This window comes from Euphorbia lathyris, chromosome 1 (genome assembly GCF_963576675.1).
Source record: "Euphorbia lathyris chromosome 1, ddEupLath1.1, whole genome shotgun sequence".
In the NCBI taxonomy this organism is placed as follows: Eukaryota; Viridiplantae; Streptophyta; class Magnoliopsida; order Malpighiales; family Euphorbiaceae; genus Euphorbia; species Euphorbia lathyris.
In genome coordinates this window covers 122,895,227-122,967,315 of record NC_088910.1, presented here as the reverse complement: position 1 = coordinate 122,967,315, position 72,089 = coordinate 122,895,227, and the positions used below count along the sequence as shown (strand labels likewise).

General features: G+C 36.3%; 4 protein-coding genes across 5 annotated transcripts; 3 read left to right on the top strand and 1 right to left on the bottom strand.

Moving 5' to 3' along the window:
* The first annotated feature begins 26,089 nt into the window (after positions 1 to 26,089).
* On the top strand, positions 26,090 to 28,694 carry LOC136210853 (transcription factor MYB3). Its single transcript, XM_066002272.1, has 3 exons — positions 26,090 to 26,293; positions 26,486 to 26,615; positions 27,577 to 28,694. Exons 1-3 carry the CDS (start codon positions 26,161 to 26,163, stop codon positions 28,241 to 28,243), a joined length of 930 nt encoding a protein of 309 aa, XP_065858344.1. The 5' UTR covers positions 26,090 to 26,160; the 3' UTR covers positions 28,244 to 28,694.
* Positions 28,695 to 36,346: 7,652 nt separating this feature from the next.
* Positions 36,347 to 38,597, top strand: LOC136210855 (small ribosomal subunit protein eS10z). The gene is made up of 5 exons (XM_066002273.1): positions 36,347 to 36,442; positions 36,727 to 36,775; positions 37,294 to 37,573; positions 37,793 to 37,925; positions 38,294 to 38,597. Exons 1-5 carry the CDS (start codon positions 36,440 to 36,442, stop codon positions 38,366 to 38,368), a joined length of 540 nt encoding a protein of 179 aa, XP_065858345.1. The 5' UTR covers positions 36,347 to 36,439; the 3' UTR covers positions 38,369 to 38,597.
* A 5,656-nt stretch (positions 38,598 to 44,253) lies between these two features.
* Positions 44,254 to 49,630, top strand: LOC136210852 (mitogen-activated protein kinase homolog MMK2-like). 2 transcript variants are annotated; one of them, XM_066002270.1, is made up of 7 exons: positions 44,254 to 44,692; positions 46,168 to 46,297; positions 46,788 to 46,925; positions 47,021 to 47,095; positions 47,361 to 47,693; positions 48,189 to 48,372; positions 49,136 to 49,630. In XM_066002270.1, exons 1-7 carry the CDS (start codon positions 44,499 to 44,501, stop codon positions 49,309 to 49,311), a joined length of 1,230 nt encoding a protein of 409 aa, XP_065858342.1. In that variant the 5' UTR covers positions 44,254 to 44,498; the 3' UTR covers positions 49,312 to 49,630. The 2 variants fall into 2 exon arrangements, with proteins under 2 accessions (XP_065858342.1, XP_065858343.1); XM_066002271.1 differs by lacking the exon at positions 47,021 to 47,095 and having other exon boundaries at positions 44,259 to 44,692.
* Positions 49,631 to 49,931: 301 nt separating this feature from the next.
* LOC136210851 (probable polygalacturonase) lies at positions 49,932 to 53,520 on the bottom strand. Its single transcript, XM_066002269.1, has 6 exons — positions 53,396 to 53,520; positions 52,977 to 53,306; positions 51,275 to 51,395; positions 51,026 to 51,200; positions 50,869 to 50,939; positions 49,932 to 50,784 (listed from the first exon to the last, which is right to left on the bottom strand). The coding sequence occupies exons 1-6, from the start codon at positions 53,396 to 53,398 to the stop codon at positions 50,075 to 50,077; spliced, it is 1,410 nt and encodes a 469-aa protein (XP_065858341.1). The 5' UTR covers positions 53,399 to 53,520; the 3' UTR covers positions 49,932 to 50,074.
* Between the last annotated feature and the right edge of the window lie 18,569 nt (positions 53,521 to 72,089).

Sequence of the window (72,089 nt, the reverse complement as noted above, 5' to 3'; positions counted from 1 at the left end):
TATATGGGGAGACATTTCAGATTCTCACTGATCACAAGAGTTTGAAGTACATCTTTACACAAAAGGAGTTGAACCTAAGACAAAGGAGATGGATTGAGCTATTAAAAGATTATGATTGTACAATAGATTACCATCCAGGAAAAGCTAATGTGGTTGCAGATGCTTTGAGTAGAAAGAGTGTTGATATTGTGGCTAGTATGAAGAGTTATAGTTTAAATTCACTAGTGGAGATGCGAGCCATGGATGTGTAGTTAGAAGTAAATGAAGTAACAGGTTTGATGGCTACACTACGGGTAAAACCAGATTTGAAAGAAAGGATCCAAGAAGCACAATGGCATGATCCTTATTTACAGAAAATGCGAGATCGTGTACAACAAGGTAAGAGACCTGATATTTCTGTGGAAGATGATGGGACTATGATGATAGGTAGTCGATTATGTGTTCCAGATGTAGCAGATTTAAGATCAGAAATTCTACAGGAAGCACATAATTCTCCTTATGCTATGCACCCAGGAATGACAATGATGTACAGAAATTTGAGACCTTTTACTGGTGTCCTACAATGAAGAAAGATGTATCTACTTTTGTTTCCAAATGTTTGACATGTCAACAGGTTAAAGCTGAACATCAAGCTCCCGTGGGAAAACTAAAACCTTTAACCATACCAGAGTGGAAATGGAAGAGGATCACTATGGATTTTGTGATGGGATTACCAAGAACAAGGCGTAGACACGATAGTATATGGGTGATAGTGGATAGACTTACGAAATCTGCTCACTTTCTACCGGTTCAACAGACAGACTCGATGGATAAATTGGCTAGACTTTATGTGGAACAAATAGTGAGGTTGCATGGAGTACCTATATCTATTGTTTCAGATCGTGATCCTAGATTCACATCTAAATTTTGGGGCAGTTTACAGCACTCTTTGGGAACAAAATTGCATTTCACTACAGCTTTTCATCCACAGACAGATGGACAATCAGAAAGAACTATTCAGACCTTAGAGGATATGATGAGAGCTTGTGTTCTTAATTTCCAAGGTGAGTGGGATATACATTTACCTCTTATGGAGTTTGCTTATAATAATGGTTATCATTCAAGTATAGGCATGGCACCTTATGAGGCATTATATGGAAGACCGTGTAGAAGCCCTATATGTTGGGATGTTGAAGGAATGAGGCAATTGGAAGGACTTGAGTTAGTCCAGGAAAGTGTTGAGAAGATCAATGTCATAAAGAAGTATTTAAAAGCTGCATAGGAACGTCAGAATGCCTATGTGGATCAGCACCGAAGGGAAATGGAATATAAAGTTGGAGATAAAGTGTTTTTAAAAATATCCCCATGGAAAGGAATAGTTCGTTTTGGCAAAAGAGGGAAGTTGAATCCAAGATACATCGGGCCTTATGAGATCATTGAGAGAGTTGGACCATTGGCTTATAGGTTAGCTCTACCACCAGAATTGTCTTTAATAAATGATGTATTTCATGTGTCAGTATTAAGAAGATATAGATCAGACCCAAGTCATATGATTCCTGAACCTGAGATTGCAATAGTGAATACAGACTTGACTATTCGTGAGCAACCTTTGGAGATTTTGGGACGAGAAATGAAACGACTCAGAAACCGTGAAATTCCGATGGTTAAGGTGAGATGGAGTCATAATCAAACACTTGATGAGGCAACTTGGGAGGTGGAAGAAAATATGAGGACACAATATCCTTACCTATTTGAAGCTTCTGGTAAGTGAATTTCGGGGATGAAATTCTTTAAGGGGGGAAGAACTGTAACATCCCTAAAACCCTAACATATACATCTTCCCACATTCATATGTGTTTTCATGATTGAATGCATACATTTTAGATTCATCGCATTGTCATTAGAAGTTTCATATGCATAATGACTTAAACGTGTATTGTAAATGCTTTCTCTTATGTATAATATGTAAAGTTTATATGAGATTGAAGTTTATATGATTGAGAATTGAAAGCATGTCTATAACTGATATTGTGTGAGATATCATGTGATCCAAGTGAGGGGGTTACAATAGTACTCAGCGAGAGATTAGGATTGAGTAGAGGTATAGAGGAAGGTACTCTTGTTATACTCAGTTGCTAATATTGTAAAAGGTTTGATGCTCTACCGTTAAAGAGCTCAGTAGAGAATTCGAAATCTCGGAACGTGTTCCGGGGACAGGACGTAGGCTTGGAGGCCGAACCTGGATAAATCTGCTGAGTAACATATTTCTAACCTTTAACTCCTTCATATATTTATTGCTTGCTTAAACAAAAACTGACCAAGTAAAGAGGTCAAGCTGAGTTGTGCGCGTTGAATATCCGAGCTCAGGAATAGACTCTAAGTGCTATCTCCTGACTCAAGTAAAGAAACTAACCTAGTCACTAGTTGATTAAGCCAGTATCTTGCTATTCACTCAGCGCCGCTGTCTAAACCTTTTTCTCACGAAAAATAAGTCTGCCCCAGCTTAAATTTTTTAAATAGTTCCTAACCCCCCCTTGGAACTATACTTGTAACGTTATAAGGGACCAACAGGCATACGCCCCGCGTATGCTGAGTCAATTCCACATGGTGCCTGCGGATAAGGCAATTATTGCTGACAACATGTTTCGCGCCCCGCGTAAAGGATTGTACGCCCCGCGTATTTGAGTAGATTTTTGCTCCTAGCTCGTACCTGAAATACAAATCTTGCGAGCCGAGTTAGCTTGACGTTTTTATTTCCTAAACTAATCAAAAGCACGGAAAATTAACTGAAAGTACGAGATTTATTTTTATTTCTTTATTTTATCAAAATACTTTATTTTTGTAATTAAACTTATTTATTTTATCCAAAATCAACCCGTAAATCACGCTAAAAGATAGGGGTAAAATACCCCTATCAAACCTCCTCGGACTTTAAAGTTTCACTTGTCCTCAAGTAAAAGAAATCGAAAAACAAGGGATTGAGAAAATTAAGAAACAAACCGAAGGTTGGTTTTGCCAAGTGCGTGATTTCAAAGTTATGGTTTTATGCAAAGGTTTCGGTAAGTACCTACGCAAATAACTGAGTACGAAACTTGTTTGAAACCTCAATGATCAAGATTAATAGGCAATATTAACGGGGGTTGATTATCTTTTGAGAACCCGATAGTACCTCACCAAGGGATTTCGCTCTTATGCTCAATTTTAGGTGGGTCGGTGTTTTAGCACTCTTCTTTGCACTTACTCGAGATCATGTTGAATTTGCATTTTCATCCGGGTTTTTCCTCCTAAAATATGGTTAGGCAACATTAAAAATGAACCCGGAGGGGGGTTGTAATGTGGGTGGCTTCTTTAGTGGTTAGTTTAAAGAAACTCGAGCTCAAAAATACCGTTTTGTGATTGCACCGTGTTTTTGTTTATTTCGGCCTTGGCGATTTTTACAAAATATACTTCAAAATTGCTCGGGTGGAGCTTGAGAATGCCTTTTTATTTTTATCGTATCCTTTGTTTTGATAGAGGCACAAAAACAATATTTTGAAGGCTTATGGTGCTCGTTTGTTAAGGCCGTGACTTTTTCCGAGTGATTTGGGTGCAAATTGGTTTTGTCGGTATTCGAACAAGAGGAAAAAGGGTTAAATGTTAAAAGGGTATTAAAAAAGTTGGTTAATAGGCTCGAAGGGGTTTCCTAATGTTCAACGAAAACGAGAAAAATAAATTAAGGAAAATTAGCCTACGTGGGTTCGGTTTATCATCTATTGCCTTTTTACCAAAAAATAAGTGTACTTAACCCGGTATTGGATGCAAATTCTATGAGTCGAGTGAAGTCAAACCTCTCGAAAAATTGTGAAAGAATTAGAGTTCTCGTACGAACTCTTTTAGGCTCAAAAATACCTCACAAAGATTCGGGTTTAAATTGTGTACTATCAAGTCTTCGCTAAATTCTCAACTATCCCGTTTTTATTGCCTTTTTAAAGTTTATTATGGAGATAACATTTGGGTTAAGCCTCAATGCCATAGTTTAGTATTAACCTAAGCTTGCACAAATTCCCTAATTTCAAAACCAAGACTAAAATTCCTTAATTAGGTCATCCCCTTGTGTCGACGTCTTTTATTTTTTATGACAAGTAACGGAACTTTAATTAATTTCCGAAGGAGGGATAGCGTGTTGGGAAAAATTTGAAAGATTCAATAAAGTAGTTTAATTATTTTTGTATTTATTTTATTTTTATTTTTGTTTTTATTAGTGCAAAACAAACGTTAAGTGCGGGGTTGCACGACCCTTCGCGTTATTTAAAATGACGCTTATTCCAAGGGCGTCGCAAAAAGAGGTTAAAACTAAAACAAAAATAAAGTAAGGAAAGGAAAAGAAGACCCTTAGTGGTCAGGGGCTGATGCGCCCTCACCTACATTAGAGATGAGAACTCACTAAGGGATAAGTGTACCCCGTCGTTATCAAGTAATAAATTTCTGGTTTAAGTCCAGGTTATCGTCCACAGGATTTATTTCTGCAAGTACCGAGCTACTCGATCTCGGATGTTATCTAGGCTGAGGGGGTTTTGAGTTGGTTTGTTTAAATTAATCTACTCCTAGGTTGAATTACGCTATTCCTAGCTAAGTTATCCGATTCTAACTAAGTTATTCTACGCCTAATTGAGTTACTCTACCCCTAATTGAGTTAAACTACTCTTAAGTGATCTTTTACCAATGCAATTAACCGAAGGAACATGAAGGGATACGATGATAATGAAAATAGAATGTTTAAACAATTGAATTGAAACCTAAGTCACTTGTGTCCAAGGCGATTAACCCGACCTATCCTCCTAAAGTCCCTAGTTCGTGATTCCCTTGTAAGGCCGAAACTAGCTCTAAGGCTCAGTAATTTGGGCTTAATCTTCTATAGGGTCGTCAATCCTATAGGCACTGACTAGGTCAGATTCAGCTCGCAATATGTGCCAACCTAATTTTGGGATTATCGAATGAGTTAAACCAATCAGACAAAGCGTAAGACAAAGATTAAAACATCAAAACAATTGAATAAACAAGAACTATAATATATATCAAAGATGGAAACATTGTCACGAAGTTACAATAAACCTAGAATTCATAGCATGTATCAGAGGCTAGACAGAATGTAAAAGAAGAAAAATCCCTTTCAGGGAACCTGTCTACCAATGCAGGCGTCTTTCTAGGATTTAAGGATGAAGCTTGAGCAATCCTCGGTGAATGGAGCTTCGGAGGTGTCTTCAATGGAGGTTTGAAGGATATGGAGGAGGTGGAGAGGATTTCTCAAGGTGAAAAGCTAAGAAAATTACAAAGGAAAAAGATATCTAAATTACAATGGAAAAATCCTATTTATAGACGCGGTTCGGGCCTCTTTTTGACCTATTTTCGTGTCCTTATTGGTGTAGGAAGATGTGGGGCCAATCGTGGTTTCGTGGGGGCGGAATTGGTCTTTTTGACCAATTCCCGCAGGGCTGCTCGCCGAGCAGGGCGAGCTGCTCGGCGAGCAGGGCTGCTCGTGACGAGCAGCCCCCTGCTCACCGAGCAGGCGCCTGGCGGCCTGCTCGGTGAGCAGGCATGGCCTGCTCGGCGAGCAGAAATGGCTCACGGGGCCCTGCTCGTCGAGCGTTTTCGCCCAGAATGCTCCCGAAGCGTGACGAACAACCTCAATGTCCTTTTTCGCCCGAATTTACACCTGCGCACGTATAGAAACTCCAGATAACATTAGTCCAAAAGCTAAATTGATCCGTCAATCGCTTATTTTGAGTAAACGCTTCGTTTGGTGCGACTTTTGACGGACCAATTAGCTTCAAAAGATAACGGGATTATACTATGCATGTTATTTCGGCCGTATTTGCCTAAATTGATCACAAAACGAGCCTAAACGGCGTAAAGTAAATAGAACGTTTCCAATTTCTAACTTACTCACACAAAAGCATTTAAATGCGAGAATTGCTCGCTTATTAACTAAATAACTCTAAGACACGTCCTAAAACCGTACCCAAAGATAGGGGTTTTTGACCCCTATCAAACCTCCTCGCACTTAAAACTTTACTTGTCCCCAAGTAAACTAAAAAAACTAAACCCGCCATCACAAGCAAGCTAGAAAACCTCCCGGTTTGACTAGGTGCTTGACACAATTTCGAGCATCTGTAATTACATGCATTCGGAAATACAAAGTAGAGACACGATATCCAAAAGCCGCATTTCAATTAACATGGGTCATAGTTTTAAGCAAATGGACACATGTTCAATTAAACGAGTTTAAGGGGATCGCTAAGTAAAACACCTCACCATAGGTAGTTCACTCATTTCACACAATTTTTGGTGGCTAAGGTGTTTACTCTCGGCTTATGTTCTTGCTTAGGATTACGTTGATTTTGCACGTTCATCCGCGTTCCTCTACTATGCTATATGATTCCGATGATATCAAAAACAACCTCTAATCGGGGTTGTAATGTGGTTAGAGGGTTAAAGGTACAACAAGGGTTAATAGTCCTAGCGCTACAAAAACAAAGTTTAAACGGCTTTAGCAAATATGAAGTGACTGAGCTTTCTTATTCATCCCTTATTATTTTCTTTTTGGGATGTTTCCTTGAGACGTTTTTGATTTTTAAGAACTGGGGAATGAAGTTCTTCCCTTTTGTTCGTCTCTTTTCTTTTCTTTTTTTTTCTTTTTCTGTTTTTTTTTTCGGATAGTGATGCTCATTCACTTTGGCTTGCTACTGCAATGCCATAAACAAAGATAAAGCGCTAGAAGAAAACAAAGGCTCTAATTGAGCTTTGCAAAATAAATTGGGTTTAAATAGCAAACCAAGTTGTGGTTTGCAAAAACAGGTTAGAACGAAAGAAAAATCTATAAACTACAAAAATGTAGGCTCAAAGGGGCTTCCTAGAGTGGATGAAAAAGAAAAAATAAGGTAAAGAAAAGGGTTAGTTCTAATGAGGCTGATTCATCGTTTATCATCTCAAACCATTGCATGTAGGTTCAACATAGTATTAGGTGCAAAATATGTAATCTTCCACAAGTCAAAGCATTCACACAAAAATGTCAAGAAAAAGAGCTTTTTGATGTTCGCTCTTAGGCTCAAATTCAACTCACAATTCTTTGGGTTTCAATTTTGTGTTTACTAGTTTTCCCCAAACTCAAGTTTAATGTCACATGCCTTCAATTCTTAAGTTATCTACCTAAGTAATGATTTTAGCATTTCTTCAAAAGTAGGGTCTAAATGCAAACTTTAGCTCATGCTTTTACAGATACAAGAGTTGTGTCCTACGCCTAAACTAGTTGTCATGCAATTTTAGATTCGGTTCTCAGCCCTCAAAGACAAATAACGAAGTTTAGATTCGAAGGAGGTTCACGATTTTAGGTCCTAAACATGCAAAACATAAACAAAACCCAAAAACGCTAAACTAAACTAGACACGACGCAACAAAAATTAAAAATTTATACAATTTTTGTAAGTTTGTCTACCCCTCCTCCTCACACTAAAAATATGCAATAAGTTCCAACATTGCATCACAAATCATGAAGTACGAGTGTAAAGAGTTAGGGTGGAGAAGACAACTTACTGATCGGCCGGGGGGTATGGCCAAGGCATGTTGTAGCGCTCGCAGTAATCTGCCGCTACGTATTCAAGACCCGCAAGCCTTCGGTCAATATTCTGCTCAAAGTTGGTGAACCGTTGGTCCATCTGTTGAACAGTGTTAAAGGTCCGTAGGTTAAGATCTCGCATCTCTGCCATCATGGTGTTGATGGCTTGGAACTGGGCCTCCGTCCCCGACGCTTGGTGCTCCTTTTGGTCTCCTGTTGTCGCAGGTTCTTCTTCCTCAGGTCCATCGTCCCTATGCTGTTGTGGAACTCGTGCTCTTTTCCTCCCCCCTCTGCTAGAGCTTGCTCCTCCGGTTGGGTTCCTGTTTAAGACTTCATGAAAAGTAGATTTCCCCAAAAACTTGGAGTTAAGCAAAGTAGGGTAAATAGCAATTTCGGGATTGTCCAAATTTTTGAATTGGCTCTCAAGTATGTTGGTAACTAAGTGCCCAAGACCTAGGGAACCGCGTTTTCTACTCGTTTGGCTTGAGAAGCCTTCAAATATGGTCTTAACATTATTCACGTGTTTGTGGTTGGCCACACACCATAGTATGAGCAATTATGTCCTTGAGACTTTATTGCTCTCGTTTTTGCCCAACAAGTTGTGGGCCACAAATTTGTGAACAAGATTGAGAAGTGGGACTCGGAGAGCGACTGGGCTAGCAGTCTAGGAGTCAAAGTCTGATATGCCTGTTAATTGTTCCCAAGCCATATCTTTTGTTAGAGGTTTCTCAAAATCTGAGATCGCCTCTGGGTCGTTATAAACTCCCATTAGGGCTGCTAGTGTGGTACCATCGAGACGGTAAGGTTTACCGTTTAGTCTAAAAGAATGCTTCCCACCGCCCAAGGGTAGCTCTTTTTTCCAAGTGGTCAAGAATTCCATAGTAAAGTTGTGATAAACTGGAGTCTGTTTCGTGGCTAGTCTATACCAGCCATGGAATTTGAGGATTTCATTGAAATCCTTCTTTAAGCCTATACTCGATAAATAAGTTTGATCAACAACTATGTGTGTAGAAAGATCTTGCTTGGAAAATCTATCGTACAATATCCCCTCACGTTCATCAATAAGACCAAAGGGTGGATCATACTTAGCTTGGAGGCTTTCGTCGAACTCGACCTCAGATTCGGCTTCATTCTCGACGACGACCTTGGCTTTGCCTTTCCTACCCATAGTTCCTGAGGAATAGACCAAAAATGGAAAAGTTAGGACATATTTACAGTTTTTAACATAAACCCCCAAATAAACCATTCATAGGCATAAACCATAGCTTTAGGGACTTTAGGGACTAAAACCATAAGTATTTGGTCCCTAAGTGTTTTACCCGTAATCCACAAATTCGTGCAAAATTGGACATACCCAATGACTAAAACATGGTAAGAATGCAATTCATAACTCTATTGACAAGTTTCTAACTATAATTTGAATAGTTGAACTTTGAGCTAAAATGAGGATTTTTGCCCAAATTGAGCAATTTCTCCAAATATTCACAAATTGAGAATAGAAATCACACCTAAACTATAAATTAATCATTATGTCAACCTAAATTGCAAGGAAATCAAGAATTAAAAAGCAAACAAGAGATTAATTTGAGAAAAGAGAGAGAAACCTAAAACTTAGGTTTTTCTTAAATCTCAAAAATTATCACCCTAAGCTGAAATCTAAGCCTAGAAACATGTCAGAAATCAAAATAGGTAAAGATTCATACCTTATATCTTGAATTCGGGTCAGAATGGTGGATTTGGGGGGTTAGGTTTTTGAAGAAGCAAAAGGAGAAGGAGAGGAGAAGAAAGAAAGAATGGAATAAAAGAAAGAAGAGAGAAGGGAAGAAGAAGGTGGGGAAGGTGATGATGAGTCACCCCCTCTTTTTCTTATTCTTTTCTCTTTTCTTTTTTTTTCTTTTATTTATTCTTCCTTCTCTCTCTTTTTTTGGTTCGGGATCTTTAAAATTCCGAACAGCCCGTGTCGACCGAGCCGACTGACTCGGCCGACCAGCCCGGCGAGCTGGGCATTGCCTAACTCGCCCGGGTTGGGCGAAATTCGTTTTTTTTTTATAGAGTGCGGGGGAACAAAGTTTGACAGCGTAAATAAACAAACGAGATTAAAATTCAATTAACAATAAAATAAAATAAAAACAGAAAGAAAAGGGAATGCATAATCAAATTGTTCAAACTTTGAATCAAAAATCGAGGAGAACCCGATTTCTCCCCCTTACTCAATCCTTTCTTAGGATCTTTGGATTCTTCTCCATTGTGCTCGGGAGAGAACCCTGTGCCCTTTCCTGCCTGTCCCTATTGATCTGACCCACCTGATTGCTCAAATCCTTGCAGAAGGCTTCGTTGTTGGCAAGCCTAGTCGAGATCTCCTTCAAAAGAGTGATCAACTCGTCGGATTCTTTAGGTGGCTGCATTGGCCCTTGGTTCTGCTGTTGGTATGGGGGCATGCCAAGCCCCTGCTCTCTATGCTCTTGAACAAAACCGCTAGGAGGTCGAAGCACATTCTGATTTGAATTCCCATAAGAGAGGTTCGGGTGCTGAGGCCTCCTGTAGTTGCCATTGTTGTTGTTGTTGTAGGAGTTGTAGTTGTTGGGGTTGGAGTTGTTATAGTTCTGATTGTATCTCGGCTGCCCCCCAACATAGTTAACCATCTCTACCCCATCTCCAGCGAAAGGGCTACCTGCTTGACAATCCTTTCCATTGTGGTCGCCGCCACAGTGCACGCAGGTGGGAGGTCGGCTGAGCGTAGCCAACAGTACGTCCATCTTCCTACTCAAATCCGCAACAACTGGATTTTGTTCTTGTTCTTCCACAGCAAATACCCGCTGCCTTGTGGGGCCGACGAGCTTCTGTTCTTGCCACTGCACGCTCTTTCGGGCCAGCTCGTTAATCATGTCATATGCCTCTGTTGCTGTCTTCCTAAACAAATCTCCACCCGCTGCGGAGTCTACAATGGCTCTGTTGGTGGGTGTTAGTCCGTGATAGAAGACGCTTACTAACTGATGCTTGGGTATGTCATGATGAGGGCACATGCACAGCATTTTTCTGAATCGAGTCCAAGATGTGTGGAGCGCCTCATGCTCGGGTTGGTGGAAGGATGTGATCTCACCCCTGAGCATTACTGTCTTCGAGGGAGGGAAGTAGTAGGACAAGAATTCCTTCTCCAACCCTGCCCATGTCGTGATTGAACCGGGCTCCAGTGTTCTCAGCCATTCCAAAGCTTGCCCAGTCAGAGAGAACGGGAACAGTTTCAGTCTAGCAGCATCTTGGGGGACCCCATTGGTCCTTGCGGTGTCTGCGCACATTAGGAAGCGATCCAGATGATCATTCGGGCTCTCATGTGCTTCTCCTCCAAACAGTCCGGTTTGTTGGATCAAGTGAATTATACCAGACTTGATTTCGTATGTATTTGCCGGAATGTTTGGAGCAGCAATGCCGGACAGGTGCTTGTGTCGATGCGGTGCCAGGATCTCGCTCATCAGACGAGTGTCATTTTCTGGTCCGGTGTTCTCAGCATCCCGCTCATTGTTCCGTTCATTGTCAGTCATCTTGATAGGCTCGATGATCTCGTCTTGCTTCAGCTTTCCGATCTGTTTGCTCCTGCGAAGAGTACGTTCAAGTTCAGGGTTAAGAGGGACAACCGGTATTTTCGCTGATCTCGTAGGCATACGCTGAGAAGACATAAATACAGAAATAAATGAAAGCTGAAGGGGAATCATACACATCATACAGTTTTGTACATGTATAAGAACAGTATAAATAAACATATACAGACACGTATAGATGAAGTTGATAACTACATGTTCGTACAAACGAATATAAACAAGCGTAAGTATAAAGAATGGTTATCATAAATGAGTATATATAAACATGTGTATATAAACAAGTATAAACGGTATAGATACGTATGAAAAAGAATCATGATTATAAACAAGGGTGGTTATTATAAACAAGTATATATGATATTAACAAAGGATATATTCACAAGGAATGCCTAAACTAACAAGTCGACCTTTGGTTCGATATTGCAGAAGAAATAAATCCCCGGCAACGGCGCCAAAAACTTGATGCGCCCTCACCTACGTTAGAGATGAGAACTCACTAAGGGATAAGTGTACCCCGTCGTTATCAAGTAATAAATTTCTGGTTTAAGTCCAGGTTATCGTCAACAGGATTTATTTCTGCAAGTACCGAGCTACTCGATCTCGGATGTTGTCTAGGCTTAGGGGGTTTTGAGTTGGTTTGTTTAAATTAATCTACTCCTAGGTTGAATTACGCTATTCCTAGCTAAGTTATCCAATTCTAACTAAGTTATTCTACGCCTAATTGAGTTACTCTACCCCTAATTGAGTTAAACTACTCCTAAGTGATCTTTTACCAATGCAATTAACCGAAGGAACATGAAGGGATACGATGATAATGAAAATAGAATGTTTAAACAATTGAATTGAAACCTAAGTCACTTGTGTCCAAGGCGATTAACCCGACCTATCCTCCTAAAGTCCCTAGTTCGTGATTCCCTTGTAAGGCCGAAACTAGCTCTAAGGCTCAGTAATTTGGGCTTAATCTTCTATAGGGTCGTCAATCCTATAGGCACTGACTAGGTCAGATTCAGCTCGCAATATGTGCCAACCTAATTTTGGGATTATCGAATGAGTTAAACCAATCAGACAAAGCGTAAGACAAAGATTAAAACATCAAAACAATTGAATAAACAAGAACTATAATATATATCAAAGATGGAAACATTGTCACGAAGTTACAATAAACCTAGAATTCATAGCATGTATCAGAGGCTAGACAGAATGTAAAAGAAGAAAAATCCCTTTCAGGGAACCTGTCTACCAATGCAGGCGTCTTTCTAGGATTTAAGGATGAAGCTTGAGCAATCCTCGGTGAATGGAGCTTCGGAGGTGTCTTCAATGGAGGTTTGAAGGATATGGAGGAGGTGGAGAGGATTTCTCAAGGTGAAAAGCTAAGAAAATTACAAAGGAAAAAGATATCTAAATTACAATGGAAAAATCCTATTTATAGACGCGGTTCGGGCCTCGTTTTGACCAATTCCCGCAGGGTTGCTCGCCGAGCAGGGCTGCTCGCGACGAGCAGCCCCCTGCTCGCCGAGCAGGCGCCTGGCGGCCTGCTCGGTGAGCAGGCCTCCAGGGGCCTGCTCGGCGAGCAGAAATGGCCCACGGGGCCCCTGCTCGTCGAGCGTTTTCGCCCAGAATGCTCCCGAAGCGTGCCGAACAACCTCGATGTCCTTTTTCGCCCGAATTTACACCTGCGCACGTATAGAAACTCCAGATAACATTAGTCCAAAAGCTAAATTGATCCGTCAATCACTTATTTTAAGTAAACGCTTCGTTTGGTGCGACTTTTGACGGACCAATTAGCTTCAAAAGATAACGGAATTATACTATGCATGTTATTTCGGCCGTATTTGCCTAAATTGATCACAAAACGAGCCTAAACGGCGAAAAGTAAATAGAACGTTTCCAATTTCTAACTTACTCACACAAAAGCATTTAAATGCGAGAATTACTCGCTTATTAACTAAATAACTCTAAAACCCGTCCTAAAACCGTACCCAAAGATAGGGGTTTTTGACCCCTATCAGGGGCCCTACGCGAGGCGTGCCCAGGGGGGCGCCCCGCGTAGGGCGGCGTTTTTATTGCTTTTTGAGTCAGAGACTCAAATACGCGGGGCGCAGGAACAGGGCGCTCCGCGTGTTTGAGTTTCTGAACTTTGGGAGCCACGGAAAGGAACTCATACGCGGAGCATAACAGGGGGTACGCCCTGCATGAAAGGTGTCCCTTGCATAATTTTGGATCAGAGGCACAAAGATGCGGGGCCTGCATAAGAAGACGCCCCGCGTATTATGTCGGATTGGGATTTGGCTTTCCGTGGGAGTGAAGCGAAACGAAGAAAACAAGAGAGAAAAAAAATGCATGGATATATACAGGGTTTGAGAGCATCAAACCAGCGCTACATTTAGAGTCAGAGTAGCTCGACTTTCCTTGGTGATGCGCAAGCTCATGGTGTGGCGAGGAGCGTGGTTTCGCCTTGTTGTGGAAAAACACCGCCGCGGTATATCTTTAGACGGTGGCCATTGACCCGGAGGGTTGCATTATCGGGACCTTGGATCTCAATTGCTCCGGAGGAGTGTACATTGATTACGGTGTATGGTCCCGACCACCGACTTTTTAATTTTCCAGGGAATAACCGGAGGCGAGAATTGTAGAGGAGAACTTGATCCCCCTTGGTGAACTCCCGAACTTGAATGTGCTTATCGTGCCACCGTTTTGTACGTTCTTTGTAAAGTTTGACATTTTCGTACGACCCTAAGCGAAGTTCATCAAGAGTATTAAGTTGGAGGAGGCGGTGTTCTCCTGTAGCCTGCACGTCAAAATTTAAAAATTTCAGCGCCCAATATGCTTTATGTTCTAATTCTACGGGCAAATGGCATGATTTTCCAAAAACTAGACGATAAGGGGACATCCCGATGGGCGTCTTAAACGCCGTGTGGTACGCCCAAAGAGCATCATCGAGCTTCAAGCTCCAGTCTTTCCTAGAGGAGTTAACCGTTTTTTCTAAAATGCGTTTTAACTCTCGGTTAGAAACCTCAACTTGCCCACTAGTTTGCGGGTGGTAGGGTGTAGAGACTCGGTGTGCAACCCCATATTTAAGTAAAAGTTGATCGAATTGTCGGTTGCAAAAGTGGGAACCCCCGTCGCTAATGATAGTTCGAGGGGTCCCGAACCGAGTAAAAATGTTTTTCTCTATAAATTTCCCTACCGCCTTAGAGTCGTTTGAAGGTAAGGCAACGGCCTCTACCCATTTGGAGACATAGTCAACCGCTACAAGAATGTAAGCGTTGTTATGCGACTTAGGGAAAGGTCCCATGAAGTCTATCCCCCACACGTCAAAAAGTTCGCAGACTAAGATTCCTTGTTGGAGCATTTCATGTTTTCGGGAAATGTTCCCGCTCCTTTGACAAGCGTCACATGATTTGACGAAGTCTTGGGAATCTTTGGACAAAGTAGGCCAATAAAACCCACATTGTAAGACTTTTGCCATAGTCCAACTAGGGCCAAAGTGGCCCCCCGGCTCTTGGGTATGACACATATGTAGCACATGATTAACCTCTTCTTCCGATATACACCAACGAATAATGTTATCGGCACAAAATTTGAACAGATAGGGTTCTTCCCAAAAATAGTGCTTAGCATCGTGAAAGAATTTCTTACGCTGCTCATATGTAAGGTGCAGGGGAAGAATATTACCGGCTTTGTAGTTTGCCATATCGGCATACCAAGGTAAAGATGTTACCGTGTAGAGTGCTTCGTCGGGAAAGGTCTCCTTAATCTCAATAGCTTCCGGAGATTCGCCTTGCTCGCCTTGCAAGCGAGAGAGATGATCGGCCACAACATTCTCCACTCCTTTTTTTATCTTTGATCTCGATGTCGAATTCTTGTAGGAGTAGGATCCACCGTATCAAGCGTGGTTTGGCATCCTGCTTAGTCATCAAGTACTTGAGAGCTGCGTGGTCAGTGTATATGATAATTTTGGATAACACAAGATATGACCTAAATTTATCGAAAGCAAAAACAACGACAAGAATCTCCTTTTCCGTGATGGAATAGTTTTGTTGGGCCTCATTGAGCGTTTTGCTCGCATAATAGATAGGGCGAAAGAGTTTATCCACTCGTTGGCCCAAACAAGCACCTACAGCCAAATCACTCGCATCACACATGAGTTCAAGGGGGAGGTTCCAATCGGGTTTCACCATGATAGGTGCATTAACTAGTTTCTCCTTTAGCGTATTAAATGCAAGTAAACATTCGGGGGGAAAACTAAATTCCGCATCCTTTGCAAGGAGTTGGGTCAAGGGGGTTGCTATTTTAGAGAAATCCTTGATGAATCGTCTATAGAACCCCGCATGACCCAAGAAACTCCGAATTCCCTTAACGTTGATTGGTGGAGGTAGTTTTTCAATTACCTCGATCTTGGCCGGATCGACCTCGATCCCCTCCCCGGACACCTTGTGTCCCAAGACAATGCAATCTTGAACCATAAATTGACATTTTTCCCAACTGAGCGCAAGGTTAGTGTCTTCGCAACGTTGGAGGACTTTATCAAGATTACTTAAACAAATCTCAAAGGACGACCCAAAAACAGAAAAATCGTCCATGAAGACTTCCATGAAATCCTCAATCATTTCGGAGAATATAGCCGTCATGCACCTTTGAAAGGTGGGGGGGCGTTACAAAGCCCAAATGGCATCCGCCTATATGAAAATGTCTTATACGGACAAGTGAATGTTGTCTTTTCTTGATCCGAAGGATCGACGGGAATTTGCATATAACCGGATAAGCCATCGAGGGTGCAAAAGAATTTATGACCCGCCATTCTTTCCAACATTTGGTCAATGAACGGCAAGGGAAAATGATCTTTTCGGGTGGCTTCGTTAAGTTTTCTATAATCAATGCATCGTTAAGTTTTCTATAATCAATGCATACTCGCCACCCGGTTACTTTCCGTGTGGGGATTAATTCCCCTTGATCATTTTCTGTCACCGTTGTGCCCCCCCTTTTTGGAAACACATTAGACCGGGCTAATCCATGGACTATCGGAGATAGGAAAGATTATACATGCGTTGAGGAGTTTGATTACCTCGGCCTTCACTACCTCTTTCATATTGGGGTTAAGCCGTCGTTGCGGCTGCACGGGGGGCTTGACTTTATCCTCCATAAAGATGCGGTGTGTGCAAATAGCGGGGCTGATCCCTTTTATGTCGTGAATGGTCCACCCAAATGCGCCTTTGTGTTTTTGTAACACCGCAATTAATGCTTCCTCCATTTCCGCTGTCAAAAGTGAAGAAATAACAACCGGTAAGAAATTAGGAGGTTGCAAAAATACGTATTTTAAATTAGGAGGCAAGGGTTTAAGTTCCAAAGTTGGAGGTTCCTCAAGAGAGGTCTTCGGCTTTGCTTTGCTATCCCGGTCTAAACCCTCAAACCGGCTCCTTGCCAACAGACATTGTTCTATTTCGGAGGAGTATTCAAACGGCTTGTTCAATGGCTCCTCATCCAAATGCTCAATACCATCTATTTCCGAAGAGGTTCCCGCAGAAGACCTATCACAAAATTCTTCAACAAAAAGATCAATAGAGTCCACGGAGTTTAAAAAATTGCAATCCGCCATGGTATTAGATGGAAATTTCATGGAGTTATACACGTTAAATTCTACCTTTTCGTCTTGCAACCGTAGGATGAGCTTACCTTCGTGGACGTCAATGAGAGTCCTACCTGTTGCAAGGAATGGTCGTCCTAGGAGGATTGGTACCGAATCGTCTTCCGCCATATCGAGCACTACAAAATCGGTGGGGAAAATGAACTTGTCCACTTTCACTAAGACATCCTCCACAATTCCTTTTGGCCGGGTAATGGATCTATCGGCCAGCTGGAGCGTCATATTGGTAGGCTTAGGTTCTCCCAAGCCGAGCTTCCTGAATACAGATAAAGGCATTAGATTGATGCTAGCACCCAAATCACATAAAGCTCTTCTAAACTCAACATTACCAATCGTGCAAGGGATAGAAAAACTACCTAAATCCTTGAGTTTAGGTGGGAGTTTGTTTGTTATAATCGCGGAGCATTCCTCCGTGAGCGCTACCGTCTCATTATAATCCAACTTCCTCTTTTTGGCGAGGATTTCTTTAAGAAAGTTCGCATATGTGGGCATTTGCTCGAATACTTCCGCAAGTGGAATGTTAATGTGAAGTTTCTTAAAAATTTCCAAAAACTTGCCGTATTGGTGGACCAATTTTTCCTTTTTAAGTCGTTGTGGAAAAGGGAGCTTCGGTACGTAAGCTCCAATTGGATCACACACATTTTTATTTTTATCCAAGGAAGTCGCGGGTTTTGGATCCGAACCGGGGTTGCTTACCACTTCCGGTTCATCACTTACCTGTGGAGCGAGTGGAGTCGCTTTTGGAACTGGTGGTTCCAAACCCTTACCACTACGGAGAGTTATTGCTTGTGCAGTCTCCCAATCTTTTGGTCTCGGGTTTTGTTCGGTGTTAATCGGAGGAGACCCATATTGTCCCCCTTGTCGTCGGTGACTTAATTGGGCCATTTGCTGTCCCAAGTCCCTGCAAAATGCTTCATTGTTAGCAAGACGGGAAGATATTTCTTTAAGGAGATCAATTACCATTGCGTCTTGTGCATGAGGGAATTGGCCCAACCCTTGTTCCACAAATTTACCATGGAGTTTGGATGGGGGCTTCAACTCATCCCGCTTGTTATCATAAGATGGAATGTGTTGAGGCCTCCTTCTGTTATTATTATTGTTATGGTGGTGATAAGCATGCGTGTTAGGATAGGAGTTATAATGAGAATTATACCTTTGTTGTCCCCCTATATAACTTACTCTTTCGGCGTCACCGGTAAAAGGGCTTCCGGCTTGACAATCCTTACCTTGGTGGTCACCACCACAGTGAGAGCACACTAGGACTTGTGCTGAATTTTGGAGGCTCATTTGCACCATTAAAGCGTCCAGCTTCTTATTCATTTCGATCATGAAGATTGTGGAAGCCTCGTCCTCTACGGCAAAGGTTTGATGCTGCGAGGGTCCGGCAAGCCGATCTTCTTGCCATTGGACACTTTTCCTAGCTAATTCGTGAATGAGCTCATACGCCTCGCTTGCCGATTTGTGAAACAAATCCCCACCTGCGGCAAAATCAACGGTTGCACGATTAGTAGGTGTTAAACCATGATAAAATTGCTTACTAGATCATGCTTAGGGATATCGTGATGGGGACAGCTTCGGAGCAACTTTCGGAACCTAGCCCAAGCTGAATGGAGGGCCTCGTATCCAAGTTGCCGAAAGGAAGTGATATCTTTTCTCAACTTAACTGTTTTAGAGGGCGGGAAGTAGTAAGATAGGAACTCCTTCTCGAGTTCCTTCCATGATGTGATCGATCCCGCCTCTAACGAGTGCAACCATTCCAGTGCCTGCCCTGTCAAAGAAAAAGGGAACAATTTTAGTTGGACGGCCTCAACCGGAACATTGTTTTGCCGTGAAGTTTCGGCACACATAAGAAATTTATTAAGGTGTTCGTTAGGGTTTTCGTGGGGTTCCCCTCCGAATTGATCGAGTTGTTGAATTAATTGGATCATGCTAGTATTTATTTCAAGTGTGTCGGCCGGAATAGTGGGGGCAACGATTCCGTGGCGGATTTGAGGGCGATGTGGAGCAAGAATCTCCAACATCGAACGCGTGTCGTTGCCTTCACCATTACGGTCGTCATTCATGGGCTGTTCCGGCGCCCTTTGTTGATCTCGGGCTGGTTAGTTTCATTGTTGAGATTTGCCATTCTCTCTTTTCGAATCCTATAAAGAGTACGTTCAATTTCGAGATCAATAGGAATAAGAGAATCACTTTTCGATCGGGTGTGCATAAAGTAAAAAGAAGCATAAAAGGTTATCAACAAGAAAGAATAATGTTAGTCAAGGTATATATAAACAATTTATACAAAAAGAATGCTTAAACTAACAATGAAACGTTTTTGTCTAATATTGTAGGAGACTATAAATCCCCGGCAACGGCGCCAAAAACTTGATAGCGTGACGCCTAGTGGTAGAGTTTCTTACGACGGAATATATATATTGTGAGTGCGGACTCTAAATCTATGGATGTGATCTTTATAAATTACTCTTAACTCTACTAGACGCTACGACTACTTAGGGGCAAGTGTACCCCATTGTATCAAGTAATAATCCGGTTAAGACCGGGTATCGAATCCACGGGATTTATAATTACAAGTATTAGACGACTCGGTTTCGTATGTTATTTAAGCGACGATTACTTTGGGGTAAAGTAAGACACAACTACACACTATTCCTAACTATTGGCGACACAGATTTATGTAGCTAAAACCCTATGAAGTGGGATGAATTATGATAAGTTATAACCACGATAAATAACGACTCTAAATGTATACGGATAATAATTTACTCTTGCAGAGATGACTAAGTGTAGTAGGACCGACCCGTGAAGCACTTAGACTACGTGATTCCTAGTCAAGGCGTGTCTAATGCGGGGGAATTAGAAACTAGGGCCGGTAAGTTCCGTGGTTTGTCAATTCCTACGGTTTCCGGTTTGTCACTTCCGGTAGGGCAACACCTATATAACTCCCTAAAGATAGCCCGAATGGCGTCGGAAATCGCGTTCTCCTACATAATAATCAATTATCAATATCAAAACAAGTAGCAAACACTAACACGTAAAGAGAAATAGAGATTATAAATCATGAAATTATAAATATGAAATGTATATAAATGGAATACAACCAAGCTTAGTACATAGGAAGAGTACAAGCTAATTAGCACGTAAAAGGGGAGAATCCGCCCTTGAAACTAGCTAACCGGACTCAAAGCCGTCTCCTAGGTCGTGGAGGTGGAACTCTCGAGCTTGGTGACGAATGGTGGAGCGGAGCTTCGATGGAATGCCGGAACAACCGAACAAGCTCTCGAGGTGGAGAGTTTAGCTACAAAAACTGAATCTATCCTACAACAATAATCAAAACAAGTATAGTTTGCTCTCTAATGTGTAATTGTTTCTTGGTTGGTCTCAAATGAAGTTCAAGAGCTTCCTATTTATAGACATAAAGCAAGGGCAATGTTGTAATTTCACAAAGTACAAATATGGAGCAACATTATTTGGTGCAGAAATCCCATGATACGCCCCGCGTAAATGCCCATTCCGTCAGAAATCTCCTGCATGTGGACCAATTCTGTGTCTTGTTGTCTCAAGCACGCCCTGCGTAGCTAAGGTACGCCCCGCGTGTTTGAGTCTCTGGAGTTTTATTGCTTGAATTGGAACTTTTACGCCGTGCGTAGCTGAAGTACGCCCCACGTAAAAGAGTCTCTGAGTTTTATCATTGAAGAATCGCCTGGTACGCCTCGCGTGTATGGTTATACGCCCCGCGTACGAAGAGTTAACTCAGGGAGACAGTGTAGTCTGACTTTCAGGATTAGGCCAATCATTTTCGACATGTGTCATACGCCCCGTGTAGGGTGGCATACGCCCTGCGTATGCTGAGTCAATTCCACATGGTGCCTGCGGATAAGGCAATTATTGTTGACAACATGTTTCGCGCCCCGCGTAAAGGATTGTACGCCCCGCGTATTTGAGTAGATTTTTGCTCCTAGCTCGTACCTGAAATACAAATCTTGCGAGCCGAGTTAGCTTGACGTTTTTATTTCCTAAACTAATCAAAAGCACGAAAAATTAACTGAAAGTACGAGATTTATTTTTATTTCTTTATTTTATCAAAATACTTTATTTTTGTAATTAAACTTATTTATTTTATCCAAAATCAACCCGTAAATCACGCTAAAAGATAGGGGTAAAATACCCCTATCAGAAAGCTGCAGTTGAGTGAAGTTTATGTTATGGGAGCATCCTTGGAGAAAGTGGACAACAGTTACTTGAAACAGTTATTCTTACGTTGATTTTCAAATATAAAAAAGAAAGAAGGTGCAACAAAGCAACCCCCAACCAAATCAACTTAAAAACACAAGACTCAACATCAAGTCTCTGCAAATTTCTTTCAATTCCTCATTTTTCATTTCTAGTTCTAGAGAATCCTTAGTTTCTTTCAATAGTTTCTTAGTTTACAATCTTCATTTCAATTCTAAGTTCTACAGTCTCAATTCCTAAGTTGTAATCCTTTAATTTCAACTTCATTTCAAGCGTTTATTCTTAATTAAGCCATCTTCTTTACGGTTTTAATTTCGAACCTTTAAGTTTTTTCGTCATTTTAGCTTTTCCATAATCTTAGTTAGAAGCCAGATTACTCTTTTGGGATTTTCATTACAAAATCTCTAGCATGCTCGTACCAATCCAAAAAAGTAGAAATAGTTGTTGGCACGCTTGGTGGGACCGAAACAATGTCATCACTCAATCATGAATTTAATGAAGAAAGAAAATTGTGTTGCATCACAAGATGCAAGGAATGTTCTTCTTAACACATGACAAGTTTCTCCAGTCAAGGCAATGGCGCATAACGCCATGAATACGACACAAAGGAAACATGATGGGTTGGAGTTTATACGCAAGATGTCAAATTGCTTTAAACATAATATGAATGACTTTGATGACATTCGCTTATGCTTAAAACAATTTAGACTTGTATTAGAAAAAACCAACATCTACACAAGCCGCATGGGAGAAAGCAGGCTTGGGATATCGATCCAAGTGCAAAAAAAAAGTGAACAAAAACTTCCCACAAGAGATCTCCCCAAGATGAAGCAGGATGGTACCACTAAGAAGAATAATTCATTCGACTCAAGGGTTGGGGGGAGGGGGGCATCTTTAAATGTGAGTTACCATTTGAATAAAGGTAAACTTCTTTGGCTCTGAGGTACAACATTTATATTTATATTTCTGTTTATGATTCTTTATCCATTTGGATTAGACAAAGACCAATGGATATCTTGTTGTTTAAGGAGATCATTTAGAAGTATATATTGGGAGAGAAAATAAAGAGCTAATTGTAGCCTATAAGGTTTCTTCTTGGTAAAAAAAAAGGAAATTTCAAAAATAAATTTTATGATTTCGGTCATTTTCAAACATAGTTACGATTCCAAAACTTGATAAACAATGATAATGATGTTCATTTCATTAGTAAAGACAATTCAAATAACTAACGGTATTAAAAAAAGCTAACGCCACAGTCAAAATCAAATGGTAATGAGAGTATTTTTTTTTTTTGTCTTTCTATTGCTTTTTTAGAATTTTATTTTATTTTTTTCCTACACTAATTTCTCTTTTCAAGTTGACTCCCCAAGCTTTCAATATGCAATAATGGAATGAACTTGGGACTATTTTGCTGTCTTTTATCTCTAATATTTTGATGTGTGAAAGTTAGTTGTATTTATATTCAATTAATGAAAAATATTTAGGTCCCGTTTGATAAGACGTAATGACCTTTATAATGGAATGATCAATACATTGAAGGCTCGTTACCATGTTTGGTTGAATGTTACAATTTTATTATAATGGAATGAGAAAACATTGAATTAAATTTTGTTCAACAAATCTTGTAATCCCCAATACATAGAAAAATGACTTGAATTCTCATTACATCCAAATCCAAGACATGTAATCTTAATTCCTACTTTCAAAACTCAATCTAACCTTTCATTTGTCAAATCTCAATCTAACCTCTCATTTTTGTTCCAAACTCAAAAAATAGAAAAACATGAAAAATTGAAAATGAGACGAAAAAACGAAAAAACGGAAAAATGAGAAAAATGAAAAAAAAAAGAGAAAATGGGAAAACGGTGAAAATTGTTGAAAATGGAAATAAAAAAATGAGAAAAATGTAAAATAAAATATGAAAAAACGAAAAACTGTACACTTATATATTGATTTCAGTTAATCTAATTTTGTATTTGATTTCGATTCAATTTTTGGCATTTTTCACTTTTTCATTTTTTCACGTTTTTACGTTTTCATATTTTTCATTGATTTTAATTATGTAAATAAAGTTTTATGATTAAATTTAATTAGGAAAACATAAATATTGTAATGGTAATTACATTCTATCATTTTTTTTTATTTGTCAACCAAACATGATAATAAGATCACTATTCCATTACATTACATTACCACTTTGATTACATTACAACTTTGATTACATTACATTGCATTACGACATACCAAATGGACACTTAGAGAATACTGCAAAATACAAAAATAATGTTTGTGGTTTGTCCTGTATACAAACAGAGATCTGTAGTTTTAAAGTTTACAAATATAAATACAAAACAAAACAAAGTATTTGAAATTACACAGTTAAGTTTTAATGACAATCAAAAGCATTTTTGTTTTTTTATTAAATTATATTTACATATTGACAAAATAGACCCCAAAATCGAATTGCATTTGTATAAAATGAACTTAAATATCAATTTAGTTCATAAACTGTCAAATTAGTAAGAAATGTAAAATGTCCACCATATGCATATGGTTTCGATTTAAAATATCGGATAAGTCTTGAATCGAGAAATATGACAAATTATAAAAAAAAATTAAAAAATTGCATTAAAATTAAATCATACAATATGTTACTTGAGCTATTCAATTAACTAATGGTTAATTAATATTTAACCTAACCACATATATAGATGATATAATTAGAATCATAGTATATTGGTAAAGTAGCACAATTAGGGAAAAGGATCAGCATCTGTTTCATATCAATTCGAGGGTTGATCTATTTAATTTTGATAGAGTATATGACAGCTATAGAAAAGTATCTCGATTTCGATCATGCATCTAATTTTGTAACAACTAAAACTCTCTCAGCCTCACCCATGATGATGATAATAATAATAGAATAATAAATCTAGGTTAATTATAAATAGATGTTCTGTGGTTTCGTCTATTGACAGATGGGTACATGTGGTATTTTTTTTGCATTTGGTTCATATTGTCAAAATTTGGTTGATAATGATAAAATGAAAATTTTCGAGAGTTAAATGATATTTTAAGCAACTTTATTTCTTCAACCTTTTAAGTTTGAGGTCATTTAGGCTATTTTTTTATGAGAGAGAAAGTTAACTTTTAGAGAGAGAAAACTCCAAAAATAATGATTTTGAAAAATTAAAAATATGGCTTTATAGTAAATATGATACTAAACAACTTTAATTCTTGAAAATTTTCATTTTGAGATCGTTATCGGTCAAATTTGACAAAATAAAACAATACAAAATTTTATAAACTACATGATTGCGTTTGTAAAAAAAAAAATACTACAGGAAGTGTCGAACCAAAAACTTAATTGTCACGTCCGGTACATTATGCGTACCCGCTAAACGAAGGTCCAGGGAGGAGTCCCACCACAAGGATGTATAAGGGGCAAGCCTTCCCTTGCCAAATTTTTTGGCAAGACGCCGCTCCTACGACTCGAACTCGTGACCTCTCAGTCACACGGTAAACATTGCGCGAAGGCTCGCCCTCCCCTAATTTATAAACCCTAAATACTAAAATATATGAATTGACATTAAATTATTGATCCAATATATGAATGATGTGGTGCACCAAGCATATAATATAATTAACACTTCGGGCCTTAATTTGTTGAAAACATGAGGTTGAAACCATCCATAGTAGGGATAGTTCCAAAGGCCGGATATGGATAGCAACGGGTAGGGTGCCAATCCTAAACCTTTACCCGTTTATTTTTTAATTACCCATACCCGTCTCATTACCCTAACGGATGTACTTTTTGCATCTCATACCCATCTCATTTAATTAGCCTGTAAGAATCAATATATAAAACAAAAAATATTACAAATTTAATAAAGTATAAATTTAATAAATTATTCATCTAAAAATCGAACAAATTGAATTTTAATTAATAAGAATAAAGTAGTTTAATGGTTTTACTCAATGGTTGAAGAACAAAAGGTTGAGGTTTGAATCTCACATCTTACATTTAAAAAACAATAATATTTATTAATATATAAAAGATTTATGACGGCTACCTTGGGGGTATTCTCATACCGTCTCATACAGCGTACAGATAGTCCTATTAGGATAGGGTAGTACCGAATATCCGCAGATACAGTACCAATTACCATCCCCAGTGTCGGGGCTCGAAACCATTCATAGTAAGAATGGTTCCGGCGATCGAAGGGCCTGACCCTCTCCAATCCCGCTCTATCTCCACCCATGGACATGGTGCGCCAAGTTATTAGCTTAAGTTTTTAGGTTAAATGGTTCTTTAATATAGTACCATTGTTTTTTAGACTATATATGATAGGGGTCAAGTTGGATTCAATAGTAACTAACGACTTTTATACGAAAATAAACTCAATAGTAACTAACGACTCTTATAACATTCCATTTGAATTCCATTTTCACGAGTTTTTATAAGTAAAACAATATGTAAACACTCTCGTAATAAGTTCCTCCGCGACCATGAGTAAAAACTCACAACTAATAAAACAGTAATAAAAAAATCATTTTTTACCTCTGAACTTTAATTTATAAAAGAAATTAGAAAACATAATTAAGTAGCCATTATTACAACAGTATGGTGGTAGGATTTGCCGCAATTCGATCAAGTTGCATAAACTTTCCCTTTCTGCAAAATTCACTCAAAAATAACAAAAATTAAAAAAATGTCCATATACATTCCTGCAATCCTTTTCCTTAATTAAAATTAAAATGATGTGACAGTAAAGAAAATTGTAGAGAAAGTCTGAAATGAAACAACCAGCAAAACAATTTCTAATTTTATTCTTTTTTGTTATTTAGTGTACGTAACTAAGAAAATGTTGTACGTAGAAAATAGTATTATTAGTAGTAGCAAAAACACAGTCGATGGGACGTCGTTTTAGGGTTAGATGAAGCAAAATCTGGGTCCCAATTTCTCCATCCCCCAAATTTCAATGTCGGCTCCCCTTTTTCTTTCTTACTTTTAAATTCGGAGAGAGATTCCAATAGTTTCTTGCCTAGAATTATAATTCCCCCACTCAAAATCTAAAAAAGATTTCTTCTTTATTTACAATTTTAGAAATTAATTAATGGGTCACCATTCTTGCTGCAATCAACAGAAGGTTAAGAGAGGTCTTTGGTCACCTGAGGAAGATGAAAAACTTATCAGATATATCACTACTCATGGCTATGGCTGCTGGAGTGAAGTCCCTGAAAAAGCTGGTTCGTTTTCTAACTTTTTCGTCTTTCTGGTTTATGTTTTTCGGGTTTATGTTGCACGGAAACTTCTTTTCAGTAGCATTCTATGCATGTTTTGTTTCCGGTTAGGGAAATAGAAATATGCATAAAATGCTACTATGGAGGAATTTATAGGAAATAATGTTTTTCGGTGTCCGTTTTTTTTAAATTGACTAGGGCTGCAAAGATGTGGGAAGAGCTGTCGTTTGAGATGGATTAATTATTTGAGGCCTGATATTAGAAGAGGAAGGTTTACACCTGAAGAGGAGAAATTGATTATTAGCCTTCATGGAGTTGTTGGAAACAGGTACTATTGCATTTCCGTTGTTTGCTGTTTGATGTTGCTGATAGATAGTAAATATTAGTTTTTTTTTGTGTTCAGAATTTTACCAAACACTAGTGTTTGCAGTTGCAAAAAAAATAGAAACAAACATACACTAATTGTGATTAATTTAATGAATTTCATTAATTAATTAATTTCTAGGGTTCTTCATTTTAATTTCTTCTAGAGACTAGAAAATTTCTGAAAGAGTCAGATTATAGTACTAGAGTACTGGTTTTTTTTAATCAAATGAGCTTCAAAATTAAGTTAATTAGCATGTATTATTAATTAATTAAGTAGTTAGTTAATTTTTAATTTCATCAAAGGTTGTGTTACACATTTTGAATAGAAAAATTCATGCATCCACATTTTCAACCCCATCCCTTTCCTTGTTATGTATTAAAAAAATTGAGTTTGTTTTTCATTAATTCCTAATTAAATTGCTGCTTCTCTAATTAATTTGGACATTTTAACCAAATTGCTTAATTTTTCATTTACCAATTGGGATCATATAGGAAAGTAAAGGGTTAGTAGATATAACCGATTTGATAGTAGTTTCGTGTATAATTATGTGGAATATATAGATTGCGGGGTGTTTGATTGCTACTTTTCATGCTTCTGTTTATCTTTTCACTTCAAAATGAGAGTTTTCATGTTGCTGTTTGCCTTTTCACTTCAAAATGGAGAGTTTTACACTTGAAAAATGGCATTTTACAAAAGCAGAGAATCTCTGTTTTTTGGAAAAGCAGTTATTTCCAACAGCAAACAGTAGGTAAAACAAACGGACCCTACATATAATGATTATGATACGACAACCCGTTTTCATCCCGAACCCGATTAGTTAAATTGTTTAATTTATTAGTTCTTGTGTCATGATCTTAATTTAAGTAATTGACCTTATACCCAAAATTGCTTAATTTGATTAATTAGTTCTTGTGTGATGTAGATGGGCTCATATAGCAAGTCATTTACCAGGAAGAACAGACAACGAAATTAAAAATTATTGGAATTCATGGATCAAGAAGAAGATAAGAAAACCTTCATCTTCAACAACATCTACTGCAACAATTACTGATAATCATTCACATCTAAATAACTATACCTCAAATCAACTAGATTTATTTCATCAAGATTTATCAACAAGACCCCATCATCTTCAAGAAACCCTATTCTCATCTTCATCCACAGCTCCTTTATTTATGTTTGATACCACCACTTCTTCGCTTGACGTGATCGGGGACGCCAACGTTCGCGGGGAGATTTTCCACGAAACATGGAATACGAACCATCATCATCATCATCAGCAGCATCAGAACGGGGGTAGTAACATGTCGGGGGGTCATGCGACATTTAGTATCGGAATGGATACTAATTACTTGCCACCATTGATTGAGAACATGGAGAATATGGTGGGTATGGATCAAATGCAATCTTGTAGCATAGATGAAGGAGAAATGGGAATTTTGCAAAGGCAAGAAATTAATGAATGGGTTGAATCTCAACAATGTTCAAACTTTCTATTTTGGGATAATCTTGGTGGAGATGAAAATATTGCACCTACTTCATCAAGTTTGGGAGCTACTACACTTTCTTCTTTCCCTTCATCTTTATAAGATACATATATTTAAATATCCCTTGATCTCTTCCGCCTTTCGAGAAATCAGAGGAGGAGGTGTTCGGTTTTGAACGTAAAACTCGAAAAATTTCTTTATAATATCTTCAATTGATCCTTTTCTCTATAGAGGTTTGAAAAATTATGGAAAGGGTTTTTGGAGACATGTTTGTTAATTACTTATTAAAAAAGAAAAATCTTTCATTTTAACACATTTTTATTTTATGTTCTTATAACTTCTCAATGGTGAGATTTTGAAAATGTGAGGAAATGAAATTTATATTATGCAGAAGTTGATTGGTGAAGAATAAAGTTCAATTGGTTTGTTGTTCATGGTGGTGATTGAGTTTGTAATTATTTTTATTATTTTTTTTTATCTTTCCCAATTTTTTTATTACTTTGAATAAAAAGGCTGATGGATATTTTTCCAATGTATAATTTCATAATTATGATAATCCCCTAATTTGTTTTAGCAATTGCTTTGGAATGTATACAGTTACTTAATGGAGTCCATGATCACTAATTAATCAAGTAAATGTCTAGTAATTATTGTACATCATAACTAATATAATGCTGGTTCTTGTTAGAGTCATATAAAAATTATTATTGTGTTTTACCTTATAAGTTTTTAGATTGATTGGTTTTTTAACATGGTATTAGAGTTTTTTAAGCTACTGTTTGTTGTTTGCTCTCAGAAATGATTCTCTATTTTGATAAAATGCTACTTTTCAGTGTAAAAGGCAAACAGGAGGTCATTAACCAAACATCTAAAACTCTCTCTTTTGAAGTGAAAATGTAAACATGAGTATGAAAATGAGCAACCAAATACCCCCTAAGTGATCAGGAATTTAAATCCTTACAACTTCATTTATTAATATAATTTAGGGCTAATACACAGATAACCCCCTGAACTTGTCCAAATGTTGCAACTGCCCCTCCAACTTTCAATTGTAACAACTTACCCCTCAAACTTGTCCAATTATAACAACTTACCCCTTAAACTTGTCCAATTCCAAAACACAACCCCAAATTGCTGACATGGACTGCAATTGAAAAAACACGTGAAATACAAAATCTGCAACGCTCGTGGAGTATGATAATCAGATCTTTGGCGTGATACGAATCCGGAAAAACTTTTTTACGGTTGCTTCAAATACGGGGTAAAAAAATTTCCAATTTGGGGTTATGTTTTACAAAATTTGACAAGTTTAAGGGGTAAGTTGTTACAATTGAAAGTTGAGGGGGGCAGTTGCAACATTTGGACAAGTTCAGGGGGTTATTTGTGTATTAGGCCTATAATTTAACATATGGTAGTATGAACATTATTGTACACTTAAAATCCAATGTGCGTTTACATGCATGGATACATCAAGATATACAATAACTATATAAACTATCAAGAAGAGAAAATCGAGAAAGCGGACATTTCAAGAAGAGAAAAACGATTCACTGTATGCTCTTTTTATAGGATCTACACGCTAGGATGGTAAAATGACGTAATATATAAAGATAATGTGAAACGGCACACTTTGGGAACTCAAAAGAGTCTTCTATCTATCTAATCCTAGATAGGGCAACGATGGAAGCATGGTGTCATTACTATGAAAAGTAGAAATGGTGGATAGATAATCCACGAAAGGACGGTGTGCTTTGTGAAACGATGCCAGTTTTTAAGGAGTGCGCTTAGACGTCTCACCTATTAAGGAGGAAGAATCAAATACAACACAAGAATAAGATATCTCATTTAGTCATAAGGCTTAGTTTCTACTTCGATTGTTGTCGAACCTCTATCACCCTTAGATTCTTTAAAATCACAAACGGAGCGAAGCTCTACAGAACTTCGGAAATTGAAGAGGACATCTGATATTAGATTAATATATCGAATTGCACACATGTCACCATCAAGATAAGCGAGCACGTGTGTTGCAAGGATATCCTTTGGATCAAGTCAGGTCTCAATGAATAAACCGCCAAATGAGAGAATTTCTGAAATTACTCGAGAATAGGTCCCTAATTCTACAGCTATAATCAAAAGGAGACAGTTTTCCTACAACCCAAACTGTCTTCATTACGACGAACATCCATAATTCAAAGTTTGACACATGTCCTCAAGAGAGTTAATACATATTCTAACCGACTACCGGAATTACCACTACCACCCTATATATATATATATATATATATATATATATATATATATATATATATATATATATATATATATATATAAAGCAATGCCAAATAGTTAAGGTACACACTGACATTCTCTACAATATTTCACACTCAATTTCTTTATGTTTACCTTCCTATACTTTGGTAACTTTAGCATTCGAGTGGGCCACCGGTTCACGCCCCCTTCTTGATCTCGTTTTTTTTTTTATCTTATCTCATACACTAAGAAATATTAGCTAGCATTATAGCACAACATTCAAATATACTTATATCAATATGTTTTAGTGATTGGTGAATGACTATGTTGCCCTTACTAGAGGCAGTTTCCCTTTGTCGTTGAATTTTATACCACTGAGTGAGGCAATAGAGCACTTGGGGCTGTTATATTCATATTATTGGCTTTTTAGTTGAAATGGTCAAAATTGGTTCAATGGGTTGTTCCAAAATCTTAAGAGCAATGAGTTTGCATCGTGTATAACACAGACTCATCCTACCGTATGTTTTTAGTTCCACAAATTAATGCGGTTGTCAGGACTCAAACCCTCGACCGTTTGGTCCTAGAGGTCATGAAACCAATTTAACTAAAAACTCAAACTGATAGTTAAGGTCCAATCATAAATCTTATACTAATCGATGATAATTTGTACTTATTTATTTCTTAATACCAAATAATTCTCATAAAATGGTATATATTCATCCATTTTCCAATTGGTCGGAAGTTATCATGTGGAGAGATACATTGTTAATCGAACATATTAATTTATTCTTGAAAAAAAAAACTCTTATAATTTGTTCAGTTACAAGTAAAAGAATGTAATAATTTTAAGGGTAAATTCTAAAAACAACCTTGTGATTTCACCTATTTTCGAAAAAACCTCTATGGTTTGTTATTACAAAAAAAAGGACTGTGTTATACGCCGTTACCCGAAAAAACGAAAAATGGCTTAACACCGTTAAAAAAGCTGACGTGGCACAGGGGTAGAATTGGAAAAACGAATTTTTTTTATTTCTCTCTCTCTCTCTCTCCTCCTCCTCCTCATCCTCCTCCTCCTCCTCCTCCTCCTCTCTTCTCTCCTTCTTCTTTTTTTTCTTCTTTTTTTTTAATTTCCGATACTCCGGAAATCTTTTCAGAAATTTCTGGAAATTTTCCAGATTTCTGGAAAATTTCCAGAAATCTGCTTCGGAAATTTTCCAGAAATCTGGAAAATTTTCAGATTTCTGGAATCGAAACTTAAAAAAAAAAAAAGAAAAAAAAGAAGGAAGAAGAAGGAGGAGGAGGAGAGAAGAAGAAGAAGAAGAAGAAGAAGAAGAAGAAGAAGAAGAAGAAGAAGGAGGAGGAAGAGGAGAGAAGAAGGAAGAAGAAGAAGGAGGAGGAGGAGGAAGAAGAAGGAGGAGGAGAGAGAAAAAAAAATCGTTTTTCCAATTTTACCTCTATGCCACGTCAGCTTTTTTAACGGTGTTAAGCCATTTTCCGTTTTTCGGGTAACGGCGTATAACACAGTCCTTTTTTTTTTGAAATAACAAACCACGTGGGTTTTTTCGAAAATAGGTGAAACCACATGGTTTTTTTTTTTTTTGAATTTACCCTCATTTTAACCAATTAAGATTGATTTGAGTGGTTACACCATTAAAAAAACAATTAATATTCAACATGTAACATATTATAAGTCAATATGTCATGAAAAACAAGTAAAAGAAACAATGGAATTTGACTAACAATGTTTATTATTCAACACTATTTGTTACATATCACTTGTTATTAAAAAAAAATGTAACATGTCAACATAGATTAATTCAAATTCAAATTCTTTTTTGTTTTTTTGGTTAAATGCGTAAAATATATGGTAATTTGCAATACAAAATGTCACACTTATCTATTCATAAATCTATGAAACCACGTAATGTTTTCTTTTTTTAGTTAATGTTTTTTATTTTAATTTAGAGACAAAAGTAACATGCAGAAGACATAATTTGATATATGATTTACATGAAAGAGTAGTAAAAAAAATTCAAAGTTAAAGTAGTGTATTATAATGCATTTATGTTAATTAAGGAAGTTAATGATTATGCCTAGTGTTTTTTTTATGTCAAAGTGTAATTTATTATGATAACCCCTTGAATCATTGATGTCTTGAAATTGAAATTGATATTTCCTTGACTTCTTCAATGTTTCTGGTACTAATAAACAATAATTGATTCTTTAATTTGATGATCAAAGCTTGGTGTCTGTGTGAGATCATACCAAGAATTTTGATTTCAATGTCTATTCACCATCATATGTTATAGATAATAATCACGTACAATAATAATTATAATAACTAAAACCAACAATGTTGACCACCAAAAATGTCCTCAAATTAGTTTTTGTTCAAGGTGAGTTCACCATTAACCGTAACGATACGTGTGATTAGAGTATTTGATCAGTTTAACCATTCAATCAGAGTTTTAACTTTTAAAATGAAAATAAAGTTATAATAAGATACTTGTTTCTAAAATGGATCTACTCGATTCAAATCTTAATTAATTTCAGTTGTCGATCTAAAATACCGGATAGCTAGGTTGAAAATACGATTACCATAGAGATTTTTTATTATGACAAAAAAAAAATTAACACGAAATTAAATTCCCAAAAATTGCTTAAATACAAAATTATGTATTGATTTATTTGTACTAACAAGCTTGTTAAGTGTTGTGACTAAATTTAAAAGAGAAAGAAAATAAAAAAGGCCTAAAGAAGCTAAAGGCCCAAGCCTTAGTTCTGGCCCAGAAGCTAGAACAATCTAAAAGCAAGAAAGACCCAGAAGCAATGAAGCCGGAAGGCAAGATATGTTGGCGTTGACTCTGTGTCTGACACAAAGCGTCCCAAAAGAGAAAGAAGTACAAGCAACATAAAGCTTGTCCCCGCCAACGGTAAACTTTTTGTACCATAAGACAGAAGATGAAAGTGACAAAAGTCGTTTTCCCTCCAACGGTCTTTTCAAAATTCAAAAGGCTCTGTCTTCAAGCTTCACTATAAAAGCCCCACAAAAAGCTCATTCCAACACTTGATGAAATTGATATATATTCTTCAAGTGAAAATCAAAAGCAAAAAGCAGATACATATTTCATTGATGTAATTCGTGTAATAGCTTATAGAAAAGTAGAACTTCATTTGTGTTCTAAGTTAGAATAAAATCATCTATAGTTAAAAAGATCAGAAGCTCTTCGGCGTTGAGAGATAGATAGCTGAGTGTGGAGTGTAAAGAAATGTACTTTACAGAACCTTGGAAGATTTCAAATATCAATGTCATAAGTCCTAGCATGCATGTTTACGAAATTTTGATAGAGGAAATTCATAAAGCTTCAGCTTAGCCACAAAGGATGCTCAATCCAAACATGAAAGACCTTGTTAAAGCTGAGGTGATAAAGTTGCTTGATGTTGGAATTATATATAACATGTCAGATAGTGTATAGACCAGTCTTGTGCAAGTCGTCCTAAAGAAAGGATGAATGAATATAGTGAAGAATGACCGTAATGAGATGATTCCAACTAGAACAATCATTAGCTAGAGAGTATGCATAGACTATAGAAAAATGAATGATGCAACTCACAAGGATCAATTTCCATTTCCATCCATGGATTAAATGCTAAAAAGATTGTCTAAGTATGTTTTCTATTGGTGTTTGAATGGATACTCATAGTATAATCAAATATGTATTCATCCATTAGACCAAGATAAGACAACTTTCACATGCCCCTACGACACTTAGACTTATATGAGGATGTCATTTGGTATATGAAATGCTCCTGGTACTTTCTAGAGATGCATGATGTCAATCTTCAATGACATGATAGAAAAAACTGTTGAAATCTTCATGGATGATTTTTCAGTCTATGGAAGAACCTTCATAGACTGTATACCCAATCTGAAAGAAGTTCTCTTGAGATGTAAAGAGACAAATCTAGTGCTGTACTAGGAGAAGTGTCGCTTTATGATGAAAGAAGGGATTGTGTTTAGACATAAAATTTCAAAGAAAGTTCTAGAGGTTGATCATGTCTAAGTAGAGGTCATAGAGAGGATTCCCATTCCAACTAAAATCGAAAAAGTTAGAAGTTTTCTTGGGCATGCTAGATTTTATCAAAGATTCATAAAAAGATTTTTCAAAAATATGACTACCATGATAAACTCTTTTGCATAAGGATGTTAAATTCAATTTCGATGCGAAATGTATAAGCATTTGAACATCTCAAAGCTAAGTTGATCTCTACACCAATTCTCATAGAACCAAACTAGGAGCTACCATTCGAATTGATGTGGAAAGCCAGTGATACCTATTTTGGTGTTGTACTTGGGCAAAAGTTAAAAATCACTTCAAGCCAATATATTATGCAAGCAAAACATTAACAAAACTAAACATAACTACACTATGACAATGCTTTTGATAAATTCAGATCTTATCTTTGTTTATAGTATGCTTTTGATAAATTCAAATCTTATCTTGTTTTATATAAGGTTGTTGTTTTTACAAACCATTCAGACTTGAAGTACAGATGTCAAGCCAAGATTGATTAAGTAGATTATTATTATTATTATTATTTTATAAAAAGTAGAAATATTATTAAGCTAAAAGATAAGAAAACAACCAATACAACTACTACCAAGACAAACAAAAAGGGCAAATTAATGCCACATATCCTTTAACAATTTTATTCCTAGAGTTATTCACGCCTCCAAAAAATGCTTGTAAGAAAAACTCATATTGAGAGCACCTTTTAAATTGGTTGTACTTTTCACTAAAAAGTAACAAACAAGCATTAGAGATATTGTAATCAAAATTGGTTTCTTACCAATTTTGGTTACACCCAATAATTTCTCTCGTAAATTCAAAAGTTTGAGGATTTTGACATACACACAATCGTCAGAACCGTCAAACCTGGCGCGTGGATAACACATAGATCTGGAGAGTGAGACATTTTTGTGGAGGTCGAAATCTGCTTTTCTGAGAGTGGATAATTACATGCTTGGTCTGCGATAAATTACATTTTGGTCCTATTAATAATTAATTTATTTTTTTATCCCATAAAACTTTAAATAACAACCATTTCTAATGGTGTATTACTAATCTTTATTAGTTTTGTCTCCAAAACCACCATGGTTGTAACCAACCATTGCGAATTTTAAATTATTAAGATATTATTCTTTTAGTTTATTATTTATTGTGTATCCATTTCATATCTTAATTAATATATTTATTGAAATAAAATTTCTTTACACTACAAGGTATAAAATGCATAAAATATATACAATCTAATGAAATATAAGAAGAAAAAATAATAATAATAAGGTGAATTTGTTTTCATATACGCATTTGTATTTTAAAAAGATTAAATTGAACCGCGCAAATGTACGAGTTTATAACTAGTTAAGGAAGAAAGCAATAAACATGTTAATACCTAACACGAATTAGTGAGCCACAAATAATACCAATTAATTAGTACCCGTTAATACCAGTTAATTAATCATATTTCTCAACCTAAGTATTTTGTTCGATAATAAAGAATTAAGGAAGAAAGTAACAAACATGTAAAACCTAATACGAACCAGTGAGCTACAATATGTTATGTAATTCTATTAATTTAGTTATTTAGTTAATTAAATTTAAGTTTTAGGATGTTTTGAATCTCCACCTTATGATTGTAATAAACCTAGATCTAACGGTGAATGATTAAATACTATATGATCATTAAGATGAATGTGATCAAAACCGATCACCCATAATACAATTCTCATGGAAAAATGATTACAATTAAATCAAAAAGTTATATGGATAATCTATTAAAATAGATACAGGCCGTGGGCCTAAAACATCCGTATGGATATGACGTAGGCCCAAATATTGAAGCCCAAAAGGCCCAAAACTGCCTATAAATTGAACTTATACAAACAATTAGGGTTTCTCTGCTGTTTGCGATAGGAGTTGCTCGAAGTGACAATTCATTGCCGCTACCCATCGCAGCTTTTGGATATCTTCGTCGCCGGTGAAAATGGTGCCTTTCCTTCTCTTGATCCCTCATTAATTGTTTTTTGTACTGTAACTGTTTGGATTCTATTTGGTCGCCGGAAATCTTCAGTAAAGCAATATAGTAGAAATAAAAATATCTCTGTAATTTTAATTATTCGTTTTTGTCCCCTTGATGTGGGAGAGGAGCTTAATAAGTCTTAACCTTCGTATATCGTATCCAGGGCCGATGAATTTCGACATTATTTTCAGGTGTAATCAATCTATAATTAATAAGTAGATGATATTCATATTTTTTATTTTTGGTTTCAGATCATCTCTGAGAAGAACCGCCGAGAAATCTCCAAATACCTCTTTCAAGGTATTTCATGTTTAACGATTCCTTACCTATGGACATATATGTGCTTATTAGATTGGATGTTTAGGAATTCTCAGTATAGTTTGGTTATAAACCACTAAAACATAACTTTTTTTTTACTCAAATACCTCATTTTTTGGTTTATATGTAATGTGAGGAGTGCATATGCTAGGAAGTCATCTTATTTGAATCAGATAGTGTACCATTTGTTTTACCATTCTGAGTTCTGGAGCTGATGAGATGATTTATAGACAGCACACTGATCGTGGCCCATTTGACACAATTATCTTTTTTATGTCCTTTTATTTATATTATGTATAATGGTATGGAATAATAGTATATCACATGACACTATAAACAGACTTGACATTACTAAATTCACAAATTCATGCATTTTCTTATGTTTACTTTTTATTTTTAATTGCTTATTTCGTGCAGAATGTGTATAGGATAGTATGGTAATGTATCATGTTTTTCTTTGACCTGAGTTGAAAGTTTCATATCCTTTTTGCTCTATGTAGAGGGAGTATGTTTCGCAAAGAAAGACTACAATCTTGCAAAGCACCCAAATATTGATGTGCCAAACTTGCAAGTTATCAAGCTGATGCAGAGCTTCAAGTCCAAGGAGTATGTTCGTGAGACCTTTGCATGGATGCACTACTACTGGTACCTCACCAATGATGGTATTGAGTTCTTGCGAACTTATCTCAATTTACCATCTGAAATTGTGCCTGCTACATTGAAGAAGCAGAACAAGCCTCTTGGTAGGCCAATGGGAGGCCCACCTGGCGATCGCCCACGGTACAATACTTCCTATTTCATGTTTTGTGGTGTATTTTACCTTTTTATGCACATTGTTTTTTCATTCCAAGTTTTTTTCATCACATGATTTTGTTTTTGTAAGTAGCATTTTGCAGTTTCTTTTATTAGTTCTTAAATTCATTATAATTGTTCCTTTAAAGTATGGTGGACCTCATTTTGGTAATAAACCCTGATCCTCGTTGTGATCTTTTAATTTAGTGGCCCTTCTCGCTTTGATGGAGAGAGGAGATTTGGTGGTGACCGAGATGGATACCGTGGAGGACCCCGAGGAGCTGGTGGTGACTTTGGTGACAAGGGTGGAGCTCCTGCTGATTACAGACCTACCTATGGGGTAATTACATAATACCTTTATCTTTGCCCTTTCTTATTCCTGAAAAATGTTCATAAATTTAAGAATGCTATATTGGTGCATTGATGAAAATATGTGTGATTTCACCAATTTTACGACCTATATGTATAGGCAATTGTCAATTTGGCTCTTGGTTTACTTGTTTGCAATATCTCTATGCGGTTATCGAATTTGAAAACTCCTGTTTAGATTCATTAAAATGTTGAAAACGATTGGATTATGTAGAAACATGCGTTACTGTCTCGTGCTCTATCATGCTGCATATGGGAATTGATGTTACTTGTGTGTTTTACCTTAAAAAAAGAATTTGTGTTCCTTTGAGTTGATGTTGATGTTTATGAAAAATGCAGGGTGGTGGTGGAAGGCCAGGTTTCGGCCGTGGTGCTGGTGCTTTTGGTGCAGGGCCTGCTAGCTCCAATCCTTGAGCAAAAGAATGTTTAAGCAATATTTACAAGGAATGTGTTATAGATTTTAGCGTGGAAGGATGTAATATTCATTTCAAATTTTGATGTCCTTTGTTTTGAGCTGAATTTGATTACAATAGGCTTTGTTTTACTTTCGAGTATATTGGATTTGCAATTTATTTATTTTCTCGAATCATTAGCACTTGGATCATAATCAAAATTTCAAAGCAGTTCCCTTTTTTTTTTATCATCTGCTGATCTTAATTTTTGTTAGTTTACTGCTTGATCTTATGTTATTTCAAAATATAGATTTTACTTATTATTATTATTATTGTCGCATCATATATATAGAAACTGAGTTGAACGGTTAAAATGGTTATAAATGCAAATGTTTTATGTTTAAAACTTTTACTTTTTTGGTCTAATGCATAAATAACTCTCTGAACTTGTCCAAATGTTGCAACTGTCCCTTTCAACTTTCAATTGTAACAACTTACCCCTCAAACTTGTCCAATTGTAACAACTTACCCTTTCAACTTGTCCAATTGTAAAACACAACCCCAAATTGCTGATATGGACTGCAATTGAAGAAACACGTGAAATACAAAATTTGCAACGCTCGTGGAGTATGATAATCAGATCTTTGGCGTGATACGAATCCAGGGAATCTTTTTTACGGTTGCTTCAAATACAGAGTAAAAAAATTCCCAATTCGGGGTTATGTTTTACAATTGGAAAAGTTTAAGGGGTAAGTTGTTATAATTGAAAATTGAGAGGGGCAGTTGTAACATTTGGACAAGTTCAGGGGGTTATTTGTGTATTAGGTCTACTTTTTTTGGTTATCAGGAGCTGAATATGTGTAAGAATGATTCTGTTCTTTTTTTCTTCTCAGTTGCAAGGCATTCTACTGCTTGTTTATCTACTTTCCACCTCATGTTTGCCTTTAATTAGGGGGTGTTTGTTTACCTACTTTCCACCTCATGTTTGCCTTTAATTAAGTGAATTGCTAAATACAGCTCCCTTTTTACTAGTTATCGTCCCATTTAGACATTTTTGTCATTCTCATAATTTTGATTAAAAATTTAAAAATCTTTCCAAAATCACAAACCCAAATAATAATAATTGAAATTATGAAAATAACTAATGTGTAACAACCTAAACTTTGGAAATGGATGATTACGAGTTGGAAACATTAAAATTTACGTTTTTTTAGTAAAAAAAAATCATCAAAATAATACATATTTTTTGTGTCGATTAGCATTTTTCGTCACAAAAGTGAAAATTTCTACATTTTCATCATAAAAAATGAAACAATTTATCATTTTTCGTCACTAAAAATGGAACAATGGACTAGGCGGATCCAACACCCACCCAGCCAATTGGCTAGGTGGGTGCTGGATCCGCCCAACCCATTGGCTGGGCGGATCCGGCATCCGCCTAGGCCAAATTTTGTGTGTGTGTGTTTTTTTTAAATTCAAAATTTTCAGTTTTGAATTTTTTTATGAAAAGGGTAAAATTGTCCAAATGGGGATGGTGATAAGTAATTTCAGGACGGTAAATAGCAACACACTTAATTAAAAAGTAGTTTTTTTTTACAAAAGTAGAGAATCTTTATTTTTTGAAAAAGCAGTATTCTCCAAAGACAAATAGGAACAACAAGTAGCCAAACAGAGCCTTAGTCTGATTTACTTAAAATTTTATCATTTAGCTTTTGATTTATTATTCGGTCATATTTTGTCTTGAATTATTCTAATTGGTAAAATTTAATTCAATTTATATGGAGATTTTACAAAATTGTTTGGGTCAATTACATGAATATCATAATTAAGTACAAAATTACAACTAAGTCATATCACCAAATTTAATTCTTAATATGTCATTATTCTTTATATATTATGATTTTACACTATAATTTAAAAATTCTAGACTTCAATTCATAAATCATAAACCCTAAAAAATATATTCTAGACTTCTAATTGATAAATTCAAATTCTTAAAATATATTAAAAGTACTGATTTTACTAGTTTGAAATAATCTAAAATTATGACTTGACATAGTTGTAAATAGTTTTTAAAACATGAATTTCTGTGTAATTTTCCCAAATTGTTTTCCCTTAATAATAATTTGTGGTGATATTTTGACACATAAATTTGACCCGTATGTTTTAAAGTTTATTTGCCATAGATTTTTTTTATGTGAAAATAATCAATTAGATTAAAAAAGAAAACAAATAAAATAAATCCTGAGATTAAAATTTATTAAATCTAATTGTTAAATATCGTAACGTGTCAATAGAATAACAGTTTTGTTAAGTTTCCATCTGAATTGGATGAAATTTCACGGAATAGGTTAAGGGTGAAATTTCATGGGATAGGTTAAAATTTCACCGGATAGGTTAAAGGCTAAATATTATCAAATAATGACAAAATTTTACATGAATCAATGTCAATTGTTCGTCTGAATTGGGTGAACTTTTACGGGATAGGTTAAAGGCCAAATAGGATTAAATAATAAATCAGACCTAATAATTTATGATGAAATTTTAGATGAATCAAATAGTGGTTTAAACCTTTATTCTTACCCTAGATCTTCAGATATGTTATGAAATTTACATATTCTCAAGGAAAATAGACAGTGATTAATGCTAGATTATCTCGGAGATATATGCCATATATTATTTGTTTAGCCTTTTTTTTTAAGATTTAGACTTTTATTAGTAAAATCTTAATATGTCAATTTAATATATTAATCTTTCAATTAATTAAAATTTTTCAATTTGGGCTTTAATTACACACCTTAATTTCTAACCAATATATTAAACTCGGTTAAAAACAAGTATTTCATTTTATTTGAGTTTGATTTGAAAAGAGAGATTTTTATAAATTTTCAATGGTAATATTAGATGTGTAAAAAAATTGTTTTTGTATTTTTAAAAATATAACATATTTTTAATAGAGTCAAATATTAGATAATTGATTTTTTTTTTCAAGTTCTAGTTATTCTATAATTTATAACATTATTTGTGAAATAGGTAATTTTGTATAATTTGTTCTTAAAGATTTTTAATCAAATTGTTCTGCTTACTTTTTGTTATCCTTTTTAGTTATGGACGGTTGTCTTGTTGAAACCGATACAAATATGGTGGTTTTAGATTTTAATCAACATGCTTTCAGGTTTTATTACGGTTTTGTTCTTGAGGATTGTAATAGGTTGATTCATTCGTTTAATGATGTTAGTATCATTTTTGCTAGTCGTTCAGCGAATAGTGTTGCCTATAAACTTGCAAATGCATTCTATTATATTTCAGGACTGATGGAATGTCATACTAGTTTTCATTTCATTGTTCAACTTTTGTATTCTGATTCTATTTATTGCATTGTCATTTTTTTTAAATACTTATATATTTCAAATAAAATAATAACAATAATAAAAATTACTCATTTCATCACTTAATTATTATTTTTACATATCAAAATACGGTAGAAGTGCCAAGTGTTATAAAAGGTGAAATATCTCAATGGATTATACAATTCATTTTGTTAGATATAAGTGTTGTAACATGTTAATCGTGTCAAACAAGTCTCGTTATGTTCTAATCTTTATCGTGAACCGTTTAATTTTCTTGGCGTATCGTGTTAATCCGTATTATCTAAACAAATAAGATACAGTACATTTTATGTGCTAATTGAGTAATTGAATTGGTGAAAAATTGAATACATATTATTAGTTTTAGGCAATTAAAGAGAAAAGATGCAAATATCTCGTGATAGTTGAACCACCATATCATATCCTTAAATTAAAGCTAACCCTCTTCATTTTTCTTTACTCTTTTTATCAAGTTTTCCTTGCTTCTCTTCACATGATAATTAATTACAAAAATTTCCTATTCTATAATCTTTAATTGGCTATAAGTGCACGTGTCCATACTCCATTGGAACTTCATTTCAAACTAATTTTTTTAAGGGACTGTTTGTGCAAAATAACCATTGGGAAATATTATCAATAGTTAAGGGATTGTTTGTGCAATTTTTACCTATTATAAAAGTTAATTACATTAAATCATAAGTTAAAACTCATATGAATGTTTAAAATTAAGTTTCTTTATAATAAATAAATAATTTATTGAAATGCAGATTAAGCTATAGAGAAAGATCCATTAACTAGTCAAAAGAAGATGATGATATTCAAATGGGGCTTGCTAATAATAATTTGATTTTATTTGTCTTACTTTCTTTTTGTATTGAGACAGATCTTTGCTTTGAAGTTTCAATAGTTTTAAGATATTCTTTGGAAAGGTACTATACTTTATGACATACATTATACATATATATATGGTCAACCATTGTATAAAAAATTCAGCAACAACTATTTATTATTTTCATTGATAATAAAATATGTTAAAATTTCAAATCTTCGGAAATATTGGGTTAGAATGATGATCAGACTATGAAATTAAATATAAAAAAACCTGTATTTTTTTTTTTGTTAATAAGAAGTGAAAATGTATCTTCTAGTTAGATTTAAAATTTCAAGTACATCGACTTTCCCTGTATCTATACATTGTGAATATGCTTTAAACACTATTTACCTATTTTAAAATGTTTGAGTTTTTTTTTTCTTCAAATATTTGGTTTTATCTTTGATCTATTATTTAATAACATTTGTTTCATAGTCTATCAAAATTGATGAAATCTTCATACATGATATTTTACCAATTTTGATAAATGAATGACAAATAACACCAAATAATATTAAATATCACATAAACCAAAAACATAGGTGGTGAGACAATAGTGCTTTAATCTTTATTAGTAAATTAGTAATAGACATAAGGTAAAGTTATTGAGAAAGAACTAATTTAAGGTACATGTATAAAGTAATACATTTCCGGTCTCAATATTTATCAAAGGGTGTTAAAAGCTTTATTAATAGAAATTTACACATCAAATAATTTATTATACGATGGATCAATTTTTATTAGTGAGCCATTTGATAATTATTGTGACTAAAATTGTATTATTTTATACGGAAAACTAAATTACCTATCACAAAAACTTTAAAGCTATTTTAGTCCTTATTATTTTTGTTTGTTTTAAAATAATGTCAAATTTTATTAACTTAAATCAGATGAAAAAATATTGCTAAGAAATGGTGGTGGACATGACCACTCACCCTAAACTGACACAGAATTGACCGCTTTTGCTAGAGCATGGGCAGCCGAATTCGCTGAACGCTTAATAAAAGAGATAGAACACAATTCAAATGACTTTAGAAGCTCCTTCATATTTAGTTGACATTATTTCCGATTATATTCATTTATTACGAGAGTGATTATTTGATAATGTCATAGATGAAAAACAGACTGTTGATGCAATAATTGAAAAAAAAAAAAGAAATTTGTCAAATGATAAGACAAAACCAAAATTATCAAAGGACAACACAAAACCAAACTTATCAGATAACAAGACCTATAGGATAATATATCAAAATAACCTTAATTGTTTTTTTATGAAAAGATTAATTTAGTTCCAATATATAAAATAACGATAATTTTAGCCTTAACATTCCTAGAAAGGTACAATTATAGCCATTGTAATGGAACTTGAGTCAAATCGGTACCATTTCATAAATGTCGAAACATAAAATTCAATTATCCAAAATTATAATTACACCATTTCACACAGTTAAAATGATAGTTATTTTCTAAATTCAACCTAAATTGACACTTAAAAAAAAATTAAGATATATATTTTTCTTTTTTTAAAATATTACTATTTTGATATCTTATTCACGTAAACATCTATATTTTTAAGAAAATGAACGAAAATGCGACAGAAGGCGAATTATGATTGGGTACAAGAAGAGGGAAGGAGGAACTCACCGTACGGAATCAAGAGCTGATTTTCAAAAAAAAATTTACAGAAGCAAAGAAAAGGAAGCAAAGTCTTGTTCATTTCACGGATATATTGACAAGTTTGGAACCGAAAAAGGGAAAAAGCTGAAAACCTTCCATCTTATGGTTTTCAATTTGCCATTTCCCCCTTTGTCTCAATTCACGGTTTTCACACTCTTCCCCCCCTCAAAAATCTCTTCAACCATCCCAAGAAAATCCATTAACATAGCTGTAAGAACTAGGACTTACAGACAACAATGGCTGCTACTACTAAAGAGTCCAGCAGCTCTGGTTCAGCATCAGACGCCGCTCATGGGAGTAAAATTAAGGGAGTCGCTACTCATGGAGGTCGCTATATTCAATACAATGTCTATGGAAACTTGTTTGAGGTCTCCAGCAAATATGTTCCTCCAATTCGCCCAATCGGTCGTGGTGCTTACGGCATTGTTTGGTAACTTTTTCTTTTCTTCGAAGAATTGCCTACTTGTTCTTTTTTCCTGATTTTGATTTGTTTCTGATGTTAGGAATTTGATTTTTGTGCTTGATATGCTTCGAGAACTATGTTGACCGTTGATTTTTCACTTGTTTGGCTTATTTTGGAGGTGAACCTGCGTTCAAATAGCGGTTTTGTTCATATATGTATTCTCTGTTTGATGAATGAGTTTGAATATAACGGGAAGCAATATTATAAGTGTAAAATTATGCTTGTCTCAACAAGTTGGGAATAGCAGGTGCATAAACCTCCAGTACTCATTTGTTGCTTTTCGTATTAATTCACCTTTCAATGCTATTGTTTGGAGTAGCTAGTAGCTCTCATGATCGAGTATTACGAATAGGAACAGTTGTTAGTACATGGCTCGAGTCAATTCTCCATCTTTGAGGTAGCTTTTGGGGTAAGTATGACCTTTGTTTATGCAGTATCAGACTTGTATTCAATGTTGGGTCATCCATGGATATTTGGGTCACACTCTAGATGGTTGCATGACAGATGTGTTAGATATCTCATGTTGCTTAATCAAGGAGTTATATGGCTCCTTATATATGTGAGTCAATCCTTCTCTCTTGAGGTGCCTTTTAGGGTGAGTTGTACCCTTGGAGGTTGTTCCTAGTGGAATCCAGATTCAACTAGATAGTGAAAAAGAAAAAACATGTTTGAGTTCTAAAATAGCAAAACTGATGGTGATTCTATCAGGGAGAGAGGCAAATAGTGCCCAAGAAGAGGCATGGAGTCCCTCAATAGCCTCCTTTGGAAATAAAGTGTGTGGAAGATTGTTTCTCTTACATATTATGCTATAACTTTTTGGATGAAACAGGGATATTTTGCATAATCATGCTATTGCAGGAGTCTTCAAATATCATAACTTTTGGAAAAATTTAAGAAAATTTTCTGGTCACTTTTCCGTAATTTAAGAAAATTAGAAACTCATTTGCTAAGATGTGATGTATTTTCAGAAGTAGATCAATGTTAATCATATGTTCATTAAATCTCTAATATATTCTAGATCATTTTATACAAGCTTTAAAAAAAAAAAAAAAATTCCCCCTCTATTATAGGACTTGTATGTAATTGTTTTTTATGTGTATATAAAAAAAAGTTACACATATATCTTTATAATTTTAGAAATTTATATTTATACCCTTGTAATTTAATTATTTACACATTTTCTACACATTTCCATTTCCTATATTTTTTAAAAATATCTTTCTTCGTGTCCATTTCTGTTTCACTTTCACTATCCATTTGTATGTAATATAGCTTATTAGGTACTTTGTTTGCATTATGCATGCCTATGATAAGTGTTCAAATTTTGTGGATGGTGATATTTCATGTTTGGAAGTTTGGTAAAATGTGGTTTGGGCTCCCTTTTTCACTTAAATCTTTTTTTTTTGTCCCATTTACTGTAATAAGCCCTCTCTTTTTTTCAGTGCTGCTGTGAATTCTGAGACACGTGAGGAAGTTGCAATTAAGAAGATTGGAAATGCATTTGATAACAGAATAGATGCCAAAAGGACACTGAGAGAGATCAAGCTTCTTCGTCATATGGAGCATGAAAATGTAAGTTTCATTTTGAAAGTGAATATCCAAATTTTATGGTTACCTGTTTACATTTTGTTTCTCGTGCTTTTTTTGTCGGTCTTCTCTCTTAATTTTCAAAATTCAAGATATGCAAATGGAGTTGTACACTGTTGTTGTAATATCCCAATGACAGTTCATAGCAAAGTGGCTGTAATTTAACACACAAGAAGATATCAGTTCTTCAGATAATTTCTTTAGTTTAAGTATTTGTTAACAGTAGGACTGCAAAATGGTTCTATACTCTGTTAAATGCAACATTTTGCTGTGCATATTTGAATTAGAATACTTTTCATGTAATATACTTGGATATGTTGCCAGCATCATGGAAATTGAACTAGAACACTTCCTATATAACACTTGTTTTTACTTCTCTGCAGTTTTTTCCTTTTTCTGTTTTTTTTGTTCTCTCAACTTTTCCTTTTCTGCATCTTATCTTGTCCTTCCCAATTTGCTGATTTTTTGTTCACAGGTTATTGCAATAAAAGATATTATCCGACCACCAAAAAAAGAGGCTTTCAATGATGTGTACATTGTTTATGAATTGATGGACACTGATCTTCATCATATTATTCGTTCTGCTCAACCACTGACAGATGATCATTGTCAGGTTTGTCACCTATAAGTATCTTTTCCTTGTAATCAGTTAGGCTGAAAATATTATAGTTTCTAAGTGCTTCTTGCTGATTTGCTGTCTTGAGTTAGGTGATTACTACAAGTTGCAAGCCTAGCTGTCTTGAGTTTGTGGCCCCTACTCCAGCAAAACCATCAGAAACGATGGTGATACATGTTAATTTGAGAGATTTTATGTGTGAATACCAAGTCTTTTTGTCTTTTAGGGTTCACAGAAAGCAAGTCCTTCCTAATTTTACTTTGACCATATTTATTTTGAGAATTATCTTCTTTCCAAAGCCAAAATGTTGAATTTGTGGCCTGCAACATTATTATATCCATGTGACTTTACCATTTAGTGCATTATGGTTGTTCCTGAGATTGAGTTTGAACCTGCATCTGTAATTGATGCATTCTCAATATAATTTTGCAGTATTTCCTGTATCAATTGTTAAGAGGACTGAAATATGTGCATTCAGCCAACGTCCTGCATCGTGATCTTAAGCCGAGCAATTTGCTTCTCAATGCAAATTGTGATCTCAAAATTGGAGATTTCGGATTGGCAAGGACAACATCTGAAACAGATTTCATGACCGAGTATGTTGTCACTCGTTGGTATCGGGCACCAGAATTGCTCCTTAACTGTTCAGAATACACTGCTGCAATTGATATTTGGTCTGTTGGTTGCATCCTTGGTGAGATCATGACCCGAGAACCTCTCTTTCCAGGAAAAGATTATGTTCATCAGCTCAGGCTAATTACAGAGGTATCAATTTGAATTAGCATGTCTTCTTTCCTCGTAGGGAATAGGAAAAAAAAAATATTCTTCAATTGGTTGCTTTCTGTCTAGGGGTGACAATTTGTGTAAGTCAGTCATGTTCTTATCATGTCAATTATCGAGTTATCAGTTTCATGTCAATTCAAAAATGCTCCATAACCTGTTCAATAAAATACTAACCCAATAAGCAGAAATCATGATTTTTTTCCTCTATTTATATTTCAGGAATAAGCCAAATTTTAGACCTTTTGGTACTCCTAACTTGTTTTTTCACAAATAAAAGATTAGGGGTGTCAAAACAGATTATCTTTTCATAATCGTGTTATGTGATTTATATATTTTACACGAGCATATATAATATAAAAAAATAATCTCCTGTTAATGCCATCTCATTTTGTGGATTAATAAGGGAACTTGGTTTACTATTTTGTTTAAGTTGGCCAGTGAAATCATACGTTGCATCTTTTTCTTCTTGTGTAAAAGTTAATAGGTTCACCTGATGATGCTAGCCTTGGTTTTCTCCGAAGCAATAATGCCCGGAGATACGTTAGACAACTTCCACAATACAGAAAACAGAATTTCTCGGTCAGGTTTCCTAGTGCTTCTACTGGGGCTACTGATCTCCTGGAAAAGATGCTCGTCTTTGATCCCAACAAGCGCATTACTGGTACGCAAAGTCCTTAAATTTTGAAGTTCAATACTTCTAAACGTAGAGTGTGAAAATGAGTTGTCCTATTATAATCATGCTATGCATATACTCCACATATGATTATATATGGGGTAAAATATACCCATGACCCCTTAAATTTGTCGTTAGACATAAAAGTCTCTAAACTTTCACATTTACTAACATAAAAGTCCTAATGACTGTGGACCAATGTAAATATCGGTTGAACCCATGAATTGCCTGTAAATCACACAGGTAAGATGCACCCATGATCCCTCAACTTTGGCGTTAGTAACATGATGGCCCCTGGACAAAGGAGTGTAATTTACCGGTAATTCGTATGGTCAGTTTTCCATGGTCAACAGTCATTTGGACATTTATATTAGTATATGGCGAAGTTCAAGAATTTTTATGCCCGGTTTTGAATTTTAGGGGTCATCATGTTAGCAACATGAAATTTGAGGGTCATGGGTGTATTTTTACCCATTATATATATATATATGATATAAATGCAATAAAATGGATAATCGTGTCAAATAGGAGAAACTCTACTATGGCCGAGGACCACACAGGAGATGACATGTCAACAGTGGTGCTGATGTGTCATCATCCGAATGGTCTCTGACAATGTAGAAATTTTTGTCAAACAGATCGTGTTTGGCGAATTGTCTCTGTAATCGGGTTGCCGTGTCGGAAATAGACAGCCACATTTAAAGCTGAACTTCTCCTTATTGAGTAGTTACATTTCTGCATCTGTTGACAGTTGATGAGGCTCTTTGCCACCCATACTTGCAATCTCTTCATGATATCAACGACGAGCCCATCTGCTCCAGGCCGTTCGAATTCGATTTCGAGCACCCTTCATGTACTGAAGAGCACATCAAGGAGCTTATTTGGAAGGAATCAGTGAAGTTCAATCCAGATCCTCCATCCTCTTAACCAAAAATGAATTATGACAATATGCTATATAGAATGCATTTTGGAATTTGGGATTAGCTTCTTTCCCTTGAACAAATTGCCTGAGAGGAGATGAACTCGGTGTTCTTGCTCCGGTAGATCAAGTCGTCGGTCGGTGCTCGACGTTCTGAAGCATACATTCTGAGTTCTTATGAATTGTACCAGATCTTCTGTATGTAGTAGTAGTAGCTGGGAGTTTAGAGGAAGAAGCAAAGCAAAAACTGACTTGTATTGCTTATGGATGATTTCTAAATTTCAAATAAAATGAAGATGTTAATCCGTACCGCGGATTTTCGATTTCTATTCTAGTGTATATATCTTTATTTTTGCTTTGTATCTGTTTAGTTTCAGCTTAAGCTTATAGATAAGACTCAAAAATAACTTTCACACGAACACTCCTCGAGTTTGAAACGTGTATAACATAATCTCATCTTACCATGTGTCAAATTCCATTAACAAATGGAGTTGTCATTAGAACCCTCGACCATTTGGTCTAAGAGGGTCTAATACCATACCGTGATTAGTTAACACTCAAGAATAGCTTTTGTTATTATCTTTGAGAAGTATAATGCTAATTTTGCTTGCTCGTCTCTCCGCATAAATTGGATGTTAAGAAGTTAAGGCTGAACTATTTCAGAAACTTGCAATAATTGTAATGATTTTACATTCTGTGAATTATTATTCACACTAATATCAAAACTACATATAGAAACCAAGCTGTTCTACACAGAATCTTTGTTCTGAGTCAGAGATTCTTCCTACTGGAAGAACACTCTCTTAACTTGACATAATCAATTGGCAGACTATTGTCTGGAAAATTGCATTCTGTACTCTTCCCTGGACCCTGGTCCGGAAGCAGGCTACAAGGCGGTGGAGTCACGCCACTCGAAATTCCTCCTATATCCGTGCAATTCCATTGCAGTTTCTTCGCCTTCTCTGCAAGTCCAATGGTCACATTGGATATGCAGATTTTGGTGAACGGATCACCAGAAATGCCTTCCAGTTTAGCAGCCATTGTTACGTTTTCAGCAACAATGTCGCGGTAGTTGATGTTATCGATCACCGGAATCGCCTTAGGGTCGTAGTTATTGTCCGGATGAGACCCGTAATTTCCTGTCATCCAAAACACCCATTTCATTGTGTGCATTACCATTCTTTGAACGTATATATCCTTTACATAGCCTCCTCTTCCCACAGAAGTTTTGATCCTAACTCCTGATTCTGTATTTATAGCAGTTATGTCTTCGGCCCTCACATCTCGGATTCCACCAGACATCTCGCTGCCTAAGGCGATTGCTGCACTCGTAGGAGAAATGCAGGTAAGCCTTCTGATTACGAGCTGCTCGGTAGGCATCCCAAAAGCAATCCCATACTCATCCCAACCACTTTTAACAGCCACACAATCATCTCCAGACACAATGTAACAGTCCTCAATTCTAGTGTTCTTGCACGAATCTGCAAATGATCGAAAATCGAAAAATTTCACGCATGATCATTGGCGAAAAGAAAACAAACATTTTCTGTTTTCCGAATCACTACCTGGGTTGATTCCATCAGTGTTTGGAGAGTTCACTGGTGCAAGAATTGTAATGCCTTGAACAACAACATTGCTGCATTCGATATAGTTTTCGATCAGAACAGAACAGACACGAAAGAATTAGTTACGAAAATCAAATCGAATCAAATCAAATCATACCTGCTGTAAACAGGATGAACATTCCAAGAAGGAGAGTTCATCAAAGTAATGTTGGATATTTGAATGTTAGTTGAGAACATGATTTCTATAAGGTACGGCCGAGTTAAGTTCAGCTCCCCGTTTCGAAATTTTCGCCACCAGACCTCACCCTGACCATCAATAGTTCCATTGGCACCTGAATCCAGACCTCAATGATCAAAATATAACCGATATTTTCGGGAAGTTGTAAGAATGTGAATGAAGATAAACCTGTTATTACAACATCAGTAAGATTGGTTCCAAAGATGAGACTGCTAAACCTTCCACCATCTGTGTCCCTTCCTCTACCGTAAGACGGCAATGGTTCCATCACAGGCCATTCACTCTCTTCCTGATAAAATTTACAAAATTCAGAACATGTTATCACAGTAATTATATGACAATGGCATAATCTCCCTTGCATAATGGGGAAAAAACATATAATGGAAACTTCAATTAGAGTGAAGAAAGTGCCAAATTGGGCTGACGGGTCATAAGCGTACCGCGTCAGACTTATTCTTGTGATCCGTTAAGGGTCAACTTGATATGAACCATCTAATAAACGGATTGAGATAATATGACATAGAAATTTAAACAAATTGACACAGTTAACACTATTAACTAAAGGAATTGAACATGGTTGCAAATGGGTCGGGTAAGGATGGAAACTACTCCCCTATCCATGTCTCCGTCTAGATGGAGAATCTCCATTCCTGTCTCCGTTGATGAAATGAGAAAAGAATTGTCCTCATCTTCATTCCAGCAAGGATTTTCATTTCCCATTATTCAAATTCTAAATAGCATCTTCTTTAGTATAATTTAAAATTTTACTATATAGACACTATTGATTTGTTTGTTTACCGTTCTTTTTGAATAAGTTTAGTATTAATACAACAACAACAACAAAGCCTTAGTCCCGAAATGATTCGGGGTCGGCTAACATGAACCATCATATAAAACCGTGAAAATCAAGTCGTGTCAGCGACACAGATTCGCTCCCTCCACTCCGTCCTATCCACTACCATAAGTTTAGTATTAATATAAATTATAATTAATTTTTTTTGTATGGAATGTCATTTTCCGGGAGCAGAACCGTGTTGCAGATCATTTGGCGGCGGCATGCCATGAGGGGGTGTTAGGTGTTTCTACCCTTACCGTTCCCCTATCGCTCTTTCTCCTCTTCTTTTAGAGGATAGGGTTGGGGTTAGCTTTCCTAGGCTAATCCCGGTGTAGTTGCTTGTTTTGCTTTGCTTTCCTTTCCTTTACTACCAAAAAAAAAAAGAAATATAATAGTAATAATGATATTACTAATATATATAAAAAATATATGTTTTTATGAATTCTTCCACAAGGAATTCTCGTAGAAACATCGTGGGGGTGGGGTGGGGAATCGGATCCTCATGGGGTGGAAGAGAGAGCCCCTTCATCCTTCATCACTGTTATGATTCTTTTTTCTCCTATTTTCATCTCACGAGGAAAGTAAATGGGAATCCTCGTTCCGTTGAGGCGAATCCCGCCCGAGTTGCAATTCTAGAATTGAATCCCCTACTTGTTTAACACAATTAGATTGTTACAACATTTGAATCAACTACTAAACCGGCTATATAATCTACCAATCCATCTAACCTTATTAATAAATTTAAAAATTCTAAAAATATATATATATATATAATGACTGATAAACCTATAACAATATTATATTAATTATAAATACATTTAAACAGGTCGGGTTGATACGACTCAACTAATGAGTTGATGAGTCAATCCATGATTTGACCCATTTTTTTCAAACCTTAAACATGTCAACCTGTTTATGACCTCAAACTAGTTGAAAATGCAGAAACTTGCAAAATTCAATCAAAATGAGCAAAATTTCCATAAAAAAGATGCAGAAAGATGATAAATTCGAGGAATGGAGAGGAGAAATTGAAACCTGAGAGGCAAGAAGAACAGCATCTTTGTCAAGAAAAAGAGTGAAATGGCTAGTCAGATTAAAACTCCCAGTAAGCCATTTTCCAGGAGGAACATAGAGTTGAGATCCACCATTACATGAGTACTGACTTAGATTCAAAATTGCTTCTTTAAAAGCCTTTGTATTTGAAGTTATTCCATCTCCAATTCCTCCAAAATCCTCCAATGATGCCTCATGACCTCTGCAATTTGCACCCCCATACTCACAACTCTCCAAGTTTAGACCTTTTCTCACCCCTTCTACTCCACAGAGTAACACCAAAAAACCCATTAAAAATATAGCATCCATGGCCTGCAAAATTCAAAGAAAAATTAGAAATTAGAAAAAGAAAAAAAAAGACAAATATTCTTATTATGGACCAGAAAATTCCAGAGGTTCACCATGATGTGCAAAAACCAGAGGTTGCTTTGGTTTTGTTGGAAAAGCAGTTTATATATTGGTTAATTTATAGACAATATATTGGCTAAATGACAATGCTTGTACCAGTCTGTGATTAGTGTTTTGTTTTTTTTGTTTTTTATATTATAATTATTTTATTAAGTGATTTGAAATTACTTATTTAACCTTTGTTTGAAGCTTTTGAAACAGATTATGTGAGACTTGGAAGAAAGAAATTGTCAGTTTCTTCGAGTTTAAGCAGGCCAGGGCAGATATTTTCGGACTCGGACGGCAATCTCTTCCTCAAATGTGGACATAAAAAGGTTTCTTTTACCTTATCTCTATCTAGGACTGGGTGTATGGGTTCATTTTAGGGGTGTGCATTTTTGGAGGTTAATTCAGGATCTAAAAGGCATATTTTAAGAGAATTATTCGCAACCTGCCTGTTTAAGAGTCTCATTATGGCGGTGGATCCGCCGTAATGACAATATTACGGTAGTGAATTTGTCGTGACGGTATATAAGAGAATCTTGTTTTATACTATTATGGCACTTAATGTAACTGTTTTTAATTACAGATTTAAAAAGTCACTCCAAACGAATTATTTTCTAAATATTACTATGTTGGAAATAATTCTCTTAAAAATCTAACTTTTAAAATTCAATAATAATTTTGAAAATGTGAAAAGACACAATTTTATTAATCAATAATTTACTCACAAATAAAACAGGTCTTTAAATAGGTACAAACTTAAAAACATAAAAAAATTAGGAAGATATAATTAATACTAAATTAATTACGATTAATTATAAATTTCAATTGCAATTAATACTAAATTAATTACATTTAATTATAAATTCAATTTCAATTAATACTAAATTTTTGAATTTGATGGCAACATCCGAAACTCCACAACTTGTTCGAAACGGTGACATTTTGTTTATTTGTGAACCGATCTTTTATCAAGAGATTGTGGATGATGATGATGATGAGGACGACATTGTGTTTGATGGTGTAGCGATCTTTTATCAAGAGATTGTGGATGATGGTGAAACTGCAAGAATAAACAGACTTTGTTCTGAATTGTTGAATTGCATACGATTTCCGATTGAAACGTTCAAAATTCAACTAGAATTTTGGGAATGTATAAATTCACAATTTTATTAATCAAAATCTACCTTTCTTACATTGAAAACAAGCCTTTAAATAGGCAAAAACTTAAAAACCTAAAAAATAGTAAATTACAATTAGTACTAAATTAATTACAATTAATACTAAATTTTTAGATTTGAGCGCAACATCTGAAACTCACAACTTGTTCAAAATTACAAAATGTCACTATATCATTCTCCACAAGTTGAACAAAATTCGCCTAAATTTTCATCATCCGAAGAATTACCTTTTTTACAATTTCTACCGGCCAATCTTCTTGGCAAACAACATTTTATAATTACATGCAGAAAACCTCATCCACACATAATCTCCCACTTCGAACTTAACATGACATCACTTCTTATCAGGAATCTCAAACTCAATCTCTTCCTTATCCATGGTTTCCTAATCAAAGATACACTCACTAGTAAGCACAGTGTCACCCTTGTCATCATCCACAATTTCTGGATTAAAGATCGGTCCACCAGCAAGTATAATGTCACCATCGTCATCATCAACCTCATCCATAATCTACTGATCAAAAGTCGATCCACCAATAAACATAGTGTCATCCTCTTCATCATCACCCTCATCCATAATCTCCTGGTCAAAGATCAGTTCACCAATAAATAAGGTGTCACCTCCATCATCATAGTCTTCATCAGAATCATCTGTGTCAGCATACTCTCCCGTGAAGGGATCTATTCATCCATCATCATTAGGGTTCCTTCATTTATGAGGCATAAACAAACCCTCCATTATCCGTGTCAGTTGATCCATAGTGTCCATCCGTCGATCTATCACTTGATCAACCCACTATCCAAACCTTTGTTCAATCTGTTATAGATCCTCACGACCATACACTTCCTCCACAACTCGTCTCTTTGGGGGCATATTGAATATGGTTAGGCTCTAATACCAAATTGATGCAGCAGGAATAAACAGAATTTGCTCTGAATCATTGAATCATGCATGATTTCCGATTGAAACCTTCAAAATTCAACAAAAACTTTGGGAATGTGAAAACTCACAATTTCATTAATCAAAAGATGCCCTTCTTACAATGAAGACGAGTCTTTAAATAGGCAAAAACTTATCCTGAAAAAACAGTAAAATACAATTAATACTAAATTCTTTAATTTGACTGCAACTTCTGAAACTCGACAACTTGTCCGGAATTATAAAATGCCATTGCGTCATATGGTTAAGCTATAGTTAACAATTTTAACTGTTTTCTTAACATCCCCTCCTCAAACTTGATGTAACTGTAACAACGCCAAGTTTGCATAATAATATGTTGATTTGTCCTCTAGTCATCACCTTAAAGAAAATATCAGTTAGCTGTTGTGTTGATGAAACATGTGGTGTTGCAATGAATCCTTGTTCTTGGTCCCTTATTGAAGGAAAATAGGCAAACACGGGCGCATCGAAAATATAAAATTTTACCTATTTCCTTTAACCCAAGATCCGTTAAGCGTTATTTCATATAAAGAGGGATAGAACGAAATACCTTTATTGACGATCTATCTACAGTTGCAAACGAAGTGCCCACAACTCTTAATCCCGAGTTTCACGAACACAAACAAAAACAAACAAGTAAACGATTAGAATACAACCGATAAATAGCAATCAAATGAGATTGCCTCTAATAAATCAACACAAGATCAAGGAAAGAGAAACATAGATAGAAATTAATCGAATGGAGACGAGCGAATTATTTTCTTCCTTAATACTGTGTTGGCCGAAATTCCTACAGTAGGAATATATTCATGGCCGAAATTTCCAACCTTTGGAATATTATTGTCTAGGCCGAAATTCATCTATAAGGGGGTATTTATAGCCTTTTGATTCTAAACCCTAGTTAGATTGAATTAGACCACTTAATTAGAGTCATATTCAAAAGGGTGTTGTTAAACCCAACCCCAAATTCCCACCCCTAGCCCCGTGAAAGGACGAAAATGCCCTTTCATGGGTTTTGGGGAGGGGAATTTCTATTTTTTTTTGCCAATCCGATACGCGGGCGTGTGGATATCACGCCTCACCGCGTGGTCGGGTGTATGCGTATCACGCCTCACCGTGTGGTCGGGCGTGATAGCCCCACGCCTCACCGCAAGGTCGAGCAGTTGGCTGTCACGTCCGACCACTCGGTGAGGCGTGTGTCTATCACATCCGACCACGCGGTGAGGCGTGATATCCACACGCCCGCGTGTCGGATTGGCAAAAAAAATAGCTTTTTAACCCCGTAAATAGTTCGTTAAACCCGTAAATAGGCCGTTAAACCCGTAAATAGGCCGTTAAGCCCGTAACTACAGAATTGTACTTAACAAATAAAATTTAAAAACATAAAAATTAAAATAAACATTAATAAACATAAACATTTATAAACGTAAAAGAGTAAATATAATATCTACAACAAAAAGTGTTAAAATGTATGAATTTCTACAACAAAAATTCAGCTCGCCCGACGCCACGCATCCATAAACTCATCCATCTCCCTCTTAATGCGTGGAACATCCTCGTCAGATCGGTGGGTAGCCGATAGTTGGGTGACACGCCACAACCAGCTAACCCACTGTAAAAAAAAATTAATAAATAAATATTAAAAATTAAACACATATAAACTAATACTAAATAATAATATTAAATAATAATAAACTTACAAATTCGCTGTTGGCGCGAGCATGCTGTACCGGTCCAGCCTGTGGTGCATGAAGGAGATGGGGATGCGAATATCGCCTATACCAGTCCATATAAGCAGGATCATAGGCAGTGGGATCGTATCCAACTGGTCGGCATCTCCTCCGATCAATGCCCCGAGCCGATGGAAATCTCCGCCAGGTATCCTCAACTGTGACTAAGGAATGCGTGAGCTTATACGCTATAGATCTCCATGGTCGTACTACTTTATCAGGTCTAATACGCTCAGCTGGGATAGGCTGAGTATATCCGACCTGTCGCAGCGCTCGATCGGGCATATACAGCTCGACGATGTCTCTACACCGTATCCAACCGGCGTATGACACTCGAAGCCGATCATCATCGGGGACAGGACCATAAGGCAACCACGTCACCTGAAAAAAAAAAATACTCAATAAAAAATAATAATATACTATAAATAATACTTACATTAATTCTAAAATTTTATAAAATACCTCTGCCGCCGTCATACGGTCCAACTGCCCGCGTATGGTATCTAGTCGGGCGGTCGTCTTGCCTGGTACCCCGACCTCCCATCTCAGTGCACGGGCATGGTCAGCTGGGATCAAGTGAGCTCCTCTATGCGGCTGGAACACCGGAAAATACTCGTATATCCATGCCTGCAGTATGGTCAAACATCCGCATATACCTGAACAGTCTCCTCTGCTCGCTATCCCCAGCTGCCGGTACAACATGGCAAGTGTAGCAGACCCCCATGATAGTCCAGCTGCCCCGCTGACACCGCTGTAAACCTCAGCAAGATGGGCCGGCCTAATCCTATCTCCACTCTTGTCAACAAACAGAGTGGATCCAAGCATAAGCCACATCCACGCTGTGGCCCGAGTAGCGTCATCCCTACCCTCGGTGAGAAGCCCGTGTACAGCCCCAACAAATACACCTCCACCACCCCATAAATGTCGGGTCAGCAACAGAAGCTCAGCCTGACTCACCCCAAACATCATCATGCACATGGCATGAAGCCCGTCAGTAGGGGGAGACTCGGACACCATCGGACCGTCGATCGGGATCCGAAGAATCTGCCACACATCATGCAGCTGGATAGTCATCTCCCCGAACGGCATGTGGAAGGAGTTCGTATCGGGCTGCCACCGCTCCACGAACGCAGTCAACAGCGGAGTGTCGAGGTTCTTAAACATGGCATGTGGAAGGTGAGACAAACCAGTCCTCTCGATCATCTCCCTCAGCTGTAAAATGACACATATACAATTTATACAATTACTGAATGTTTTTTATGTTTATAGTTAAAAATACAAATTACAATAAATGTTGACACACTATATTATTCTTACCTCGGGTGACGCACCAGAAAACCACTGACATAAATCTCGTCATGCTGATGATCTGTTGTAGCATGTCAGAAACGACCGAATCTATCCTCCCAACATCCGTGAGGCAACATGTCCTAGAAAACTAGGAATCACGGAACCATCAACGGGGCCACCATCCACCGGTGCAGTAACTAGCCAGCTCTCGTCCTCACTAGCTTTGGAACGTTTGCTTGTCCCTGAAAGTTATAAAATTATACTAAAATATACTAAAATTATACTAAAATACTAAAATATACTAAAATATACTAAATTATACTAAAATATACTAAATTATACTAAATTATACTAAAATATACTAAATTATACTAAATTATACTAAAATTATACTAAAATACTAAAATATACTAAAATATACTAAATTATACTAAAATATACTAAAATTATACTAAATTATACTAAAATTATACTAAAATTATAAATATACTAAAATATACTAATATACTAAAATTGTACTAAAATTATACTAAAATTATAAAAAATATATGTACTCGCAAAACGACCTCCTACGCGCTGGGTCGGCTGTCTCCCCGGGGTCGGCTCCTCATCGCTATCCTCAACCTCGCGATCATGTGCAACTGCAGACTGTCGCACTACCCGGGCTGCCACATCCAGGTAGTCCTGAAAAGAACCCCTATCAGGCTCTCTGTCATCAAAATCGGTCGCCCCCTCCGATCCATCAATATCGGGCTGCTCCACAATCGGTCCCCTCCTCAACTGGTCCGTCGCAGCCCCTCTCCACCTACGACCGGATATATCAATACCACGCAATCTCGTATGACGTGGTGTATCATCCTCGCCGTCCATATCTAGACGACGAGCAGATGACGGGATGGATTTCCCACCCCTAGTAGGCCGCTCCGTCTACAAAAAAAAATTATACTAAATTAATAAAATTGTAAATAATGTAAATTATACTAAATTTATAAAATTATGCTAAAATACTACTAAATTAATACAATTGTAAATAATTGTAATTATACTATAATTATAAAATTATAATAAATTATACTAAAGTTATACTAAAGTTATACTAAATTTATACTAAATTTATAAAATTACCCTAAATTAATAAAATTGTAAAAATTATGCTAATACTATACTAAATTTATACTAAAATTAAACTAAAATTATAAAATTACACTAAATTACTAAAATTTTAAATAATATAAATTTTTATAAAAAAAACAACGTGGGCGTAAGGGAATCACGCCCGAACCACTGGTCGGGCATATGAACATCACGCCCTATCAGTGGTGCGGGCGTATGAGCATCACGCCCGACCTGCGGTTCAGGCGTATGCGTATCACGCCCTACCATTGGTGCGGGCATGTGGCTATCACGCCCGCACCACTGGTCGGGCGTGATACTCATACGCCCGAACCGCAGGTCAGGCGTGATTCTCATACGCCCGACTGCGATTCCGACGAATACATAAAAACCCCCCACAAATTCAGTTCGATGTAAAAATCAACGAAATAAAGCGGTAAATCTTACCACTTTAGCTTGTTTCTGTCACCATCCATGATTCGGTTCACTAATTTGTCCGGATTTGAGCAAAAATCGTATAGGGTTCTTAAGAGGTTTTGAGTTTTTTTAAATTTAGTGCAAAGGGTAGTTCGGTCTATTCACGGGGCTAGAAGTATAAATTAGTGGCTAGGTTTAGTAATCCACTATTCAAAATAGCTCTCTTATTTAGTTAATATTAACATTATCTATAATTATATCTAAATATAATATAAATAATATTTATTTTTTTATAGAAATTGGGACGAGACAGAACTTGGGCGGGGTGAGCACCCATGGCCCAAGAACTGACAAACCCGCAATATATAAATAAAAGAAAAAAGTGAGTGTTTGAACAAGAGAAGAGGAAGGAGAACAAACAAAAGAAAGGGGGAGGAGAAAAGATAGGAAAAGTCAAGAAAAACGCAATTGTGAAATATTACAAATGTCATCATTGATAAACCTATGGCAAAAAGCAAGAGCTGAAGGCCACCAATTGATCACGGAGGAAGAGACTCCAAACTTTGCCAGTGCATCAGCAACTCTATTTCCTTCGCTAAAGATGTGTGAAAAGATAATGTTCATTCTAGAGCAAATGCTGAGACATTACAACCACTCTTGCCGAATACTCCAAGGAACATCCATGGAGCGGTGTCTAAGCAGATTAACTACGTACATTGAGTCTGACTCAACCCAAAGCTGATGCCAATTTTTCTCCCAAGCAAGTTCAATTGCGAAAATAGCGGCTCTTAATTCAGCCATATAAGCAAAAGAAGGAGGGGTAGAAAAAGCAAAACAACCTGTGGGAAAGCCACGATAGTTGCGAAAAATGCCACCTGCTCCTGCCTCACCAGGAGTGCCAAAAGCAGAGCCGTCCACATTGACTTTAACCCAGCCCAGAGGAGGTTTAAGCAAATGGACCGTAATAATATTGGGAGCAGGAGGCGGCCTAGGAGAAGCCAGAAGGCGGGATAAGATAGCAGCATCTCTCGGAGAAGAGCAAAAACCTTTAGAAGTGGCCAAGGACTCCCGAATCATTCGAAAGAGGGTGGTCTTCGAGTGCTGAATAGAAGGAGAAACTTCCTTAAAGATTGCTTCATTCCTGCAATGCCAGATTAACCAGATGCAAGTGACAGCGGCAACACGCCAGATCATCGACACCTGTGAGCTAAAATGAATGCTATGAAGAGTGCTGAAGAAGTGGATGAATTGGGAATGATGAGGTAAAGAGCAGTCAAAATGAATCTCAATGGCCCTCCAAAGAGAATCTGCAAAAGAACAGCTAATGAATAGGTGGTTAATGGACTCAGTATTCCTACCACATAGAGCACAACGAGAGGCAATGGAGAATCCTAGACGCTGCAGGAGGTCATGAGTTGGAACTCGTCCATGCAAAACTCTCCAGAAAGTGAAGGAACGAGAAGGGGGAGTGTGAGCATTCCAAACAAATTTATACCAGTCCACCGAGGAGGAACTAGGACTGAGAACCGAATAGTACTCTTTGGCAGAGAAAATACCCTTCGTAGAAGGTTGCCATGTGCAAAAATCAATATCCTCTCTACCCCAGTGAATAGATCGAATACTGTCTTGAACAACCGAACGTAGAGTACATAAGCCAAGCCACTCCGAATTATATCACCTAACTAATATTATCTCATAATTAAATTATATCCCGAATTATTTATAAGATAATAATTAGGGATATAATTAAATTAAATCACCTAACTAATATTATCTCATAATTAATTTAACCATAATTATAATCCAATTATAATTATCTAAATTAATTAATTATTCACAATATATATATTTATTTTAGATAGGATATTATCAATTATTATTAGTTAGAGATATAATCAAATTAAATCTCATAACTTATTTATCCTATAATTAATTTAACCACAGTTATAATCTAATTATAATTATCTAAATAAATTAACAAAAATATATATATATATATATTTGCATCAAAAATTTGGTCCCCTAATATACTTAATTAAATAATTTTAATCCTCCATTCATTAATTACTATTATGTTATCTTTTGGTTCCAAGTCTTATGTGTGACCCATTAGGTTTTTATTGCTACTAGCCGTATACACCTATTGAATTAATTTCCAAAATTACATTCAACCTTTTGTATATCGGAATGAGTGCGCGGACTGTGAATAGCAGAACCGTAAACATTCCCCCAAAGCTATAAGAAGACATGTTGATTCCGTCGTTGATCTTTCCGTATTAGGTCCAGTATAATTCGATCCTTCACCATCTATATCCTCGAACGAATCTTATGACCATGGATAGTGTCAAGTCACATATAGCGAGACGTTCATTTTACTTGTTCAGGTAGAGTTAACTCTGAATGGAAAGATTAAGTGAAATCTCCATTTCAACTCTTAATCTATCACATTGCAAGGATTTAGAGTCAAGTCTTCCACAAGTGATCCTGGATATATCTCCCATTTATCAGGAGTGACGAATGCTCAATCCAATATTAACTATTCTGCAATGACTTCGTGTGATACCCAATGCCCGCCCGCACACACCCCATGATCCTCCCTGTTATGGATCGTGTTTGAACAGAGTCAAAGTATCACACTCCATAATCCAGAATCACTAATTAATATTCCTTTGAGTATGAGGATTACTTATACCTACTAATAACAATGTGATGAACAATTGACACTTAGATAAATCTATCCATACTGTTATCTCAAGTCGGCTCCCAATCCTAATGAACTCCTTCACCGGATCCATGTAAATGTCTAGATATCTCCATATCTAAAGCTTGTGAGATCAGCTCTCTGTCACGATAGAAAACACTGTTACATTCAAGTCTCAACAATAATATGTCAACCTCTTTAACACACTACTTGACTTAGGTTGATTTTAAGTTTATTGGTCTATTATAAAGTATAGTCTCACTGCATGCTTGTATGAACACTTTATAACTACTTAAATCAACTTGGGATTACTTTTCTTACAAAAGATTAATGCCTTTCATATAGTTTAAACATATTATATCTTATTAAAATAAATGATATAAAAGAACAATTCATTTACAGCTGGTTTATATCCTACAACAATTGACTACATGACACTAAACCCCAATGCTTATGAAATGAATATCGATTTCAAAATGCTTTGTCTTCTCATGATCAACTAGATTGGATGTTATAGCAATGACAGAAGTATTGTCACAGTATAGTGGGATATGCTTTGGAACTTCAATCTGAAATGTTTGCAGCATAAATGAAATCCATTTAAGCTCATAAGATGTAGTTGCTAAGCTTCTATACTTTGCTTCAGCTGAAGATCCATTTAAGCTCATGAGAATGTGCAATGCTGCATCAAGATGATGTTGTTGAGGACTGACCATATATTGATTGAGTTGTTATGTAGTAAAGCAAATATCATGTCTTGTAAAACTCAAATATAGCAGTCTACCTATAAGTCTTGTGAATGTATCCGGGGGTATCCAATTATATTGTATTCATCTGAGGTTCAAACCCAAATGGTAGAGGAGGGTTTGATATACTTGCCTCTATCATATGAAAATTATGAACATCATTCAACATGTCTTTAATATATTTATGTTGAGAAAGTATCATTCCTTCCCTTGGTTTGGCAACTTTAGCACCTAGGAAATACTTAACATATCTTAGATCTTTTATAGTAAACTCCTTGTGTAGAAATTTCTTCAAGTCTATAACATGTGCTTCTGAGGTTCCTGTTATTAATAAATTATCAACATAAAGAACCAATGTAGTAAAATTTGTACCCTCTTGTTAAGTATAAAAATAATGATAATGGATAGCTTTTTTAAAACCAATTTGATTAAGCTTAGCAGACATCTCATTGTTCCATTGTCTACCTGCTTGTTTTAACCCATATAAACTGTTAACAAGTTTACATACTTGCCTTGGTTCTGCTTTTGTGTATCCTTCAGGTGGAATCATGTACAAATCTTCCTCTATAAAGCCATATAAATAGGCATTATTAAGATATATTTGATGCACTACCAACATTTTGCTGCTACAGTAGCCAAAAAAATTCTAACTATTATTGCCAAAGTAGAAAAGGATTCATTGCAATCAAGGCATAGAGTTTGGTTATAACCCTTTTCTACTAGCCTTGTTTTGAACCTATCAACTGTACCATCTGGTTTCCTTTTACTTCTAAACACCCATCTTGAGGCTATGCTCTTCTTTCCTGGTGGTAATGTTGCAAGTACCCAAGTACCATTATCTTCCAATGACTTCAGTTCTTGAGATATAACTTCTACCCATCTCTCATCAAGTGAATCTTGTTTGCATGACTTCGGTTCTTGTTCAACATATAGATTAGTAAGAAAGGCCTAATGTGATGTTGTGAATTGTGGTAAAATACACATTCCCTCATCACCATTCTCAAATTTGATTAACTGAATGTTGTTGGTCCCTTGTAAGGTTGCAAATATAGTTCCAAGGGGGGGTTAGGAACTATTTTACCTTTTTAAAGATAATTTGGGCAGATTTCTTTTCTTTAAGAAAAGTTTATAAAACAGCGGCACTTAACACTCAGCAAGACACTGGCTTAGTCAACTAGTGACTAGGACAGCTTCGTTGCTTAGGTCAGGAAATAGCACTTAGAGTCTATTCCTGAACCTGCTCGTTTGTAGCGCACAACTCAGCTTGACCTCTTTTACTTGGTCAGTTTTAGTTTGTTTTAAGCAAGCAATATAACTAAGGAGTTAAGGTTTAGAAATACTTCGCTCAGCAGATTTATCCAGGTTCGGCTTCTTCTAAGCCTACGTCCTGTCCCCGGAACACCTCCGAGATTTCAAATCCTCTACTGAGCTCTTTAAAGGTAGAGCCTCAAACCTTTTACAATATCAGCAATTGAGTATGACAAGAGTACCTTCCTCTATACTTCTACTCAATCCTAATCTCTCCGCTGAGTACTTAAAACCGAGTACCCAGCCTCTCCTTTCTACTTCTAGAAATGATAAAGATTTTGTCCTAAACAACAATTGCTAGAACACCTTAGATGATTGAAAAACAATCACTCTAGACTTTTACACAAATGAATAGACTTTGTAGTGTAAGAACTTTGCTTTGCTTTTGATGGAGAACTTTTGTATACGTTTGTTCAGCGTAGCGGCTCTTGCTCTAAGTTCTCTGAAGAATGTGGATTCTGAATGCTCTATTTATAGAGAGCTATGAGAGCTTCTGGTTATTTCGAATTTCGAAATAACCGTTGGAGACAAACGGCTACAGGTCGCTTTCACTGAGTCTGCCAGCAGTTCTCGTTAGCCAATCAGATTCCAGCGTCTTCTGTTCTTCAGTCAGTGAGTCAGTATGTTCCACCATTTTGGGTAATGTCAACCAGACAGCTTGTTGTGTCTTCTGACCTTTACCTAATGAGGAAATACTTTGTCTGGAAGCTGTCTTATGGTCAGTAGCTGTCCTGCAGGTTTTGTTGAGACAGCTCAGCAGCTTCATACCGAAGTTGTCTACGTGGATCTTCTCGATCCTTCTTTACTCAGCATGCGTTTCATCACTTTAACGGCGACGTTTTGGAGATATGCGGGCTGAGTGATCTTTGGCTTGTTTGACTTGGGCCTTGATTTCCATATAGGGCTTGAGCCTTATGATCTTTATGTCTTATGATAAATTATAAACTCAACATTGAACAAACACATTAGTAACACTAAATCAAAGCATTTAAACTTAGTGTGTTGTAGAATATTTACTTTCACTTAATTAATTTTGTCAAATCAAAATCCTGTGGAAAGGTGTTTCAACAAATGTTTCCCATAAAATCTGTCATCCACCCTAGTTTTTTGTTTATCTGTCCATTCTAGTAGAATTTAAGTCAGGTGCCAAAATTGGAGTAGATTGAACATTACTTTTTGGGTTAGGAGTAGAATGCATCAAAGGATCTGGATTTGGTAGTAATTAATTTGGTTGAACAATAGGTGCAATAGGTAGTGAGCAGTCACTAGCTACAAATGGTTAGGATATGGATGAATGTGTAGTAATTTTCAATGGAAAAATTCCTTCATGAAATTTAACATCCATTGTTGTTATAAACTATTTTGTATCACACATATAAACCACATATCCTTTTTGTTCTATCGCATAACCCATGAAGATTTCTTTATGTGCTCTAACTTCAAATTTATCTTTTTGTGGCTGAAGATTATAAATGTAACATAGAAAACAAAAAATCTTGAGATGTGAATAGTTTGATGCTCTTTTATATAACCGTTCAAATGGTATTTTCCATTGAAGGCTTTTCGCATGAAACATATCGATGATATGGGTGGCTTTCTTGATAGCTCCTTCCCAGAATTGATTTGAAAGTCCTGATTGAAAAAGTAGTGCCCTTACAACCTCTAAAAGGTGTTTATGCTTTCTTTCTATCACTCCATTCTGTTGTGGGGTGTACACATAAGTTTTTTTTATATTGAATACCAAAACTAGATAATATATCCTGATAAGCATTGCTTATGAATTCTGTATTATTATCACTCCTTAAAATTTTGACTTTAGCATTGAACTGATTTTGCACTAATAATATAAAGTGATTCATCATTGTGCAAACTTAAGCTTTGGAATGCAATAAAATTGTCCATAATGCTTGAGAATAGTCATCAACTATATTCAATATGAAATTTTGAATTAATTGTAGCTGGTAGATGGTAAGGACCCCAAATATCAGTATGCAAAAGCTGAAGCACAGAACTAGAAACAGTATTACTAATTGGAAAACTCAATCTATACGCAGCTTTGCCAATGGACACACTTCACAAGGAACAAGTGACTTCTCACAATTAATACGAGGCATATGCTTAAGCTTTTTTCTACAAAACATGTCATAATCTATAGTGGCAAGCTACATTATCATCTTCAATAATGTTTATAAATACAACATTAAAAGCACTAATATCACCTTTTAACAAATTTCGTCGAATAGATCTCTTACTAAGCTTGTAGAGTCCCCCATCCGTGTGACCCACTACCAATATATATCTCCTTAGTCTTTAGGTCCCGCAATGTGCAATGAGTAGGAAAAAAGCTAATACTAATATCTTCTTCTTGCAACAATTGACCTACTGAAAGCAAGTTGAACTTAAAAGTAGGGACATATGCCATATTTCTCAACTGAAACTTATCATTGAATTTCAATATACGTTTCTTTGTGATTATTTTTGTGCTACCATCTGGTAAAAACACTTTTTTTCTTTGGTAAAGTAGAAGTTGCAAGAAAATCAGGATTTTATAAGCACATATGGGAACTTGCTCCTGAATCTATAATCCAGGCATCTATATCTGTGCATTTTAAATTTGCATAATATGTAACATTACCTGCAAATCCTATGAAACATGTTAAGTCATTTGCGGTTTTGGTGTTCATGAACTTTTAAAAGTCCTTTTGTAGAAAATTAGAGAAAAATTATTGTTGTGACTGTTCTTGCTCAACCTCTATTTCTGCTTCTTGAACTCCATTAACATGCTGATTAAAACCCTTCTTAACTCCTCTTTTCCTAGGCTTAAACCAATATCGGTAACCCTTAAGCTTGAAGCAAGTTTCTTTTAAATGTCCTGCTAATATTGCTAACATTTTTTCGTTGTTCCTTCATTTTCTTAACCCATGGAGTATGCTTTATTTACTAATGGAAGGGGATCCAACAACAATATCTAGTTTGAGTCTACTCAAATCCATCATGCAATCCCATAAGAAACTGCATTAGATGGTCTACTTCAACCATATATACCATCTTCTTGACTACAATGCCAAATCTTCCCATAGCTTCTTCATCTTTGTCTAATAAACACAAACTGATAACTCTCCCTCTATAAGAGCTGCCAAATCTTTCTTGACCTGATAAATCAATGGTCCATTTAATTCTCCAAATCTCTGTTCTAATTCAAGCCAGAGTTCCTTTGTGGTCTTAACATAGAGAAAGGATTCATCCAAATCCTTCGCCATGGAGCTTATGAGCCAAGATACCACTATATTGCCATATCTTTGCCATTTCTTCAAGAAAACCAGTGAACTATGAGGTGGCTTTAAATCATCACGAAGGACAAAATCAAGTTTGCCTTTCGCTGCCAGTCCAATCTTTATAGCACGCAGCCATTGAAGATAATTAGTCTCTGACAATGGTACACTCACCAGAGATAGTCTAGAATTATCAAATCGTTCAAGATCAAAACGTGTAGTGTTTGTCTCGATCATGCTTGTTGTATCATTTTGATTCTATCAACTTTTGCCATGTTTTCAGGGAGCAGAATCGGGTGGCAGATCGACTTGGTGCTGAGGGCCGTGAGATGGCTTTGGGCGTCTTTATTTTCTCTTCTCCTCCTGATTTCCTGTTATCTTTGCTTTCTGAAGATATTATGGGGGTTAGCTTTCCTAGGCTAATCCCGGATTAATTTGTTGTGGTGTTTGTTTTATCTTTACTTTCTTTTCCCTAAAAATAAAAAAATAAAAACAAAAACTACAAAATCTCAATTATTACATATTTTTTTCTAAAAAAAAACTAATAATGTGTTTTACCTTGAATTAATCATGGAATATAAGTTTTAAAAGGAGAATTCCCCCATTAATTAGTAATAAGATATGATTTTATTTCCTTCAAAGAATAACTAACTTTGTAACTACCAAACCATGTGGTAGTTACTTTATTTTTCTTAAAACTAGTTGAGAAGATAAGGTAGAAGAAGAAGTAGGACCATAAAGTCAAAAGTAAATGTTGAAAACATACTCTAATTAAATTTGTAAGCACACTCGAAACTAAGAGCAATGCCCTAATTTTATCTAATTAATTGCCTAATGGGACCAATTTTCTCTCTACGCCAACTACCAATTTTATCTAATTAATGTCATTCCTAATTAAGATTTTCTTGAATTATATATACATAAGAGTAATTATACTAAAAATACATGAGAAATTACACTAAAAATCAAGTTTCAGTTTTATTTTACTTTTACTAACTCATTTTTTATTATCATCCCCATGCTATTTTCTTTTAAATATACGAGTAACATATAGTTTTATTTTCAAATTTAGTTTTTTTAATGAAGTGTTTACTGATCTTGGGATCCGCGGTGGATTGGGTCTGCGGCGGCAGACGGGGCGGCGGCAGCAGATTTGGCGGCGGCGGCTGCGGCAATGGCGGCTTTATATTGTGAATAGGTCGGGGATTGAGGATGATCAGAGGATTCGGAGGATGCGGAAGTTGATACTACTGATACCATGTTGAATCTAGGGTTAGATAGATGAGAGAATTATAGAGATAGAGAGAGAATAATAATGGCACAATATTGAATTGAATCAGCTTAATGATTCTGGCTCAGAGGCCTTGTATTTATAGTGAGCCAATAACAGTTTGTATAGGAATACAATACATAAGTATAGTCGTATTAAAACTCTACCTAGCTAGGAATATAGACAGAGTAAAACTCTAACTAGATAGGAATCTATTTACAGAGATAATTAGAATATTATCTCCGATTCAGGAACCTGCCGCAAAGTTTCTCGCGGCTGCCGCAGCGCCGAACCACCCCTCCACCGCGGCTGCGTCTGCCCAGGCGCGACTTCCGTCGTCCTCCTTTGCGCATCCCGCGCATCCACCTCCCGTGACAGCAGCGTGCGCACAGCCCCTAGGGCATATCGCTACACCAACGCCGTCGAATGAAGCGGCAATTCTAGCCGCACTCGCGGCATATCAGGCGGCTATTCCACAAACACGGAATCCACAAGTTCCGATTCAGCAACCATCAGTTCAGGCACAACAATCTGCAACACCTCCAACCCTATTTTCTCCATCAGTTCTGGCTGCCCTAGCAGCATATCAGGCGGCTGAAGCCAGTAACAAAAATCAGGTTTTTTCTGAATCTAATACTTCACCGTTTTGTTACAATACCCAAATATCGCATGATCCATCACCATCTTTTTTCTCAAATTCTTTTCACAACACTGTTGATGCACCGTCAACCAATGTTAGACATAATTTTATTTCCTCATCCATCCCTCATAATACAAACAATCCTGTCCATCCAGAACCTATACCCACTCATGTTGAACAACCTAGACAACCACCCACAAACATCAATATCAACATCAAATTAAATCCGAATAACTACAAAGCATGGAGAATGTCCATGGAATCTACCCTTCAAACCTATCATCTTCTTCCTCACATTCTTAGTTCAACACCACCACCACCCAAATTTATTCCTAGAACAGGTTTTGTGACATCAGCTGCGGATTTAATCATAAATCCATCGTTTACTCAATGGGATGATGTAGAAAATGTGGTTAGGACTTTGCTCCTAAATTCAATCACCGAAGATGTATTTTCTGAGATTGCATATCTCAAATATTCACATGATATTTGGCTAGCTTTAGAGGATGCCTACGGGCTAATTACAGGCAGCAAGCAGTTTCAGATGGGAGTTGAACTGCATGAACTTGAGCAAGGAGGAATGTCTGTTACGGCATATATGCAAAAAGTGAAATCCATTCTCGATGATTTGGCTGCCTCAGGGAACCCTTATCCTCGACATCTACTACCATCAGTCCTTTACAAAGGCTTAGCAGAAGAGTATCGCTCCACTGTTCAGAATCTTGTAACTCAGCGAGGTACAAACATTAACTATCAAGAGATTTTGCATAGCTTGAAGATAGTTGAGGGCATGATTCAATCGACCAGGAAGACAACTCTGCTTCAGCCTGAGGCCAATGTATCCACCATGGAAGCAAATCAAGCAAAGAAGCAGAATCCAAAGAAAAGAAGAAGTGGCAAGTGCTACAACTGTGGTGACCCAAGCCACTGGGCTGACAAGTGCAAAAGACCAAAGAATAACTCAAGAACACAATACAATCCTGGACCACAAGCGCACATGGCATGGCAACAACCACCAAATCCATTCATGGGTCCTAATCAGCCGTGGTACCCAGACACAGGGGCAACTAATCACATGACGGCAAATCCGGCTCAACTTCAACAAATGCAACCATATCCAGGATATGATACAGTTCAATTTGGCAATGGTCAAGGTTTGCAAATTTCTCACTTTGGAAATTCAAATATCAATAATCTGAAAATTAATGATGCCTTACTTGTTCCCAAGCTTACCAAATCTTTACTATCTGTTCAAAAATTTACCCGTGACAACTCATGTTTCTTTGAATTTTGGCCTAACCATTTTCTTGTGAAGGACCAAACAACTGGGGAAATCCTGTTACGGGGCCCGAGTAAAGATGGACTATATGTGCTTACACCCACCCTGAAGGAGGCGCTAGTTGGAGAGAAGGTGTCTTTTGAAAGGTGGCATGCACGGCTTGGACATTGTCAGAATCAGACAGTCAGCTCAGTTCTCAAAGGAAACAATCTATCCTCTTCAAAACCAGTTAGCAAATGTTCTTTTTGTCCATTAGGCAAGCTTGCTAGGAGCTCTTTACCATCTATTAGTCGTTCTAGCACATTTACTTTTGAAAACTTACATCTGGATGTTTGGGGGCCAGCTCCAGTTGCTTCTTGTCTTGGCCACCGTTATTTTTTAATAATCATTGATGAATTCACCAGATTTGGATGGGTTTTTTGTTTAAAGAATAAGAGTGATGTTTTTTCAACCTTCTGTGATTTTTATGCCATGATCTCTAATCAGTATAGTGCAAGGGTTAAGAACATTTATTCTGATCTTGGGGGGGAGTTTCAAAAACTACAACCTTTTTTTCAAACGCCATGGCATTATACACAAGATTGCATGCCCTCACACTCATGCACAAAATGGTATAGCTGAGAGGAAAATTAGACATGTTGTTGACACTTGCCTTACTTTGCTAGCCAATGCATCTTTACCTCCAAAATTTTGGAACTATGCCATGATACATAGCATTAGGCTGATTAACTACTTACCGACCAAAATCCTAAACAACAAGTCACCCTATTTCTTGTTCTACAAGAAACAACCTGCCTATAAGGCCTTACGCATTTTTG

Bases quoted from the DNA above. Each gene is read 5' to 3' on its own strand.
- LOC136210853 (XM_066002272.1), top strand. From the start codon at position 26,161: ATGGGTCACCATTCTTGCTGCAATCAACAGAAGGTTAAGAGAGGTCTT. The intron at 26,294-26,485 runs GTTCGTTTTCTA...TAAATTGACTAG, and splicing joins TGAAGTCCCTGAAAAAGCTG to GGCTGCAAAGATGTGGGAAG. The intron at 26,616-27,576 runs GTACTATTGCAT...TGTGTGATGTAG, and splicing joins CATGGAGTTGTTGGAAACAG to ATGGGCTCATATAGCAAGTC.
- LOC136210855 (XM_066002273.1), top strand. The intron at 37,574-37,792 runs GTACAATACTTC...CTTTTAATTTAG, and splicing joins CCACCTGGCGATCGCCCACG to TGGCCCTTCTCGCTTTGATG. The intron at 37,926-38,293 runs GTAATTACATAA...TGAAAAATGCAG, and splicing joins ATTACAGACCTACCTATGGG to GGTGGTGGTGGAAGGCCAGG.
- LOC136210852 (XM_066002270.1), top strand. From the start codon at position 44,499: ATGGCTGCTACTACTAAAGAGTCCAGCAGCTCTGGTTCAGCATCAGAC. The intron at 46,298-46,787 runs GTAAGTTTCATT...TTTTGTTCACAG, and splicing joins GTCATATGGAGCATGAAAAT to GTTATTGCAATAAAAGATAT. The intron at 47,694-48,188 runs GTATCAATTTGA...CTTGTGTAAAAG, and splicing joins AGCTCAGGCTAATTACAGAG to TTAATAGGTTCACCTGATGA.
- LOC136210851 (XM_066002269.1), bottom strand. The intron at 51,201-51,274 runs GTTTATCTTCAT...GTCTGGATTCAG, and splicing joins TACTGATGTTGTAATAACAG to GTGCCAATGGAACTATTGAT. The intron at 50,785-50,868 runs GTAGTGATTCGG...GATCATTTGCAG, and splicing joins CACTGATGGAATCAACCCAG to ATTCGTGCAAGAACACTAGA.